Source organism: Cibotium barometz, chromosome 16, assembly GCF_041138505.1.
Source record: "Cibotium barometz isolate CiBa-2024 chromosome 16, ASM4113850v1, whole genome shotgun sequence".
Lineage (NCBI taxonomy): Eukaryota > Viridiplantae > Streptophyta > Polypodiopsida > Cyatheales > Cibotiaceae > Cibotium > Cibotium barometz.
Window position 1 is genome coordinate 11,655,563 of NC_141061.1, and position 72,089 is coordinate 11,727,651.

The window sequence follows — 72,089 nt, forward strand, 5'->3', positions numbered from 1 at the left end:
TTGTCTAGAAAGGGGGATCGTTTAGGAGTCGGATCACCCATGATCTAAGACTAACGATCAAAGATATGCGATCGGTAAAGTCGAATAGCAATTTGTGTGAGAAGTAGGATCGACGATTCAAGATGTGAGATCGGTTCATGCTTTGAGTCAGATCGCCCATGATCCAAGATCGAGAGACGATTAGAGATTTTGAATTGTCTGAAAAGTGGGATCATCTAGGAGTTAGATCGTCAACAATCCAAGATTGAATTACATGGATAGTGGGATCATCTAGGAGGTAGATTGCCATGATCCAAGATTGAGGATTGAATCATTTGGAAAGTGGGATCGTCCTAGGAGTCGCGGATCACGAACAAACCAAGAATTGACAATCAAAGGTGTGAGATCGGTGATGTCAGACTGTGATCAAAGAAGTGAGATCAAGGATCAAAGATGTTGAATCATCAGTGAAGTGTGATCGCATGATTAGGTTTCTTAAATCGCAAGCCTCATGCCGAGAGAGAGAAAACCCTAGCCTCATATCTCACACCTAGAGAGAGATTGGCCTACACGCCTCACACCTAGAGAGAGACTAGCTTGCATGTACACCTAGCCTCATGTCTCACACCTAGAGAGAGAAAACCCTAGCCTCATGTCTCACACCTAGAGAGAGATTGGCCTACACGCCTCACACCTAGAGAGAGACTTGCATGCATGTATACCTAGTCTCATGTCTCACACCTAGAGGGAGATTGGCCTACACGTCTCACACCTAGAGAGAGACTAGCCTACACTGACACCTAGAGAGAGACTGACTTGCATGTAGACATATGTGTAGAGGGAGAGTGGCTTGTGTGTAGAGAGAGAGTGGGCTATGTGTAGGGAGAAGGGAGACGGGTCGCCTATGTGTAGAGAGAAGAAGAGACCTTACCCTTGGCCACATCACTAGCACATAAGCATGTAGAGAGAAGAGAGAGGGGGTATTTCTTCTTTGTGGAAACCCTTGTAACAACAACAAAAAGAGCTTCACAATGAATCACTGCACCTCCTTCTAGCCCTCCACCATATGTACCCCCCCTAACTCTCCTGCCCACGATCTATGCCATGCGATTCACCTGCCGCTTGCCTACAATTCACACATTATATCTACACCAAATATCAAGCATTTGCTGTAAAGCTTCAACTAGATCCCTCCATAGCCATATCTTTCAAGTAGAAGAGGTTTTAACTACCTTCAAGGATGGGAGTCATGATCCACAAGGACAACAAAGAAATTAATAGAGCAAGCTATTGCTCCTACCCTACTAGGGAAGAGGGTTGAAAGCGCATTTGTGTATGAGTGAGTCATTGATAAGAGAAGAGTGCAAAAGAATAAAAGTGTGTGTGACAAATAAAACAATAGTTTTTTCTTCTCATGTGTTAAAGTGCTAGATGCCATCACATGTGGTTTCCATGCTTATTTTCTTTTATGTACAGAAAGGAACATGGTGTGTGTGTGTGTGAGAGAGAGAGAGAGAATAGAGAGTGTGATAGTTTCTTAACTTTCACAGTTATTGACTAATCATGCTCATAAGCTAATGCCTTTCCTCTATAGCCTATTGCATTGTTGGGTTGTGTATTTTATCTTACATGGAGACCTTGCACCTTTTGTTCACTATTGTTGCACTCTTTCTGGATGTCCACATGGTAAGCACATGCCTAGCTCCCTAATTTGTGTGTGAGAGGCATTGAGAGGACAAAGGGGATGCTTCTGAGAAAGCAAGAGAGGAGTGCCTATCTTACCAACTTCATAACCGGCTCCTTCACCCTCCACCAACAAATCCCTCGGGCCATTCTCTCCAACATGACTCGGCCTCACCAAAATCTCTGTCGACATGACCACACAAGATAACCTGGTTGTTCAATACCACCACTCGCCATCCGATGCTAGCATGTTCGACTCCCTCAGCAATTGGCTTCCTTACAAAGTCATCGATAATGCTACAAGCCCGATAAAGAGATCGAGATGTTGGCCCATCAACCTTGAAGTTGGTGCCATCGTAAGCCACCATCTAGCATACAAACTTTGATGCCGACAACAGGGCAACACGTCCCGCCCTGACACAAAGCAAACACTCTCATTCGTCGATCACTTTCAGGGTAATTCGACATGCAAGGGTCATTGCAACACCGATGTCTATGTCTTCTAGACAAACTGGTAAGTTGCAGGTAAGCACTTCACCCTCCTTTTCCTATATATTTTGGCTCCCTAATTGAGTCGGTAGAGTGCTCCCCATGGAGGGTAGAGTTGGTAAAATTGGGATTGTTTACAAGTACATCATCAAATAGCCCAATTGCAAAACCACTCAAAACCCGAAGAAAGAAAATTCTACTACCACCAAACCCAAATCAGTTTCCACTTACAGCCAAACCTTGGCAAGTTTTTGGTGTGCAATAGTCAACCATCTTCACTCACATCCGTTCACCACCAGCACTTAGGAACTTCAACCTCTGCGCAATCCTTCCTACCTTGTGGCCCATCTGAAACCCATCCACGCACCTGTGCCTTTCATCAATCACACCAAATGGTCTACATTGCACATTATCAAAACACTTCGATATGAGATCCCATTCTTGCACACATCATCCATGCCCCATGCCATGCTTGCCTTTGATCCAGTTGTCTTGCCTTCAATCCGGTTGTCTTGCCTTGTATTCATCCATTGAATCTCGTTCTTGCTCTGTCCATCCCACTTCCTGTCCATGACTCACCATTCCAGCAACTACACACTCACAAGCCTTCCAAATGTGCCTGACACGCTGGGACTTTATTAGGATACCACCGGTGACACCTCGATCTTGCCCAATCACATGGGCATCCCAATTGCAGTATATGGAGCTATTTGATCCATGCACCCAAATGCCAAACTTCACACTTAGTGGTGATTCCATCAAGCATGCTCTGCATGGCATAACATTTGCCTCCATCGCATGTCAAGGCGGCAGTGTCCAACACTCCAAAATTTCACCTCCAAGCTGTGGACTCTATGTAATGCTTCCCTTCTTTTCGCTGAAATTGCCATTCTCATGGTTACCCCAATCTCAATCAACGCACCCCAACCTCCGTCACACCCGCCTTATTTGGCAAGCCTAGTTACACATCAACTATCAATTTCAAACCTTAAACCAGGTGTTAGAGTTGAAGAAAGTAGACAAAATTTGTCGAACAAAGCAGTGTGTTTGAGTCTTTCATCAGAATAAGCTTCTATATGGATCCACCTTTTTCCCAATGCATATGCATGCCACCTACCATATATGCATGAGCTCTGCATTGTTATAGACACATATGCACTATTCATACACAAACCTGCAGAGCGAGCCTCACCCTCCACGTACATTTTTAGATGGGGGACCATGGCAGGTGTAAGCCTAGGCCATGGTATGACACATCACCGAGAACTTTATCAAAATAGCAACTTGCTCTGTCACTTCGTCTTCAACCACACTACTCAATTGATCCGCATCTCTATCCCAAGAGCTTCACAACACCAAATCCTTTGAGCCACAGAGACCACCCAACTCCTTGCACAAATCCGCTACCATGCCTCAAACACTCTAATGATCTTGACTCCCCAAGAAAAGGGATGTCAAGTAAATTTCAAAGAAGCCACAAAAAGAGTTGAAGAAAGAAATTGTGTTAGAGAAGTCCTTGTGTTGCCCATGTGCAAATCTACTGCCATGCCTCAAACACTCTAGTTGATCATGACTCCCCAAGAAAAGGGCTGTCTAGTTGATCATGACTCCCCAAGAAAATGGCTGTCAAAGAAATTATGTTGGAGAAGTGCACTTACACGGGCATACCTTCTACCCATTTTTCCCATACACGTCACACGTGTATATTTCACAATGGGCATCACAAATTTTTTCACTTCTCGCATCTTACTGCACATATAAAAACAATTAGCCTCATCAATGCCAACCCTCTAGGTACATCTTTGGCTGGGGGGGACCATAGAGCGAGTGCAAGCCTAGCCCATGGTGTGACCCATCGCTTTGGAGAACCCTCGACCTTGCAAATACCTCCAAGTGCTTCAATGCATATGATCTTGCTTCGGCTCCAATTTCACCACCACCACCTCGCCCTAGCCGATGTATTCGTCAATCAAATGCCCCATCTCTAGGCATCACGCTATGAGATCAGGGCATGATATTCTGTCATCCCACGCCAAGATGTCTTGGACCTCCATCTATCCATGCTCATCATTCCATCGGATTCTGGCACTCATTCTACCCAAACATAGGTTGTGGACTACTTCTACCAACTATGCCTTGTTGAAGTGTCCAAACCACTTTCACAACCAATGTAGATCCAACATGAAGAACCTTTACTTTGCCTGCATGAACAAGTTGCCTACCATATCAAGGCTACCCAAAGCTACCCATCACCTCGCCCTATCATCTGGTTGTGGATCGATCTCAAATTAAACCTCGACCATGTTAAGATTTATGGATCAAGCTCTCCTGATGAAAAGATATCTACCTAGATATAAACTAATTTTATACTAATGACAACACTAATCTAAGGTGGATACGTGTGAGTAGCATTCATCACATGAAGATAGTGGTAATTAGCTAGACTCAAGTTAATTAGGTTGTAAGATAGATTAACTTGCACTCATAAAGAAACTTGAGGAATGTGCTCCATATTACATTGCTTGAAAATGATTCTTTTATATGAGGGAGGTATAATTTGGCTTTGTAGCTCATGTGGGATAATTCTAGCTTTGCTTATGTGGCTTCTTGTTAGGTTTGATACATGTTTACTCATACTCACTCCCTACCTTTTCTGTGCTCAGTGGCACCACATTTCTCAACACCTCCACTTGGTGCAATATTTTTATATCAGGTTTTATAAATACTTCACCCCCCTTTATGTAGGTGGTAGGTGGATTGACATTTAAACTTAGACATGGAACATATCTTCCCCTGGGTACTTGATTAGCTACTCTCAGGTGGTTTAGGAGTGTTTACATTTGCATCACTTCCCCCAAGTTCTCTTTGGCTACTCTTAGGTGGTAAAGCATGCTTACAAATGGATAGACTTGCCTACTCATTTGGTGGCTTACAGCATGTTAAGGCTCACCCTAACCCTCCTTGAAACACATCCAAAAAGAGATTACCTGGTGAACCGCAACTGTCGTGAGGATCTTTCCAATGGCCAAGCTCGTAACCCTTGAGGTCTCCAAGCTCTACAACTCCTTGAGAAACAATTCCACCCTGCCTCCCACAAGCATTGTCACATCGCTGCGTTGCACTACTACGGGTACTCGTCTCTCCTCTCACATCACTTCACTCACACACTCACTAGCATGCATTAGGGAGAGAGATTAGCAAGAGGATTAGCAAGAGCAAGACTCAATTACACAATGGGAGAGTATGTTGTATTATGAGAGAAATTCACTTATATACATGGCCATAAGTATTCACACTCACTTCAACTATGGCTGACCGGGCACTTTAGGCTCGTAAGAGGCCTAATGCTATTACAATGACTACTCTCATAATATATCCATGAAGTACATTACTTAGGACTTCATCCTAACTTGCTACCACACGCTCTTGAAGTAGGAATCACCATAAATACTCCGTCACACCGTTACAGGTGCCCGTCCAAGTTGTAGCTTTGAGCACCATTGCTTTATATCTTGAATGTATGACCTTTTGGTGTATCTACTGTGACTCCTTGATGTAAGATAATGGCGGTAGCTCTTGTTAACCCTAGAATTGGATTAACATCGCCATAAATACTCCGTCACACCATTACGGGCGCCCGTCCAAGTTGTAGCTTTGGACACCATTGCTTTATATCTTGAATGTATGACCCTTTGGTGTATCTACCGTGAATCCTTGATTTAAGATAATGGCGGTAGCTCTTGTTAACCCTAGGATTGGGTTAACACAACATTAGGTTAGGGTAGTGGTTGGTAGCTCCTTTGTTGCTTAGTGTTGCTGCTTGCTTCTTGAGATCTCCTTGCTTTTGCTTGATGAAGATCCCTTGTTTCTTCCTTGGCTTTTAGTCTTTGCTCTTAGCTTTGACTCTGCCTTTTGACTGCTTGCCCTTGCTTATCTTTGTGTCCACCTTTTAGTGGTATCTTCTTCATTGTGCCTTTGGTGTGGACTTGATGCTCCTTTTGTGTCTTTAATGCATTATGGGTGGATGCCATGCTATGTGCTATGGTCATCTCATGCAATTGTGCTTTGAGCATACATAGGATAATGTTTTGTGCAATTATGATATCCCCGAGCTATGTCCCTTCTCTAATGAACTTCCCCTTAATGCTCAATGCCATGTGAGAGGGTCTTACCATGAGCTTGTGACATTTCTATATGCAATTTATTTTTAAAAACTTCTTAAATAACATTTGCCATATTTTAATGTTTAATAATAGAAGGAGCACGATGTGTGAACGAGAATGAGCATGATCAAGATCGTGAGCACAACAGCTCCACTTGTAGAAAGAACTGAAACCCAACTATTTGTGGGATAAGGGTGATCACATGTACACCTTGAGAGATCATCCTCAAGTGAGAGTGGAGACTTTTTGGCTTAGGCTCCATGATATTTTTTATGTACCCCTTTTTTTGTGTATATGTCTATGTTTTTAATGTATCTCTATATATATACACCATTTTTTATGTATCTCTATATATATACACTATTTTTTATGTATCTCTATATACACACACACCATTTTTGGGCTCTCAATCTTCATTATCTTGACGATTTTGTTTTTTTTTATAAATCAAAAAATCATTTTCATTAATTTGTAATAATGGATATCACTAACAACCATAAAGATCATGAATAGTATCATGCTCATGCATAATTTGAAAACATGTATCCTAGAAAAACCCATAAAAACTTGAGAAATCTTTCCCCCCAGAGTGTAAGTTCTCCTCCCCTCTAGATCAAAATCATCATAATATGGATTGATACCAAGCATCTCTATTTCCATGCATTCTTGGTCCTTTCCATTCACACTGGCCCTCTTCCACTTTCCTAAGCTCCTCTTCCTCTTTTGCTTGGGAGCACCTCCATTGGCATGGTTTCTCTCACCGTGTAAGAGTTTACTCTCCACTTGAAAAATATGCATGGCCTAAAGCACTCCATTGCATAAAGCACTACATCTGGATTCTTAATATGAGCTTATGCAAAATAAGAACGTTAGTTAGGTCTCGAGCTTGATTTTATCGGATGGAGGGATTCAATTTTTTGGACCTACATAGGAGAAACAGAGGATGATTGTATTAGAGTTGCCTGATACCACTCTGAGCCTAAGACAAATGCACTATATAGATCGTGTACGTGTGTTCTGTCCTAAGTTGCATATAGTCAGTAAATTACAAAATCTGGGAGACAACATTCAAAATCGTTTAGTAATCAACCATAAAATCGATTGATAATAAAGATGATCGACTTTGAATGAAGTATTCATACTTGCTTAACATGTGTGAATACAAATGAAGTATATTTTCCAACATATATACAGAGGCTACAACACAATAGCCACTGGTAAACTCAGTGTTCGAGATGATACAACCCCACACATGCTCGCAAAACACCATACCAATACGAGATCCGCACAGCGTTGACAGTCGGTGTCAATGGAGTACTACACTGTAGAAAGTGGGCAGCTCCAATCTCACTAAATGCAAAGGCAAAGCCAACTGAACCAGGCCAAAGGAAATTTCTTGCGGGCAATATTCCACCAACTAAACCTCACTATTGAAAGTGGCCAGCTCCAATCTCACCAAATGCAATGTGTGTGACAGCAAACTGAACTTGGCCAAAGGTAATGTGGGCAAAACTCTCTCTCTCTTTCTCTCTCATACACGCACACGCACACATGCGCACAGATGATATAAAGATTATATAATATTTATGTCACATATATACTACGCTTTTAATCACCATAAACATATCTTGTGGCAATGCTCCAACCTCTCTAGAGTACACTATTGAAAGTGGGCAGCTCCAATCTCACTGAATGCAACAAATAGGAGAGCAAACTGAACTTGGCTTAAGGACAATTCTTTCTTCTCTCTCTCTCTCTCTCTCTCTCTCTCTCACACACACACACACACACAATCTTCAACAAATCAGCAAAAAAAAAAAAATCTTGTAGGCAGTACTCCAACTCAGTCCTCTCTTGAGTACAGAAAGTGGGCAGCTCTCACTAAATGCAATGAATGAGAAAGCAAACTGAACTTGGCCAAAGGAAATTTCTTGTGGGCAGTACTCTCTCTCACCACACAAGTGCATGCACGTGCACACACAATATTCATAAACATTTTACAATATTCACGTCATATATACTACGCTACAAATCAACATAAAACATTTCTTCCGCTTAGTATTTGTGCTACAATTAGGTAGTTGAATTCTTACTGTCAAGCATGGCAGACGAGCAGTCTTCCCCATGACGTGTAGACGGAGTATTTGTGATTTACATCTTCAATGAAAGAACCTTTCTTATAAGATAAGGCCAATAGCGAAACCGCACAATTCCACTGGTCTCTAACCAACAGCAGCATAACCCTTCTACTGCAAATACTGACTGACACAGCTTCATGGCCCTCGGAGCCATTCACTGTATGATCCCCATTAAGTGACATCCGGTACTATTAAGCTATGCCTGTACATATACATGAAGTGCACTTCCTCTATGTTGTGTCCCCACTGAGCCCATTAATTGAGTCCAGTGTCATCCTCACTGAGCCCACCACATTTCTCCTGAGCCTTGATTGACCATTTCATGAACTGTATAATGGTTTCATCTACCCTAAGCTAGTTAAAATAGTATTTATCCAGATTTCGTAGAGGCTTTAACATGTAACTCTTGTATGAGCAACCTTTCAAAACTGTCTTAAAAATCCCTATGTACCTAAGCAATGCCACAGCAAAAAGGTAAAGTCCCCCTACTTGTAAGAGACTTGGAGAGGTATTTAATGAAATGAGAGTTAAACCTGAACACTACAATAGAAAATACCCCGACTGCTATTACTGTCGACTACTACACACTGAAATTCGTGACCCTCTGAACGACGCCTCAAAGATTTTACCCACCACCACGCAGGTAAGAATTAACAACCCTGCTATACGTGAGGTCCCTAATTTCCACCTAAAAGCACGCAAAATAATAGCAATTTAGTGAGTTCAGACAGCCATAGGTCCCGCAATTTTACTGGCACCACCTATATTGTGACTGGCAGGATAAGCTACCCATATGCCCATTGACGTTTTGGCAATCTGGATGACATCAGGAAACTGCTTCAAAATGCCTTGAAGCTTATTCAAGTCAAAGCCCTCCTTATCCAAATCATTACCGCTTGCTTGGAAAAAATCCTGGTGGATTTTGGTAATATCATACCCATCCTGCACTACAGTCATCAGATAACTCAACCACGACTTCAGATCCTGGACAACCTGTATCTGCCTGAGAGCCTTCGCCACATTTTCTTGTTTCGACACTCCTTTCTCAGCCCGATCATCACATACAGACTGTTTAGAAATACCCGAATTGTTATTGAACCCCATCACGTTCCCATCCTGCTTGATAAGACGAAGCACAAGCCCAGTTTTGGTTGGCTCTACATGAGCCACATCTGAAAGCTCTTTCATGAGCTCTTGAAGACTAGCAAACCCTAGCTTTTGGTGATCCAGGAGCATGCCTGTTGCAAGCTCAAAATCTCTAGAAAGCGAAGAAAGATTATAATAGCTCCCGTCTTTAAGGATCTGGGGAAGCCAACTCCTAAGCTTATTGAAAATGGCATCCTTTTCATTTGCAGGCAGCACTGGCTTCCAAATATTTACTGCTTCACCGTGATTTGATGACTTAAACTCTCCTCCTTGAATTTCGCCTTGAGAGTACTCTAGCATAGCTTTTTGATTCACAAACAAGGGCGCCCAGCCTGGCCCATTTTTCCTCAACCATTTTCTCTGCTGCATAGCTTGCTGTAAGAGATGAATTATCCTGCCCACAACAAGGTTTTTGATGTGCATGCTACTAGAATTCTTCAAAATTTGAGCAGCATCATACCTAAACAAAAAAGGCAAGTTCACAAGATACAAGAATATGTATCAGCTAATAGAACCACAAGATAAGAGACAACTCAAAAGCTATACAAAGCACAGTTACGAGAAAGGGAAACGGAGAAGGCAATTTCAAGGGGCCTGAAAAAGGTCGTCAGCAAGGGAGATGTAAAACCCGGGGGGGGAGGGGGCCGCTTAGGTAGGGTAGAAGAAGGGGAGGAGAATCACATGGAGACTTAAGAAGTATGTGATTGAAGATTGGGGGAAAGGAGATTGATGAGGAGAAGGAACAAACGAGAGGCTAAAATTAGGGTTTTGGGAGGGAAAACACCAATTTTTACTGGGACAATTTTTACTGGGAAACGTTTCCCCTTGCCTTCTCCCGCGATCGAAATGTTTCACAAAATAAAATGCGTTTCAGGCTGGCAAGGAAAGGGGAAAAGCTGTTTCCAACATGCAGAGGTGCCGTTTCGGCTGTTTACTGTGACTATGATACAAAGCCTACTTACCGGCTGCCAGAAGCCAAGAATACTTGCTTCCTTTCACCATTAAGCAAAAATTGTCGTAATTCAAGCCACACATCGCAAGGGTAATTATACTGCATGTTGCCTGGATCCACACAGTCCCATGGTACTTTGTGGTCAGGTGGAAAGTACATAACCAGACCTCGTCCCAGCTGAGTCTTTGTAACCTGGCCTAAACCTGCTGCCTTGATTAAGGTTTGTTTTACATCAACATTCTCATGTTGTGGGTCCCAATACCGAACACAATCATGTAAGTTGTTTTCAGTCGGTGCAAGCATGTCCCTTTGAAGTGTCTTCATGGCACTGTAAACCTTATCTAGACAGGTATCATGTGACACTTCTTCCAAGTTTGTCATTGCATAAGAAGGTGGAATAAGTGGTGAAGAGGTTAATGCAGGAGAATTCTGAGGCAGCACTTTGATAGCAGCTCTATTATCGGGAGTAAAATACTCATGACCTGGCACATTATTAGCAGATCGATTATCAGGAGCAATATGCTTGTAAGGTCCCCTGGGCATCAGTCCCGCTGATATACTCGGAAACTCTGGCACCAGAGGAGGCCTAGGTACATCTGTATTGCTGTACACCATAGGCTCCTGGATTTCTTCCCTTTCTGCCGCTCCTGGCAAGAAATAGGGATATTGCCCAAAGTCCACACTACGAGCAGCAAGATGAGGTTTCCCAACAGCATGTGTCCTACTTTGACTTGCTTTACTTGTGGGAGAGAACGTATTGTTTGCTGCTTGTGCAATCCTTCTATCCGAAGGTACATTAGATTTTTTTGCACCATGTGATCCATTCCTGCTTTCATTTGACACTAGGGTAGAAGACCTATGATAATTCTCGAGATTTAAATTCTTAAAATGCTCCGTTGTATGGTTTTCTGCTGACTGTGGGCCTCTTCTCTGTGGTGGCAAATATCTATTGGGAGCTGCAGAAGTACGCATATCTGAGTTTTTAGAATTACCAGATCCTGGTTTTTGCCAAAACTTTTCCATTGAGCCACTCAATACTGAAGGCTCTTGCGAGGCATCACCATTGGGTTGAGAAAAATCAGGCTCTGATAGCTGTCCCTTGGCTAAATCTTTCCAGGACCAAAGCCTTCTTGCAGCCCCAATAAGGGCCGGCTTGACAAATTGCGCTGGGCAGGCAAGAAGGATACTGTATGTTTTCAAGCTTAGTCGATGCAAAGCATTTGCAAAGTCACCATCACCTGATATTAGAAGAATGTTAGAGGGTGGAGGATTATCTAGAGCCCATAGCAGCATCGCCACCAGTATAGCCTTGTCAGCGGCATCCTTGTTACCTGCAGACAAAAAAGCATGTCAATACTCATGCCATAGAAATTGCAGAAAACAGATGAACATATAAATTCAGCAGCATATTGACAAGAAAGAGAGTAAAATCTTGGACTTCAAATGAATCTACTCGAAATGCAGCGACCCATCAAATCCTCCATTCACAGCCACCATCACATTCTTGTCCATGCGCTCAACACCTAACAGTTCACATAAATGAGCACCTAATTTTTGATTCCTTTTCCAAAGGATAAGGGTAAACATTGCTACAACAAAGACTATTTACCCTTATCCTTTTCCAAAGGATAAGGGTAAACACTGCTACAACAAAGACTGTTATAACACCATGGAAACAAAAAAAAAAGTGTTTCACTGGCAGATACACTTTAACCTCATATCATGTGAGATATCTTTGAGATGATCATTTTGAGTCCACTCTTTCATGAGTGTAGCTTATTCTTTATGGTAGGAAGTATAAAGAAAGTCTTAAGAAGTGTAAAAAAGCATGAAAAAGAAGAGCATAAGCGTCATTTTATCATGTGAGATATCACGTTAAAGTGAAGATAAAGTTTTGTGCCACCCATGTAACCTGCTTCGTGCTGTATAGACGGGAGCTTGTTGGTGCCATCCGTGTATGGCCAGAATGGCGTCTTACCTATGGGATTGTCACTCCATAGGAAGACCGGGACATACATTCATATTTCTGTCGCGCCAATTTTGTACCCAACAAGAACTTTTTGTACAAGTTTCGTGAAAGGGAGATTTTGTCCATTACATGTGCACATGCATTTATGACTGCATGCATAAACTTGTTTTCGCATGATTTGTTTGCATGTGTTTGCCTGTTTTGCCGTGTCAGTACACTGGATGGGGACGCCCCCAATGTACCGTGGGAGTGCTGCTTGCTGACACATTGGTGTGGCGTGTGAACAGGTGGTAAGTATTACCATTTTGGCCTTTTTCTAATGTAAAATCTAGAAAGTAATCCAAACCTTAATATTTATAAGGTTGGGTGTTCACACACATTTAAAATTTGGTCCGGACATTTTCTAGTGTGGGTGCTAACCTTTGATTAAAGTTTAATAATATTTAAAGCAACTATTGCATGGGAAGAATTCTCTTCACACGTGGATGGTGGAAGGGATTGGTTGAAGGAAAGAGTCGCCTACTGTATGGAGAGGTGCGAATGATTTTTCTCCCGCCGGCCTGCTGTACCCACCTCCAGCTCCAACCCATCTGCTGCTCGTGTTGTACTTGCCTACAGTTGTTGTACATGTGTTGTACCCGCCTGCTGTACAGCACAACTGCTGTACCTAACCTGTACACGCCTACAGCTGCTGTACCTGTGTTGTACCTCTTGCTGTACCTATGTTGTACCTGTTGCTGTACCTGCACGCGACTACTTTACCTACTACTGTACCAGACTGCACCAGGATGTACCTGCTATACCAGAATGTACTCGGTACTTGTTATACCAACCTACCCTATACTTGTTGTACCAAGCCTGTACCTGCTGTACTAGGACTTGTACTTGCTGTACCAGGACATATACTTGTTGTACCAAACTTGTACCTGTTGCTGCCCGTGTTGTACTTGCTGCACCCACAGTTGTACCAGGTGGACCTGACTGCATGGTAAAAGGAATGCATCTCCATTGACTCTTGCTACATGCTATACTAGGTGCCTTGTATTTCTTATTTGTGTAAAACTAAGATTTTCTAAATTAAGTTCAAAGATTTCTTTAAGTTTTGTGAAGAGCAAGAACAAAGCATGTTTATGCTAACCATACTGGTTTAATTTTCCTCGAGTAATAGTGCTAACCGCGCCCTCTGAATTCTGAGAGCCAGTGAAGGTTAGAAACACTAGGGAGTTCCGGAGCAAAGCTTATCTGGGAGAACCAGGCAATGTTCCCTCCGTGGTGTACTCCTTTGCTTGTGCTAGTACGGGCGTGCCTGTTGGTGCAGGGTCTCGGAAGACCAGTGAAAGGCAGGTGTGCACCCAGTGAAGGTGGGAGTGTGCCTGTGACTTGGGACTTCTTCGACTGTCCAGACTTCATCGACAAGTACCCAATTGTTTGAGTTGTATTCACTCCATGTGAGGAGAAATCTGGCCTATTGGCCCGTGACACTTGTACATATAAATACTCCAAAAAATACAAATGTATTGAGAGGGGGGGGGGGGGGGGGTTCCTTTCCGGCCCCAGTGTTGGTGTCAAGTGTTCTTGGTCATTTACAGTTTTAATGTTGTTAATAATGTCCATTGTTGGAATTAGTTAAGTGATCTAAAAATGTGTATTTTGTCTTCCGATTTGTAGGCCTCCTGTATAGGGAGTGGTTACAGAATCTCCTCTGCTCGTCTTTTCTACCTCAACTATTCCTTCCCCTTGTCTACAACTAGAGTCAGCATTAGGGTAGAATCAATAGCTAATCAATAAGGTAAAATCAATCGCTAATCGGCATGGTGTAGTAATGTACACAAGCCCCTTAGCTTCCCAGCTCAACTCTTCACATCTTTCCCAAATTACACATTCTCTTATCTTTGCAGGACATTTTAATATAGCTGCAAATCACCAAGACAAATTCCAAAGTATGGGACAGGTTATCAAGGGTGCCATAAAAAGGAGTTGGAAGCTCCTAACAGGCCATCCTCTTTACAGGACACTTCTTCACAAATGACAAGATCCAATAAACTAGCTACTTTCCACTTGTAGAAAGTATGGGACAGGTTATCAAGGGTGCCATAAAAAGGAGTTGGAAGCTCCTAATAGGCCATCCTCTTTACAGGACACTTCTTCACAAATGACAAGATCCAATAAACTAGCTACTTTCCACTTGTAGAAAGCTCGACTAGACAACATCCACTCCATCCAACTCAATCATGGTCTATCACCAAAGTCCACTCTTCATGGTTCCACAGACCTCTCTTTCTTTCAACTTCCTTTTGTCCAACAAGTCATTTCAAAGATTTGGGCCAAACACAAATATTTTCTCGGCTTAGTTGAAATGCTACAATAAAAGGAACTCATCAAGTTTTAAAAGAGATTGAAAACAAATAAGGACCAAAAGAAGAGATTCCAAATATCTCTTCTTGTCCTTTCCGCCTCGGTGACATGCATAAATGGAGACACCTCCGAAAGCAGTTTCCAAAACTTTTGTACATACGCATTTACCGATTCCCCCTCATTTTGCTTCACCCAATCCCTAAAAAAATGTTACATGGAAGTTATGTGACTTGCCTATAGGCAAGCGTGCTATCGACACAAAATGGGTGTATAAATTGAAATGTAAACCTGATGGCTCCATTGATCGCTATAAGGCTCCTTTAGTCGCCAAAGGGTATGCCCAGAGAGAGAACATTGACTATGATGAGACTTTTTCGCCTACTTCACGTATGACCACCATACGCACTATTGTTGCATTGGCTGCCAATAAAGCTTGGAATGTGCATCAATTGGATGCATAGTAACATGAAACGTTTCGTCGTTTCGTCGTTTCGAAGGTTTCGTTTCGTCTGTTTTAAACGAAATGCAAAGGTTTTGAAATGACACTTCTTATATACACATACCAAATTTATAACATAGCCAACAGAAAGATGAAGATGCATGTTTTGGAACTAGTGGGTATGAAATTCATGATTTTGGGGGTAGGTTTTTTGGTATTTTCAAAATTTGGACAAGAAAAGGAGAGAAAGAGAGGAGGAAATAAACAAGTTGGAAGGGAAGAGGGAGGTGAGAAGAAATGGGAAGGACGTGAGAAGAAAAGGAGAGAAAGTTGGAAGACAAGAAAAGGAGAGAGAGGAGGAGGCAAGAGGAGGGGTGGACCGTGGAGGAGAAGAGAGAGAGAGGAAAAGGGAAGAGGAAGAGGAGGCATGGAGGAGGAGGAGTGAAGGAGCGAAAAGGAGGAGTGGACAAGGAGAAGAGGCAGAGCAACAAGTTGCGGCCGAGAAGAAGTGTCGGATGCGTCAAGTGGCGAATGGACAACAAACAAGGACGGAAATGACGGCAAAAATCGCATTTGCAAAAAAAAACCTCCCGCCCGTTTTTTTGACCTCACTTTACATTTGGGCGAAACACCGTTTCGATGGGCAGGTTTCGTTTTGTTTCGAAACGTTTCGTGCTAGAAACGTTTCGTGCCATTTTGAGAGGGCAAAACGGGTTTTTATGTTACTATGATTGGATGTCAAAATTGCTTTTCCAAATGGTGATTTGCAGGAAGAGGTTTATGTATCACAGCCTCCTGGCATTGTTCAGAAAGGTGTAGAGGATAAAGTATGTAGATTGCGTAAAGCACTTTATGGCCCTAAACAGGCTCCTCGTGCTTGGTATCAAAAGATGCATGCGTACTTTCTCTCTCATGTTTTTGAAATAGTCCCGACTGAGAGTACCCTCTATGTTCGCAAACAAGGGGATGATTTCATACTCCTAAACCTTTCTGTGGATGCTTTGCTAATAACAAGCCCTGATGAGGGGCAAATTTCAGCTTTCATAGCTGAATTATAGCATGCATTTGATGTTATAGACATGGGACTTTTGCATTATTATTTGGGTATCCAGTTTATACCAGTCGAGGGGGGCATCATGCTATCTCAAAGAAGATACATTGAGCAGCTCTTAGAAAGGTTCCAAATGATAGATTGCAAACCTGTTTCTACTCTTATGGAACCAGGCTTACAATTATCACTTGAGGACTCTTCCGAGTCATTTGATGTTGCCACTTATCAACAGGCTGTGGGATGCCTTATTTCTCTATGCACTACCTGTCTTGATATTCAATATGCAGTGTCACACTTGAGCAGATTTATGCATTGCCCTGGCATTAGGCAATGGCAAGCAGTGAAGCCTGTCTTTTGTTACCTTAAAGGCACTCAAGACTTTACATTGCTTTATAGCAATGCGTCTTCAACCGCTTCAAGAAGTTGGGAAAAGAGCAAGAAAAGCATCATGCTACTCTCATATAAGATGATGAGGAGATGCCAGTTGAAGATGAAAAAATAAACGCTGCAACAACCCAAGTCTCCCTCAATGAGTAAGACGATGATTGGACATTCTAGCTACTTCTATGTCCGTGAGAGTCAATAAGAGTTCTCTACCCTCGGTAGTCTCCCTAAAATCTGATTGCAACAACCTCAATGTGTAAGATGATGACTAGACATTCTAGCTACTTCTATGTCCGTGACAGTCAATAAGAGTTCTCTACCCTCGATAGTCTCCCTAAAATCTGATTGTATGTGTGTCTTCTGTTAGAAGTCATCTCCTGTCTTTATCAGACACCAGGGCCTCTCTTGTAGGTGTGCCTGCCCTGTATAGGTGTTTTCTCATTTTTCCTCACTCCTCGTATTTTTTCCCCATTTTTCCATGGTGTGGGTGGTTGCCACAGGCTGGCAGGAGCTTCTCGTGCTAGCCGACTGCACTCTTGTACACGTGGAGCTGGCCAACCTGATCAGAAGGGGTCGTGGCTGTTTTTCTTACTGGCCGACTGGTAGTGCCCAGTCGTGAGGGCTGGCGGCGCACGCTAGCGCTGGCCGACTACTATATGGGGCCATATAAATAGGCCCCATAGCCCCCACATTGTATTCATTCAGTTTTTTCCTCGGGATCTTGTGTATAGAGAAGAGTTACACACCTATCTCTCTACTTCTCTTGTGCTGTCTATTTTCTGCACTCTACTTGCTCGTGGTCTCAGATTTGGTTATCATTTCCGCTGCGTATTTTGACATGGTATCAGAGTCCTAGGCTCTTGAAAGATATTGGGAGTTTTCTGAGCAAGAGGGGGATTGTTACGTTGCTGATTGGTGGACTGTTTGGACTGTTCGGGAAGAGAAGTAGCAAGAGGAAGGCGGGCTAAGTTGCTGGACAGCCACTTGCAGGTTTAGAGTTTTTTTTCCCACCCACCCACCCTTTCACTTACATCCCCGCGATGGCAGATTTGTTAGAGATGGCTGAGAAGCATGTGAAGATTTCGACTCTCCCCACGTTCCAGTGGACCGTCAATTAGACGGGAACAATTACGGCATCTAGAAGGTTATGATGGAGTCTATGCTGGAGTCATATGACCTTGCTGATTTCATCGTTATAGGGGTTCCACTGCCGGAAGCAGAGGAAGGGGAGTTACTGTGAATGAAGGACCGCGATGCACAGGAACAGATGTGGGATTGTGTCAACGCCATGGTCCGGTCATTTATTTTCCTCAATTGCACACCACAAGTAATCAATCACGTAAAGCATATGACGCTGGCCAGAGGCATATGGCAGCACTTGGCTTCTCTTTATAACAGGGCATCACCCATGAAGAGGATCTCCTTGGAAGTGCAGATGCGGGTTATGAATCCTACAAAGTCATCGACGATGCGGGAGCACATTAACAAGCTGCAGGCCCTTCAGCAGGAAGTCCTCCAGGAGGCAGGGAAGGAGATATCATTTGACGACCTGGTTGCTGAACACCAGATTGGACTTGAGCTTCTCCGTGGGGCTGTTGAGCTCTTTTATGCAGACGCCATTGAAGTCTCATTGGGACGCAGGATTATGGATCTTGCGGTATCTGCAGAGTACGAAGGATCTAGGACTCTTTTACACAGGAGGGGATGGAGTCTGACTCCAAGGTTGGAGTGACTCAGATTGGGGAGGAGATCCAGACACGAGGAGATCTACTTCAGGTTACAGTTTTACCCTCGGCTCAGAAGCAGTTTCTTGGAGCAGTAAGAGGCAGCCAACTATTGCCCTATCTTCGACAAAGGCAGAGTACCGGGCTGCTTGTGGTGCTGCTTGCGAGGTTGTGTGGTTGCAGAGGCTGCTAGGCAAGATTGGGTTTCCACAGAAGGAGCCCACAGTCATCCAGTGTGATAACCAGAGTTGTATAGCTATTGCTCGGAACCCGGTCTTCCATGCCCGGACCAAGCACACAGAGATACAGTATCACTTTGTGCGTGAGAAGATCTTGGCTGGTGACATCTTGCTACTTTATTGTTCGACGGAGGACAATGCGGCAGACCTCTTCACGAAGTCTCTACCTGAAGCTACGCTCAAGCGGCACTCCAGCCCCCTAGGGTTGATTTCACAACCAGGAGCTGAGAGGGGGTGTTAGAAGTCATCTCCTGTCTTTATTAGACACCAGGGCCTCTGTTGTGGGTGTGCCTGCCCTGTATAGGTGTTTTCTCATTTTTCCTCACTCCCCGTATTTTTTCCCCATTTTTTCCATGGTGTGTGGGTGACTGCCACAAGGAGCTTTTGGTGCTGGCCGACTGCACTCTTGTACACGTGGAGCTGGCCGACCTGATCAAAAGGGGTCGTGGCTGTTTTTTTTACTGGGCCGACTGGTAGTGCCCAGTCGTTGAGGGCTGGCGGCGCATGCTAGCACAGGCCGACTGCTATATGGGGCCATATAAATAGGCCCCATAGCCCCCACATTGTATTCATTCACTTTTTTCCTCGGGATCTTGTGTATAGAGAAGAGTTACACGCCTATCTCTCTACTTCTCTTGTGCTGTCTATTTTCTGCACTCTACTTGCTCTTGTGGTCTCAGATTTGGCTATCATTTCCACTGCGTATTTTGACACCTTCAATGTGCAGAAAGACCAAAAGTAATACAATGTACCATGGATATACTGAGCCATGGAAAATTGAAAGAAAAAGTAAAATGAAAATATCTGACAATACATGTGATCAACAGATGATCCTGTGTAGAGTGAGATATACTATGATCAGCTAATGTCGATACCTACCTCGGCCAGAACCGATCTGATGGTGGAGTGAATGTCCGGCCTCTGTGATGGGAGCGAGACATGTCGGCGGAGAACCTCACGAATCCGTCTCTGTGTGGTGGGGGGTCTTGATGCTCTGGGTCAGGGACGTCTGGCTTGCCGAATGGATCGAGCTCTCTCACTAAAAACTCCTCTGGGGTATGGAGCTAGAGCGTGGGTACGGGTGGTGGGCTCTGATGTCATAGTAGAGGAACTATTGTGGGCAGTAGATTCCGATGTGGATGTATGTACCACAAAGAAATTTGTGATGGCTCTATGTGAGGTGTCTTGTCGGAGCCGAGGCTGTCTCTCAGCATGCTGCCTCAACACTACATCCCTGTGTCGTCTGAGCTCCGTCAAGTACATGCCCAAGCACCTCTGATCCTCAAACTGTATCACCCGTGTGAGTGGTCAGAATCCCTCTCAGAAGAGGCAATAGAATCTCCCCTGTATCTCATAGTAAGCCGGGCAACTGAGCATATAATGGGCCTCATCCTCTACTGCTCATGTGATGCATACTATGCATGTCCTCTCCTCATGTGGGATATCCTCAGCTCTGCCAGTCTCTACTCTGAGGCGGTGGGAGGATACCCTGAGCTGGCCGATCGTGAATCGTGATACACATGGCATGTGACATGTGTATCTGTATGTATCCCGGGATCTCAAAGAATCCATCCTCGGAGAGTCTCAAGAAGTGATCTCTGTAGAACTCACACTTCTTACCAATCTCTGACAGACACCCATGTCTGGTGTATGTGTAGCCCAAGTAGATCTAACCGGATGATCCGGTTGATCTCTTGACGTGAGAGATCAAGGTATGGGGAATCCAGGCTATACTAAAACAGGGGGAGACGGTCCATTATGCCATGTGCATGAAACCACTCGACTACCTCAGAGTACCATGCATGTGTTGGTAATGGTGGTGGTCGTGCCAGTGAGGAGGAGGGCAGTCCAGCTCGTCTCAATCGCTCCCTCTCCCTCTTGCCATATAATTTCATAGAGGACTCTAGTGCTAGTCGTGGGAGGCGATCTCTGTCAAGCGTGTATACATGCTGAATATAAGTGACAGTCTGAAAAAGGGCATCTGTAACCAATGGGGCCACCCCAAACTCTCCATGTAGAATGTCATGTGGTACAAATGGCTTACTCCTGATCACGCGTGACAACATCATCACCCGTAGCCTCTCTATGCTCCTCCAGTGATCCTTCCCTAGGCCTGGCCCCCAAAGGGCTGCACCATACATAGCCGCTGGTCGTACTAGAGTATCAAAGAGCCAGCACTTAGTGTGGGGTTCTTGGAAATGTGCCTCGAAACACTGTCTCTCCAGACGGGCTAGGGAGGCGTGCCCCCTCGCAAGTCGGTAAGTGGCAGTTGTGGTCATGCAAAACAAAGGGCCTATAAAAGTGACTCCTAGATACACATACTTCTGCACAATCTCCATTGGGGCATCTCTATATATGAAAGAAAATCGTGAGGGGACTTGCATAAGATGTGTTGTGAAGACCCTAACCTTGGTTTTACCCAAATTGACCGTAAGGTCTCTCTCCCTACAAAATCTGTCCAATGCATTAAGTGTTTCTGTAAACCCTCGGCTGAATCTAAGATCAAGACAATGTCGTCAGCATATAGCAATATGGGCACTACTGTCTAAGCCAATGGTGAACCTCTACCTCCAAAACTATCCACAAATATTGCGATCTCATCAATGTATAGGCCAAAGAGTGTAGGTGAGAGTGGGCAGCCTTGCTTAACCACAATAGTGTTACATATATCTCCCGAGGTCCCACCGGGTGCACGTACTCAGCCAAGTACTGCCTCATATAGTGCCATTACACCCCATATCATCTCATGTGAGAACTGGAGCTCCTGCAAGCGTCCTATCAGACGAGATCGAGGGGCGGAGTCAAAGGCTTTGCGGAAATCCACAAAGCAGCAATACGCATGTCTCTTTGAGGACCTCGCCTCCTCTATGATAGCATGTAAAGTAAAGATATGGTCCAGCGTGGAGAAGTTTCTCCTAAAGCCTGCCTGACCTGATGCTCTGTTTCCCATCCTCTCTGCCATAGAGCTCATCATGTCCTCTAGTACTGCCCCATAGATTTTGGCCATTGTGCGACCAATCATGATAGTCCTGTAGTTACCTGGGTCCGTGGGATCTCCTGCTTTGTGGATGGGGGACAATGGTGTTGGTAGTCCAAGAGGGTGGGAAGCCTTCACAGAGTGCTCTGTTAAAAAGACCGGAAAGAATGGGAGCCAATACGTGGTGCCCGTGGGCGAAATGTTCCGCGCGTGGATCCTCATGATCTTTTGCTCTCCCATTATGCAGCTTTTTAAGAGCCCTAGTGACATTGGGGGAATCAAAGAGATAAGATGATGTAGGCCTAGGGATGTGTGACATTTGTGGTATAGGTTGGTTTGGCACATCATACAGTTGTCGTGCATAGGCTTCCCAAAGGCTAGGATCTGTGATAGGTGTAGGTGCTCTTTTCTCTTCCAGAATGCGCCAAGCTTCTGAGTTGTCCTCGCTCAAAAAGAGCTGGTATAACTCTTGTTCTCGTCTGGCGAGAAATGCCCGTTTCTTTCGGCGAGTGAATGTACGGAAGATGCATTGCATCTTATGTGCTGAAATCAGCCCATGTTCCCTCTCGCATAAGAGGCGAAGCCTGGTGGTTTTGCACTCTTCATCATACCATCCATTCTGGGGTTGGGATCCCACTGGCAAACTTGCTATGGAGCATGTGGTGTAGGGGAAGCTGGTGTGGGCGGAGGATGATGGAGGAAAGTTGGGATGTGATGGTGGAGATAGGGAGGGATAAGTCGAGAGCTGAAATGTGGCACGAGAGGTGGTCCTCATAGATGTGGTCAAGATCATGATGGAAATGAATCCGGGTGAAGGTGGTGACAGGGGGTGTGTGTGTGGGCGGTACGATGGGGCATGAGATCGTGAAAGAAAGTAATGCGTGGTCAACTAGTATGGGGGGAGGAGGGATGGTGAAGTCTGAGATGTGTGGTATAAGAGCGGGAGATCCCATGAGGTAATCCACTGTACTAGTGCCTCCCCCATGCGGAAAAGATGTAAGGTTGTCCGACTGCGGCCATCTGGACAACCCATTATATATAACCAGCTCATCCATAGCCCCCATATCCAAGAAGTGTCTACCATACGATGTTGCATTCCCCATATCCTGGTTGGCCCTCTGGAGGCCCATCTCAGCCAAGTCAATTTCTGACAACATAATGGCATCTCCTAGGCAGTCATATGTCTGCACTTCTTTCCCTTTTGTCCGTGCATTAAAGTCTCCTAATAGGAGGACCTCTCCCTTGCTAGGAGAACTCTGCAATGTCTGCAAATAATGGCGCATAAGGAGTCTCCCCTTTCTCTATCAACCTGCATGCATATTATGAGTTCTCTGGTGGGAAGTAGCATACTGCAATATGCATCACTCTCAAGCCCTAATCGCATCCACATAAAACGAGCCTCCTCATCGTGTCTAACCATTGTGAGCATGCCTCTCAAATGACGGCGAAACAAACATGCCACTCCTCCCGAGCCACGCCCCCCCCCCCCCCCCCCCCCCCCCCCCCCCAGTGGTGCGTGTTTGTCCTCTGAAAGCTGATTCCCATGTATAACCCTCCACTTTGGGTAGCCCTCTCTCAGGACTTTGATGCGTTATTGTGTAGCAGATAATATCCCTATCCGTGTAAGTCTCTATGAAGCCTCCTATGTCTGACCATAGAGTTCCATTGCAATTCCATACTTCCATCCTCAATGCATCTATGGTCTCATAGGCCCCGCACCGTCATGTGGGGCATTTATCCATGATGATGACTCGGTCATCTCGATAATGGCCCATTTTCCTACCTTGCGGGCTTCCATAACCTAAACCATACCGGCTTTCCTATGTTCCACTTGTAGGGGGGTGAGGTCATCTCCAAGGTATATCTGTTAGAAGTCATCTCTTGTCTTTACTGAGACACCAGGGCCTCTGTTGTGGGTGTGCCCGCCCTTGTAGGTGCTTTTCTCATTTTTCCTCACTCCTCGTATTTTTCCCATTTATCTATGGCTTGGGGGGCAGTCGTGAGCTGGCAGGCGCATTCTTCCTCTGGCCGACTATACCCGACTTCAGTACAGTGCTGGCCGACTTATGTTTGCTGGCCGACTGGTCTTGTAGCTAGTCGTGGAGTATCTGCACCTGTCGGCTGCCCCTGGAGCAGGCCGACTGCTGCCTGGGGTCCATATAAAATGGGCCCCCACATCCCTTGCCATTTTATCTTGTATTCGGGATCTTCTTTGTGTATATAGAGCAGAGTTACACGCCTCTATCTCTCTTCTTCTCTTGTGCTGTTTTTTTGCACTGTGTTTGCTCTCGTGTTCCCAGATTTGATCATCATCTCCATTGCGTATTCTGACATGGTATCAGAGCCCTAGGCTCTTGATAGATCTTGGGATTTGTGTGAGGAAGAAGGGGACTGTTGTGTTGCTGATTGGTGGACTGTTCGGGACTGTTCGGGAAGAGGAGAAGCAAGAGGACGGCGGGCTGATTTGCTGGACAGCCACTTGCAGTTGTAAGTTCTTCTTTGTTCCCGCCCACCCACCCTTTTTTAGATTACATCCCCGCAATGGCAGATTTGTTAGAGATGGCTGAGAGGCATGTGAAGATCCCTACACTCCCCACGTTCCCGGTGGACCGTCAATTGGACGGGAACAACTACGACATATGGAAGGTTATGATGGAATCTGTTCTGGAGTCATATGACCTTGCTGATTTCATCATTGTTGGGGTTCCACGGCCGGAAGTAGAGGAAGGGGAGTTACTGTCAACCCGAAAGGACCGGGAGGCGCAGTTGTGGGATCGTGTCAACGCCAGGGTCCGTTCATTTATCTTCCTCAACTGCACACCACAAGTAATCAATCATATCAAGCATATGACGCTGGCCAAAGGTATATGGCAACATTTGGCTTCTCTTTACAAAAGGGTATCGCCCATGAAGAGGATTTCCTTGGAAGTAAAGCGGGTTATGAACCTTGCAAAGCCGTTGACGATGTGAGAGCATATTAACAAGCTGCAGGCTCTTCAACAGGAAGTTCTTCAGGCTGGGAAGGAGATATCGTCAAAAGGCATGGCCATAACGTTGATGTCGCATCTGCCCTCTCAATACTCAACATTCTACTCATCTTTGATTACCAGTGGCAGGCTCAGCACCATTACTTGGGAGGAGCTTGTGCCCATGGTCTTGGACGAGGAGGAACGATTCACAAACCCTCCCCAGGGCAGAGGTTCGGAGGCCTTAACTAGCCAACGATTGAAAGGGCGTAACAAGGGCAAAGGGAAGGCTTCAACGGAGAAGTCTTCTAAGCAAAAGTCCAACGCTGACCGCGAGAAACTAAAGCCACAGAGGACCTGTAATGATTATGGCGAGAAAGGCCACTATCGGAGGCACTGTCCCAAGCGGAAGACCGAGAAGGGTGAAGACTCCTCAGCAGTCAGCAGCAACCATGAAGACTCCGGCTTTTGTGCACTTAGAGGTGATGGACACCGATGTTTCATTTTCTTCAGGCAGGGAGGAGGTTGGAGGACTCTCCGCAACGGATACTCAGGAGTGGATTCTAGACAGTGCTTCCAGGCACACGACTCCTTCCCGTTCGGCTTTACACGATCTCTGCAGGTATTCTGGTCACATTCTTAATGGGGATACATCCACTATCCTAGTTCACAGTGAGGGCAGGTTGGAGATAGTTCCCGATGGCAGAGGGAGGAAGCATTCCTCCCAGGTGTTGTATGTTCCGTCAATTGGTTTTCATATGTTGTCAATGCATCAGGTTTGCAAGACTGGCGTACGGGTGGAGTTTGATGAGCATTTTGTTGCTCTCCGGGATAAGGCAACACGCCAGGTAGTTTGGGAAGGCGGAGTGGAGAATGGAGTTTACAAGCTTTCAACACTCTCTCTCCCAAGTCCTCAGTATTGTGATGAGTGGTAGTCTGGTAATGGCCACTTAAGTGTGGATACGCTCCAGGTGCAGGCTTTCCCGGACCAGATGGTGGATAGCTTGCCAGTTGATGGCAGCAGTTGGCAGGAACTTTCCAGTACCGATGTTGGTAGTTCTTGTGTTCGTCAGTCAGAGGAAACTTTACAGGTGACCTATGCTCCGATGTCGAAACTCCTGTAGATGAGGATGTTCTTTCCACGGGGACCTCTTGGAAAGCCAGGCAGGTGGCCGTTGATTACTTGCAGAAGGAGGTGGTTGTTGCACATTCTCCAAGCTTTGTGGTTCCGAATTCAGAGAGGCTGGTCAACAGGTTTCAGAAGGCCTCGCGTGGTCTTCAGCTGGTTTCCAGGACTTGGCTTCCCACCGTAACAAGTGTTGATCCTTGTGAGCAGTGTGATGCCTCTTTGACTCGAGAGCAGAATGGTTCATTGATTTGGTTGATGGATACCAGATTGGACAGGAGCTTCCTAATGAGGCTGTTGAGCTCGTGTTTGCAGATGACTCTTTGGGAGGCATGATTGCGTATCTTGTGGTTTCTGCAGCATGCGAAGGATCATGGACTCTTTTGCATAGGAGGGGGATTGATGGATGGAGTCCGACTCCACGGTTGGGGTGACTCAGCTTGGGGAGGAGATCCAAACACAAGGAGATCTACTTCAGGCCCAGGAGCAGTTTTATGGAGCAGTAAGAGGCAGTCATCTTTTGCCTTGTCATCGACAGAGGCAAAGTACCGGGCTGCTTGTGGTGCTGCTTGTGAGGTTGCAGAGGTTGCATGGCAAGATTAGGCTTCCACTGGAGGAACCCACGGTCATCCAGAGCCACTTTGCTCAACTCCTTGTGGCTGGTTTTACAGCCAGGAGCTGAGAGGGGGTGTTAGAAGTCATCTCTTGTCTTTACTGAGACACCCAGGCCTTTGTTGTGGGTATGCCCGCCCTTGTAGGTGCTTTTCTCATTTTTCCTCACTCCCTGTATTTTTCCCCATATTTTTTCCATTTATCTGTGGCTTGGGGGGCAGTCGTGAGCTTGCAATCGCATTCTTCCTCTGGCCGACTTCAGTACAGTGCTCGCTGACTTATGTTTGCTGGCCGACTGGTCTTGTAGCTGGTCGTGGAGGATCTGCACCTGTCGGCTGCCCCTGGAGAGCAGGCCAACTGCTGCTTGGGGTCCATATAAAATGGACCCCCACATCCCTTGCCATTTTATCTTGTATTCGGGATCTTCTTTGTGTATATAGAGCAGAGTTACACGCCTCTATCTCTCTCATTCTCTTGTGCTGTTTTTTTGCACCGTGTTTGCTCTCGTGTTCCCAGATTTGGTCATCATCTCCGCTACGTATTTTGACAATATCTTGGTGGTTCGGATGGTGGCCCTCTTCAAGAAGAAAGCCAAACGGGACTCCGTATCTTTGAACTTGAGGAGGAGAGGCCTCTCCCTTGTCAAGTCCTTCCCGGCTTGCCAAGCATCTACAAAAGGTGTGCCAGTGAGGCCCATCTGTCTACACAAAGTCTCACCATCCTCTTTTTGTGAGTTGCCCACTTGCAAGCCTGTTACTCGCACATGTAGAGCCCTAGATTGGCGATGGTTCTCTTCTCAAGCGTGGCCGTCATGATGGATGTGGCATTCGGGGTGTGGACTGTTTTCTGCTTTTTCACAACCTCAACCCATTTGGAGGTTTCTCCAACCTCTTCTTTGGTTGCCTCCATGTCTTTTCGGAGGCCTGCATGCTCCTCCCGAAATCCTGATTTGGCCTCTTGAATCTCTGTTGTGATTGCCTTCTTAGCCTTCTCTAGTTCCGCCTCAAGTTTAGCATTGGCGTCTCGCAACTGGGCAATCTCTAGAGCAAGAGCTTCTTGTGTGGCTCGCTCTCCTTCCTCTTTGCCATACTTGTGCATCTCTTCCTTGCATAATTCCATACATTTCTCCATGCATGCAGCCAAGCATGCATCCTTCCAGGCTTCCATCTCTTGTCGCATCTTAGCTTACAGCTGTTTGTACATGTCCTCTTTGCCCTGAATCTCGGTCCTGAAGCATGAATCTCCTTTTGATGCTGGTTCAATGTCCTGTCTATCAGTTTCTTTTGGTCTGAAAGAGCCTTTTGGGCCTGATCTTTGATCTTGTTCACTCTGTCTTCAAGAGGGAGCACCATTGTCACAGTCACCCAACCCAAGCTTTGGTCAAGGACACGGGAGAAGACGGAAGCCGGCCCAATGCGCAATGGGGTAAGGGCGGGAGTGGCTTTTGGTTGAGGGTTCAACCATTAGTCCAGAGTAGGGACATTCTGCATTACTGACACCAGACAGAACAGAGCCAACCCAAGCAGGAGAGAGCGGGGGCGGCGGCGGCGGCGGCGCATAGAGGCAACGCGAACAGAGCGCACAGAGGCGGCAGCGAACAAGGGCGAAGAGAGAGAGACAGAGAGAGAAAATCAGACACAATATTGGGTCCCGAATACTCTCTGTAGGGCCCCCACCGTGAATGGTGTATTTGCTTTATTAGAATGATGCAAATTCTGTAAATAAAAATCTGTTTCTTGACCTGCACTCTTCACCTTGGCTAAGAGTCCCCCTTGTCTGTCCTGGCCCTTGGAATTCAGCAAGACCTTTGTGAATTATGAGATCCTTGGACTTATTTATAGCACTAGAATATGCTGGTCAGCCTGTTCTGAAATCTCTACAACCTGGGAAAATCCCCTTTTTCCATGCGCTTTCACACTAGACACTAACTAGCCGCCTTGCTGACTATCCAGGCTGATGTCCCAACCTGCACATGGCCGTTGGGCAGCCTCTATGCTTGGCCGCCCGGCTGGGCAAGGCCCCTAGCCTCTAGGGCCTGTCGACTACTTGGCCAAGCCCCTTGGGCTGGCCGAGAGCCATCTATGGCTGGTGGGCAAAGCCATGGGCCTTCCTAGCCCTTCTTGGGTGGCCTAAAGCCTGCCCAATGCCCAAGTCAAGATGGAATCTCTCTTCTAGGGTAGCCCTAAGGGCTGAACCCCTTCTGCATGCAACCGACATGCTTTCCTACAGATGCATGGTGTCCGGTTGCAAACCCAACACTCAGAACATCTAATATCATTCCAGAGGGAGACTCACAGTACGGATTGGCATTGCTTCATGTGCAAGACAATGCACACCTGACCTTGGATGCTTAGTGGAGCTCACCATTTGGTCCCTTCACCAGTCTTGATTAGTGTTTCACACACTGAACAAAGCCAAGGTGAGAACGGGGATTTTCCACAGAAGAAAGTTGAGGCATCTACTAGCAAAGTTTGGCTTGAAAGATGGCTACAGAGCATAAGCAGCATGGGATTTTATTCATCAAAGAGACTTATAATGCTTATAAGTGAGTGTTTTCACGCATCATTAATGAAGGGCTGGACATATTATTATTTTGGGCATGAACAAGTGGACAAAAGGAGGTGCCTAGTGAAAACTTGGGCTACAAGCTGGGAAGAGCATAAAAGTTGATATTTTGGGCCAACCCAGCTACTTTTGGCAGCTAGGAAAAGCACAAGCCAAAAAGGGCAGCTGGTCGACTTTATAAAAAGCTGGAAGCAGCTTCTCTTGGGATCACTATCTTTTGGCCAGCAGCAGCTCTCTTCCTCTCTCTCTTCCTCTGTGGCTGGGTGGTGAGCCAAAGGCCGTCCCCTCCTGTGGTAGCACCCGTAGTGGCGCTACGGTGATCTAACATTGGTATCAGAGCTTGGTGTCGGGATCGCGAGTGGCGTGCGAAGCGGGCCCAGCCGTTTAATGATTGGCTCTCAATCAAATTTGGGGGGATAATCTTATCCCAAAGGTCCTACAGCAAGAAGTCGTGGAGAAGAAGAGGTTGGCCAAAGCTGGAAGGAAGGTTTCCTCTATTTTCTCTCTCTCTCTCTCTCTCTCTCTCTCTCTCTCTCTCTCTCTCTCTCCCTTGCACACACTCAAGCTCTCCATTGCAGGTAAGCAATTTCGGTGTTTTTTTTTTGCTTTGGAGCTTGTCAATTTGAGTTGGAGCTGTGGGGAGCTGAGGGTCGACTCTGTGTGTCTGGAGCTATGGGGAGCTGAGGGTCGACTATGTGTGTCTGGAGCTGTGGGGAGCTGAGGTCGTCGGTGCGCTTACCATCTGTCGGTGGGTGATGTCGTCGTCCATCGCCTGCGTTGAGCGAACCTTGTAAGGGCGGCTGTTTGGTGCTGTCGACTGTGTGGAGGGAACCGGCGGCCTGCCTGGTGCTGCCGATGACCAGCCCACAGGCGGCCAGCCAGGCCAACGCTAGAGCCGGCGGCCAGCCCACAGGCGGCCAGCCACGACCAGTGCAGCCAGCGGCCAGCCACGCGCTGTCGACGGCCAGCCAGGCTAGCGTCGGCCGTCAATTTGAAACCTGATGAATAACAAAAACGAATTTTTATTTTTTTTTTAATCCAACGAACACCTCTCTCCCGGCAGTGGAGGAATAATCCCGACAGTGGAGGGATAATCCAAGGTGGTATAATTTTCTTTATGAGTTGCAGGCACCTTTCTCTCGGATCGGAGCATCCCGGAGTAGCAACGCCTGTAGAGGCTCGCAGCGCAACACAAATCGGCAGTCGACGAAAGTCGCAGGCGACCGTAAGGGGGGTGACTATTCTCTCTCCACTGCTCATTTTATTAGCGTTTTTTTTTTTGTAATTTCCGAGTTCTCGCATTTTTATTTGTGCAAGAATTAAAATATGTCTGCTAGGCGTAGTGTGTCCCCACCGCGTTCTACTTCTCTAGGGTTCTCGCATTTAATTTCCGAGTTCTCGCATTTTTATTTGTGCAAGAATTAAAATATGTCTGCTAGGCGTAGTGTGTCTCCACCGCGTTCTACTTCTCTAGGGTTTTCAGGTCTCTTGTCCTCGATCGCGGGTTTGACCCCGACCGAATTGTCAGGCCATATACGCCCGTTGTCCGGTCCGGAGGGCGCTCGTCGATCACGCGTGATCTGCCAGCGCCCTCCTCGTCTGTTGACCCCGCCTTAGGACCCAGCGAGCCGCAGCGGCCACAGTAGCAGATGACCCCTTTCTGGCCGATGAGCTAGATGACATGAACACTGACGTCGCCGAGGGGACTGAGGAGGACCTCTTGGAATATGACGACGACGATTATGACCTATTGGACCCTGCCGACGTCCTGACAGAGACGGAGCTCTCTAGTGGACTTTTTAAATATCTTAATGCAAAACTGAACAATATGGGTAAAGTCCAGGCTGACTTAGTCACGATGCTACAGAGCATCTCCACACGGTTAGACGCACTGACAGCCGCCTCGGCTAGTACTCCGACTCCTCGTGATGATAGACGAGCTCCTACGGCACGGGTGAGCGTAGCCTCGCTAGTGGTTGCAGAAGTACAGGCCGATGCGCCTGGGGGCCGTCCGTAGAGACAACTTCGTCGTTATTGAAAGACTTGAAGCCGCCTAGTTTTGGTGGCGAGAAGGAGAGAAACAAGGACTCGGTCAATATGTTTCTAACGAAGTGGTCAAACTTGCACGCGCTGCGACAGCAGCCTAGCCGGGTGCAGCCCGTAAAGGCTACCCTCTCATTAACCGGCAAAGCGTACAAGTGGTGGATGAGTTTGACAACTCATCCTGCCACTTGGACGGAGTTTGAAACGATGTTTCGAAAAGAGTTTTTGCCTGTTAATGAGGCGGAGAGAAGCTGGGAGTTATGGGACAAGTGCTCGATGGAGAACAAATCCCTGACTCAGTACATCTCAGACTATAGGGAGATAGTACTCAAGCTAAAGGGGATCGATGCATTCCAGACATTGCGAGGCTTTCAAAGAAGCCTCAAAGATGATTACCTTGAGTACGTAGAGCCCTTACAGCCTAAAGACTTAGCAGAGGCAATTAAGTATGCGCAGATATTTGATGACATCAAGCGCCGTAGTACGCGTGGTGGTTCGAGCAGGGCCGAGGGTAGTGAGAAGAGGAGGTCAGGCCTTAAAAGAAAAGGGTTCCGCAGTAATAAGCAGGGGGATAGGATGGACCAGGGAGAACAGGATGGTCATTGGTCTAAAAAACCGCGACCATCCAGGAAGAAAAGAGACAGCGAAGTCCAAACAAAAGAGGAGTATATTAAAGCGCGAAAGGAAAATCGCTGCTTTAATTGCAACGATGTAGGGCACACGAAGGCTGAGTGTCCAAAGCTTAAAGCCAGCACGAGCGGCAACGAGCCCAAAAGAGATGGTAAATCCTCTAGGCAATTGCATACAGTGCAGAGACTCCCTCTCAGTTCCGCAGAGTTCAGAGAGGTGACAGTGTCTCATTGTGATGAGCATCACGCTTGTTCGGTGACACCAGCGATGTGGCAACCTATTGTAGGTCTGCATGACATGGTGCGCATGTATGGCACCATAGGTGGCCGTAGAGTCACAGTTTTTATCGATGATGGAGCTAGCCACAACTTCTTGAACTACTCGTTAGTCAAGAAGTTGGGATTGACTGAGACCCAGAGCGATCATGAGTATACTGTTGGCCTAGCCAACGGGTATGACAAAACGGTATGGAATACTGTAGTATTTGGGGTCCCATTATATATGCAGGACTACGAGGCACCGCTTGACTTTCAAGTCATGCACTTAGCCAGAGCAGACGTATATCTAGGCAGGGAGTGGCTGTATGGCTTGGGCCCTAGTCTAGCTCGGAGTTACCTACATAATACGCTACGTTTTGAGCATGGAGGTAGAGTCATTACCCTGCAGGGCGACCGTACTGTCCCCGCCACACCACTTATTTTCTCCATGAAGCTGTGCACAGCGGTCTGCAGAGGCCAGATAGCAGAGGTATATGCTTGTTACCCTCTTTTAAATTTTGTTTCCGTAGATGAAACTGTAGATGATGTTTGCGTAGACAAACAAGGAAAACAAAATAGCCTTGGACGAGACCCACTGTTTGAAAATCCTGTTTGGCATGCATGCGATTAAAACAAAAAAAAAATCCAAGGCGAAAGAGACATTAAAGAAAAAGTATATAGATACTTTAATGAATTTATTAGAGGAATTTCAGGATGTTTTTCCTGATGATTTGCCAAAAGGCTTACCACGATCTAGAGAAGTAGACCATGGCATCGAAGTTATGCCAGGATCAAAACCTATAAGCAAACCTGCTTATAGATTAAGCCACTCCGAGGCACAGAAGGTGGAAAAACAATTGACGGAATATTTGAACAAAGGCTTCATTCGGCCTAGTTCAAGTCCGTGGCCATCGCCTATTCTTCTGGTAAAGAAAAAAGACGGATCCAGGCGGATGTGCATAGACTATAGGACTCTTAATCAGATAACGATTAAGAATAAGTATCCGATGCCACGCATGGATGAGTTGTTTGATCAACTCTATGGATCGAGATACTTTACAAAAGTAGACCTGAGATCAGGGTATCATCAGGTTAGAATTAAAGCAAAAGATGTTGCGAAGACAGCATTTAGGGCCCGTTTCGGGCATTTTGAGTTTTTGGTTATGCCATTTGGGCTAACCAATGCTCCAACGTGTAGGCATATGCTCACTTATGGTAGTGCTATGTGTGAACAGGGCTTAACCAAGGGCACTTTTTTCCATGTGGTTTTTCCCCTTGGACATCAAGTGTGAAAGGACACTCTTAACATATAATATTTTGTACTTCTATATTATATGGATGTGGCACACATACAAGGGTTGACTTGCATTTTGTGGATACCACACTTTTAGCTCTCTCTCTCTCTCTCTCTCTCTCTCTCTCTCTCTCTCTCTCTCTCTCTCTCTCTCTCTCTCTCTCTCTCATTTCTGTGTGTGAGCTATTCTACCCTGCACCTAACCCTAATGTGCAGGTTTGTGTGTGTGAGTGTGTGAGTCCAACACCCAACATTTGGTATCAGAGCTGGGAGCTGCCTGTGGATTTTTGCCCCAATAAAAACTGCCGCTAACTGTGGAATTCCGTTGCCAAAATTCCGTCAAAAACTGCCGTTCCGTCCGTCGCCTGCGTTTTTCCGTCGACGCTCCGCCGTCCTGCCACCAGAGACGGGCGACACTAGTGGGGAGCCCACCACTGCCGCTCAGCTCGCGGGCGGCTCTTCCCACTGCAGCCGGCGCCCAGGCGCACCTCTGCTCCGTCACAGCCGCCGTCGCCCAACGCCGCGTTCCGTTCCGGCCGACCACGTCCGGCGTCGCCTCTCCGCTCCGTTGCACCCGCCTTCGACGTTACGTTCCGGCCGTCCGTTAATAAAAGATCCAGAACCCACAACACTTCAAATGCCCAAATTCTAACCTGCCCTTCAGTTGGCACCACCAAGATACTTGATGTTAAAAAACCACTCGGCTGTCTAGACCAAAAACAACCACCTTTATACTGTGTATTTTCTAAATCTGCACCAATTCAACACCTCTAGGACTTCCACCAGAATGTGATTTCCAATGTAACATGTGGAAGAACTATGCAAAAACGCAAAGATGAACAGAGAGGAGAGAGAGATGTTGGTGAAAAATCGGAGTTTTCAGCCTCCAAAAACCTGCTTGCCTGCTTGAAGCTCAAACTCGTCCAAGAGGTAACTCTCTCATATTCAAATAAGCAAGAAAATGCTACAATGCCATGTGTAGAGCTGAATTGACAAGTGTGAGGGTACTTGTCTCACTTTTATTCTCTTATCTGCCACATGTCTCAAATCCAAAGGCCAAAAATTCCACCATCTTCAGCTCTAAAAATATACACTATGAACTGCTCTAGCCTATTTATAGACTGCCCCTGTGAGGGCAAAAGAATGAAAGGACCAGATGTACGAGAGGTCAGAGCAAAACAACAGAGTATGAAATGGGTGAGTGAGTCTATATATAATGGTGAGTGAAAATATGTACAAGAGGTCCTCTGATGTGAGGAGACTCAGTGAAGAAGACCAATGCAGAAGCAAAGACGATGTTGGACCCAAAGCGCGGTCAGTGAGACGAAGGCTAGAGTCGATGAGAGGCAAAGGCACTCCGTGAGGTGGTCTGTGTCAAAGGCTCGAGTCAGTGGATGCATAGGCACTCCGAGGTGGTAGTGGGCAACGGAAAGTGAAGTGATGCTGAAGTGATATAGGCTCTAATGACAAGGGTGCTGATGTACCTGAGTGGTGATGAAGAGCAGAGAGGGCTATCAGCCCGAGTGGTGGTGGTGCAAGCTCTGGTGACAAGGGTGCTGCAATACCTGAGTGGTGGTGAGGAGCAGAGAAAGCTGTCGTCCCGAGTGGTGGAAGTGGTGCAAGCTCTGGTGACAAGGGTGCTACAATACTTGAGGAATAGAGAGGAGCAGAGAGGGCTGTCGTCCCGAGTGGTGTGAGATGGTGAGTAGAGAGAGAGTGGGCTGCTGTCCCAGGGTAAACTGTAGAAGAAAAACGATGATGAACTGTAGCAAAGAGTGGGCTGTTGTCCCAAGGTAAACTGTAGATAAAACGTTGAGGTAATGTATGTAGCAGAGAGGAATGCTGTCCCATGAGCAAATGTAGAACGATGGTATGCTCTACTGTAGCAAAGAGGATTGTTGTCCCATGAACTGATATGAAACGCTGATGTGCTGGAGCTGACAGGTGAGGATGATGAAGCAAATGCAGTGCAGGCGCCGGTAGCAGCAGCAGCAAATCATGGTACCTGATGATGTGGTGATGAGGCAAAACTATATATAGTTTGTGGGACTGCTGGTCGGCCAGGCCAGAGGTTGTTGGCTAGCAAAAAGACCCAAAAAACATAAACTAAAACAAATAAAATCCAAAAAATTTCCCTTTTCAGAGTTGGATGAATACCATTTTCACACAGCCCCTACTTGTACTCGACTGATGTCGAGTAGATCCTTGGACGGCAAAACACCCAAAAATCCCATAAACAAACAAGTTAATGCCTTAAAAGGCTCCTTCAAGAGCCCTACTATGTAAAGACGCACAGTAGGTAGTTTAATTTACATAACTATCACCAGGCCAGATTTGAGCTATTCGATTGGATTAGTGAGTCAATTTATGCAAGCAACATTTAGATACGACTAGGAGGATACTCAAGTACATAAAGTCGATAGTGTTAAGAATCCAAAAATGGGATTGATCGTGGTGAAGGACATAGATTAGGCAACATAATTAAGGTGGATTATACCACACTAAGAACTCCATAAGAGAGAAAGAGAGAGAGATTGCACACTCAACACTCAATTCTATTGCACATCTCAAATGAACCATACAATGATATAGGCTCTCTAGCCTTATCCCACTTTACATGTCATCATCCATGTGGCACTCCCTTTTCCACTTCTTTTGGTCAACAGTCACACACCATTCAATATTACACGTGGCATTCTTATCTTGCCACAATATCTTGCACCTTCAGGGTGCTTTCCCACATACACACAACACCGCGATTACATCTCTCAACACCCCCTCTTAATCGAGGTGTTCTACAACTCACCCATCACCCATATCAATGTAGCATTGCACAAACACAATCGCTACCTCTCAACACTCCCCCTCAATGATACATTGGAGTGTCCATCAACCAATCATGTGTACGCGTGTCTACCATCTTAGACACCAAGTCCATTTTGAGCCGACTCGCTCACAGCGGAACCACTGAGTCCAATTTGAACGTAGATGTTCGGGTGGGAACTAACCCATGCGCATGCACCTCACACGTGCATCGCTCATGCACACATCACGCAACAACCATTTCGAGCTTCTAGGTGAGCTCGGGCAAGGCGACCCTCATACCATGGGTGATTATATTTATTTATTTTTTTTGAGCACATAGGCTCGTGGACGATTGCCCATCACATACATGGGTGGAAAGGTCACAAAGTAGCCGGGCAGCGAACCTCGTGTGAAGATTTCTTTATGTTACTTACAATTCACTTTACACCATGTAAACAAATATGCAAAACAGCATTTCCGCCACCAAATACAAAGTATGCCGTTAAAGGCATGTGAACAAGGCTTATATATGATAGTGTGTGAATGAAATCTGAACTATAAGGTTTTAAAAACCTTATCAAGAGCCGCGCCCGTTGAATGCGCTATTATGTGCCGAGTTGTTTCTGTAGCGCGGTCAGACTACAGTTCCAGCTCAATCCTCATATTCTCTGACATCATTGGGTCATCTTCCTCCTCGCAGTCTCTTTCTCTATATACGCCATAGTTTTTGTCATGCTCCTTTTGCATTTCGAGCTCACCATATCCACGACCTCAGTCGTTCTCGCAGGAAATCTTTTGTGCTCTGCAATCAAGCTCACCTACTCAATCTGCAAGCCACAAGCTATTGCTACCTCGACCATGAACTGCACCATCTGTGCTTTTGTGTGCTGCTACCGATTGGTCTCCGCTTTCTCTCTGTGTGCTTTGCGCACAAGTCTCCACATCGTCATTAGCTTGCAGTTCTCTTATTCACGGCCGTTTCATTGGCCCAGCAACTCTACCAGTGCCGGCTATCCATGACTTTGCTGCAACCACCTGCTCCGCGGACCACTTTGTCTGCGTATCTATTGATGATCTGCGGGGCCTCCATCATAGCGCCGCGTTGGCTCTCCTCTTGTGAGCCTTCACTCCACTCCAAGGCTCACAAAGATTTGGACTTCAGTTCACTGGAGCTTCTTTTGCTGAGCTTCCCTTAAGCTTTTCTCCACCGCGACCTCCATCATGGCGACGGTGACCGGTTTCCGGTTTGCTATCCTGGCCGCCCACAACCCCTTGTAGTTTTGGGGCCCACATTCTGCTCTGGCAGACCATAGCTTTACGAGCTTCTCCCTCTACTTGCCTCATCTATTCAACCTCCCTCTTGAGGTTTAACACACAGCCATCACAATGACCGCCAACTAGCTCCTCATTGAGCTCCAAAACTTGCTTACCTTAGTAAAACCTCCCTCATGAGGTTTTCATACCATTCAATGGCTGTTGTAGCTCACCAATGAGCTTATCAAAGTCTACATGCTCCCCTTCTTTGCATGCAGAACATTAAGGATGCTTTCTTCAGGTGGTTTCTCTTGAAACCATAGGTGCAAAAAACTTTGTGAAGACTCCACCATTGTCTCCACCACAAATGAGTGCATCCCACTCTTGGTGCACACACATGGACTCCATCATGAGTCTCAAACCTTGCTTGCTTCAGCCAAGTAAAACATGCACCTTAAAACATGCTCTTTGCCCAAATGCAAGAGCCATGGAATCCACATATCCCAACAACCAGCAACCCTTCAACATTGAGCATTTTTCCATGCTCAAAACCAAAACTTTGAGGCAAAACTTCACAAAACCAACCTTCTTGAGACACCTTTGTCTCCTGGGCAGCTTCCTTGTTGACACCGAACACTCCATAGCCTTCATACTTGCTGAAATCTCCATTTTCAGCTTCCATGATGATGAGCAGGTTTCCCATGTTGCAAAAATCCCATTTGCAACTCTTGGGCAGCTTCTATGGAACCTCCATATTGGAAATCTCCTCTCAAACTTGAGAATGGCAGCTCCAAATCTCTCTCAAATCCTCACAAATGCAAATCCAAATGATAATATGAGTGTGCATATTTTTTTTTCCATATAACTGAAAATAATGCTTAATCAAAGAACTCATAACCAAGAAAAACTATACATAAATAATCACCATGACCAAGAGCCAACCTGGCTCTGATACCATGTTAAGAATCCAAAAATGGGATTGATCATGGTGAAGGACATAGATTAAGCAACATAATTAAGGTGGATTATACCACTAAGAACTCCATAAGAGAGAGAGAGAGAGAGATTGCACACTCAACACTCAATTCTATTGCACATCTCAAATGAACCATACAATGATATAGGCTCTCTAGCCTTATCCCACTTTACATGTCATCATCCATGTGGCACTCCCTTTTCCACTTCTTTTGGTCAACAGTCACACACCATTCAATATTACATGTGGCATTCTTATCTTACCACAATATCTTGCACCTTTAGGGTGCTTTCCCACATACACACAACACCGTGATTACATCTCTCAACACCCCCTCTTAATCAAAGTGTTTCACAACTCACCCATCCTCCATCACCCATATCAATGTAGCATTGCATAAACGCAATCGCTACCTCTCAACACATAGTACATTATGGGTTCTCTGTGAGACTGAGATGAAGGTACAAGTACATGGATACACATGCAGATTGAACATGGCAGTGTCTCAGACGAGATCTACTAGCAGCTTTATATTCTCCTTTGGAAGTGTTGTCACCAAGAAGCAACCAACGGTTACTTTGTCCAGTACAGGGACGCTGCTATGGCGATATGTGAGTTAGCTTGTTTGTAGAAGCTACTTGCAGATATGGGTGAGTCCATGAGCAATTGTCACTTATTGTGACAACATGTGCAGCATATAGTTGGCCAATAACCCAATATATCATGCTAGGATGAAACACATTTAGGTACATTATCATTTTGTGAGGGAGAAGGTTCTTGAAGGTGATGTGAATTTGGTTTATATCAACACAAAAAATCAAGTGGTTGAGATCTTCACGAAGGCACTGGATACAAAGAAGCCTTGCACATTTAGAAGTGCAAGGAATAGAGTTGAACTCAAGGGAGAGTGGAGTGTTGAGATATCGAGCTCACCTAGTGCACATATGGATGGTACGCTAGGATGAAACCTCCGTACTTATGCCACTGACATGGTTGATGAGATTATGGCTTTAATACCGCCACTAGTTTGCAGACTATGAAATAGCCACTTTGGTTACAAGAGTTATGACATAGTTATAGCTCCACCTCATATGGTCAAGTTTGTTAGAATTTATGCATCTCAGTGTTTTGGAACTGTACCATTTATTTGGTATTTAATATATTTTTCTCCTATTTATTTGTCATGTGCCGATCTATATTTTTCTCCTATTTATTTGTCATGCGCCAATCGGTCAGCCCTAGAGGCAGTCGGCCAGCTCTCACATGGACTATATAACGAGTTCCCCCATTATTCACTATTCCATCCATTCCCTTGCACAAGTTCAACGTTCTCTTCCTGGCCTATTGCCATTGTAAAGCTTCAAGCTAATATAAAAGGTGATCTTGTCCACAAGCTCTCTCTACTCTCTCTCTCGTCTTGTTTATGCTTCCGCCTTTGCATTCTCAATCTTGGTATCATTCACTTAGGTTCAGGCTGCTCCATCTTCAGCAAATCTGCCCACCTTCTCATCTGTGCCTTGCGTTTTCTGCCCTAACTTCTCCTGGCTGCAGTTCAGTCCTAAACAATGGCTGCATTTTCATACACTGCTGCGTTTTTTGGTCCAGCCAGTCTTTCCCTTGCTGCCGGCCAGTTCTTGGCTGCATTTTCTCCTACAGAGGCAAGCCGGCCTGGTTTCTTGGCTGCGTTTTCTTCTACAAAGGCAAGTGTTGGAGTTTTGGCTGCAAATTCTACTCTAGCATCAGATTTGGTGAGTTCTCTTGCATGTGGAGTTGCCAGACAAGTGGTTGTACATTTCCTTCTTCCTCCACGAGTCCCTACCCTGCTGGTAGGAGGTTCCCGGTGGTTTCTTGGACTGTTTTGCTGCTGTCCAGCCTCTTTCTCTCTCAGGTTTGAGAGGGAGGTGATTGGTTCTGGAGCCTCACTTCATTGGAAAGCACTTGAGAGAAGCGTTTGAGAGCTGAGATTTGCTCTTTGTTGCTATGGATATGGCTCCCCACTCCCCCCCCCCCCTTACAAACAAGGATGACAAGTTGAAAGGACCCAACTATGCTCATTGGAGGCTTCAGATGCGGATTTGGTTCATCCACAAGGGTTTGTGGGATATTGTTCAAGGCATTGAAAGGAAGCCCGAGCGTCCTCAAAACTCTAGGAGGTGGACATAGGATCAGGAGGATGAATTTGTTGCGGAATTACAAGACTAGGAGAATCGGGACTCGAAGGCGCATTTTGTGCTTGTGTGGACCATCACAAAGGAGGTCTCACCGGCAGTGCAAACTCTCACCAGTGCTCATCAAGTATGGTCTAAATTGGAAGATCTCTGTGCTCGAGATTCGTCGATGAGGGCAGTTACTTTGCAAGGGTAACTCTACAGTTTGTTATTTCCTGAAGGCAATTCCATGCAGTCGTCCCTCATGAAGGCCAAGGTTATCCATGACCAATTATTGGCTATGGATGCTGCTTTGTCCTCTTCTCAGCTAGCTGCTCGTATCCTCACCAAGCTTCCACCGGACTATGATGTGATTTCTTGATCTTTGTGGTGCCAGGTCACATCTACTCACTTGGATTTTGATGATCTTAGCTCCCTACTTTTGGAGAAGGAGTCTGTTCTCGTCTCACAGGGTAAGTTGAAGGTGTCAATCAACAGTTCTGACCAGGCACTTTCCTCAATTCAGAAGAAAGGTCGGTTTCACTGCGTCTCTTGCGGGAAGAGAGGACACCTGTCCAAGGATTGTTTATCCAAGAAGAAGGACAAGACCAAGGGCAAGGCTTCATCTCAGAGAAAAGACAAAGCCACGACACAGGACAATGATACAGATTCTAGTAGCACTTCTATGACTCCCAAGGCGCTTCTGGCTCAGGAGAACCCAGATGGTGTACTTCTCTAGTACACATGCAGTTTTCCCCCATGTGCTCCCAGCAGAGGAAGCTCGTGGTGGGCGGGAGAGGGGGCTGATTACAAGTCCACTTACTAGTGCATGGGGACCGTGATTCGGAGTTCCAAGCATTAGGCATCTGGTAGGACATGGCTATCTTTTGTATAGTAGAGATTAAGAACTAGATCTATTCCGAGTTCATTGTTTGAGGCTTTTGGAACGTGATGTGTTCGCTGTCCACTGATGGGGATTATGGGCATGGTGTATCCAGCAGCTCATCATCTATTCTTGGAGTTCACTGCACACTTGTGTAGGAATTCGTGGCCAAGCAAAGTTCCTTGTTGTTCGTAGTGGCATTTTGGTTCGAGGAAACAAGTTGGTGGATGCTCTTCTCCGAGGCGATTCCAATATTCGCGGTGCTGGAGGGTCCATGGTTGCATCTTCATCGGCTTAGCTTCTTCCGACTCTTGCACACTATGAGCTACAAAGGGGGTGTTAAAATTTATGCATCTCAGTGTTTTGGAGCTGTACCATTTATTTGGTATATATTTTTCTCCTATTTATTTGTCATGTGCCAGTCGGCCAGCTCTCACATGGACTATATAAAGAGTTCTCCCATTATTCACTATTCCATCCATTCCCTTGCACAAGTTCAACATTCTCTTGCTAGCCTATTGCCATTGTAAAGCTTCGAGCTAATATAAAAGGTGATCTTGTCCACAAACTCTCTCTACTCTCTCTCTTGTCTTATTTATGCTTCCGCCAACGCATTCTCTATCAAAGTTCACACACTAGACCTTGTATATTTTAGTAGTAGAGTACTCTCTCTTATAGTATGTACTCTTATCTTCATGTTATGGTTGTAGAGAAGTGAGAAGAATGAAACGAACATCTCTCTCATGTGCTTGTCTACCCTTGTCTGTGTGAAGAAGTTTGCTTGCAAGGAGCTAAAGCTCACCCTTCCCCTTGCATTCTTCTCAAAATAAACTTATGAATGTCCTTGCTCGAACAGCAATCATTCATCCCTAGCATTCCTTCTCCCTAGAATAATAATTAGTCTTGCCAAGGATCTTACATTGGATGAGCTCACTCAAACGCCAAGCTATGTGGTTGCCTTGCACACTATTGGCTTTGACATGTTTAAGGTGGCAAAAAAGGCTTAGAAAAAGAATAATGAACTAAATCTTGGTCTCAATACTCTCAATTCATAACGTGGCCTATCATCCTCTTCACATAATCATGGCCAAAGTCATGGCAAATAAAGTTTTTTTTTTTCGTACACACCCGGGGCCCACTCAAGTGGGTGGAGCCGATTTCCCCTTCCAACAATTAGCCAATTATCATGGTCGGGCAAGGGCCACGCACCATCGGGCCACGCACCATCGGGCCACGAATTAGGCATCCCCCATGACCACCGCGATGAGTCGAGCGCTGGAACAACGGAGGGGTCTCGTATGGATCCTCCTATCTCGGGTGATCCACCACCCGAGGAGGAGGAGTCACTCAAGTGTTCAAGGGGCAAGAGCCCGAGCAACCAAACACATCAAGCGAGCATAGGAGTCCCTTTATAACATGAGAGAGCCTAGTGGGACTTGAACTCATAACCTAGAGGTTATAAGTCACAAGCTTTGACCAAATAAAGTTATGAATGTCCTTGCTCAAATGCAAGGACATTATACTCTACAACAAGAACATTATTCAAGAACATAGCAAATTTGGAGAAGAAATTACCAAAAGAAGATTTTGCTTTTCTTACTCTAAATCTAATGAAACTATCCAATGTCCCAGCTAAACAAAATTCTTGCAAGCTACTATGAGCATAAAAGGTCTCGCGTTTTTTTCAGCCTAACCCACAAAATAAGACAAAAGGGTGTCTTCTTTCCCCTTACTTCTCCCTTCTGGCCATGAAAGGCCTCGTTCATTTGATCCAAAAGGCCATCTCTGACCATGAACTTAAGGATCGATGCATTCATCTAAGTCAAGATCATCCACACCTTTTCACTAATGACACCACCACCTTCACCACCTCTAGTGAGTGATCGGCAAAGAGCACTTACAGCCTTAAACATCTTCATCACCTCTAAGGAGTGCACGGCAAACAGCACTTACAGCCTTAAACATCTTCATCACCTCTAGGGAGTGATCGGCAAAGAGCACTTACAGCCTTAAACATCTTCATCACCTCTAAGGAGTGCACGGCAAACAGCACTTACAGCCTTGAACATCTTTTGCAAGCAAATTAGCCTAGTAAATTCAGAGCCATGGCTCCTTTCGTAAAAACATTGGCCTGGGAAGAGGGGATTTTGGGCCTGGGGTGCAGAAGGGCACAATTGATTACACTTGCTATCAGTATGAAAGTGCACAATTGATTACACTTGCTATCAGTATGAAAGGGCACAATACTCTTCATTAGGGCAGCAGATGGACCAACCTCCCCCTTCGATATACTATATTATCAACTGCTTTGTGGAAACAAAACGAAACTTATCACTCAGCAAAACCTCGAATTTTATCAGAAAATCCAATAATAAACTCACGATAATTTTGCAAGGGTGTGGTGATGCCAAATCATGAAAGTTATGCTAACAGACATTCTACCAAAGCCCCAATCAAAAAACACTAAATAGAACCATTTACAGTTGTTCAGCACTAGCCTTTCTAGCTTTCATTCATTAATTGTGTATGGACATGCACATGCCAACTGAATGTTGCAAATCAGTCAATAATAGCAACCTCTCTCTCTCTCTCTCTCTCTCTCTCTCTCTCTCTCTCTCTCTCACACACACACACACACACACACACGAGGACACGAGCGCGCACATGCACGCACAAGACTACCAAAGCCTGAGAGAATCCTCCAACATGGGGATTCAAAGACGACTCAACCCAGTGGCATAAAAAATAAGCTCTGTTGAAACTTGTAAGCATCAGTGAAATCTTTACTGCAAATGATCGGTAGCAAATTTTCCTGGTGAAAAAGAGCAAGAGTTATGACAAAGATGCAAGAAAGAACCTCGAGGGACGTGATTCAATGTGATGCCTGTGTCAGAGAGTGCCTTTTGAGTGCTGAAAGGCAGAATCCTGGTATCCCCAAAGACTTGAATCTCGATGGGGCCTGTGAGCTTGGCGCGATGCAGGGCACAGCTCACATTTTGTGCAATGGAATGGGGATCCACATCCTCAGGAACATTGCAGTTCTCGATGTCCCACCAGATGGAGATTTTGGACTTGCTGACAGCCGCTTCCACCATGGTCGTTCTGAAATAGATTCTCTTTTATCCACTGGATCAAACGGCAGCTTTTCACAACAGCACAGAACCATTCAGAAACACCCCAGCATAACTAACCCTACTGGATCAAATAACTAGAGCTCTTCTACAGCGGAGTAATACTTCTGCATCAAACCTAAAGAGATAATGTGCAATACAACAGAACCTAATAAGAAGTATGGTGCTCCATAACAGATTTTCTACTGAAGAAATTCAGAGCATCTCTTAGCCTTCTGCATGGTACAACGTCTTAAAGCTACCCAACGAATTAAACTTCTTAAACTCCAGACATTCCTGTCTCCTGCAGAAAACATCAAACAGTGGCATGGACCATATATCTAATGAAAGCTCTGAGTGCCCGACTGTACACGGCCATGGCTGCCTTTTCGAGGAAACTCCCAGGGTCCGTCTTGAGGCGTTGCTGTGGATAGGCCATATTATAACAAAAATATATATATATTTTCCCAAGCGTGAAAAATTACTACTTCTGCATCAGCGCACTCTTGGGACACTGCCCCACCTGTGCAGAGTCTCCCTCTTTGTACACCTCTACGGGATGAGGAGAGCAAGAGCTCACTGCCCCACCCGTGCAAGAGTCTCCCTCTTTGTACACCCTGTGATGTGATCCAAAGGGATCCAAAGGAACATGGTGCCTGCCCCGCATTATAATGCCTCTATATGGGGAGGAGGTGCAAGGAGAGGCAAAGCACTGACCCTACAAAATGCACTCATGCACCGGGTAGGCACGTGCTTTGCCTCTCCTTGCACCTCCTCCCCATATAGAGGCATTATATGCGGGGCGGCGGGCTAGCACACCCTCAAGGCACCATGTCCCTTCGGATGGTTTCCTACCTCACACACCCCTACGGAAAGAGGAGAGGAGATGGTTTTAGAAGAGATCATAGGAGATCCTAAGAGTGGAGGGGGGAAACCTTGTGCGTAATAGAATAGATAGATAGATACCTTCATACCTTTGCTCCTTCTCTTTTGGCCACGTGGAGAAGGAGACAGGAGATGGTTTTAGAAGAGATTAGAGGAGATGTTAAGAATGGCGGGGGGAAAACTTGTGCGTAATAGAATAGATAGATAGATACCTCCACCTGGAGAAGGAGACAGGAGATGGTTTTAGAAGAGATTAGAGGAGATGCTAAGAGTGGCGGGGGGGAAACTTATGCGTAATAGAATAGATAGATAGATACCTTCATACCTTTTCTCTTTCTCTTTTGGCCACTTGGAGAAGGAGACAGGAGATGGTTTTAGAAGAGATCAGAGGAGATGGTTTTAGAAGAGATCAGAGGAGATGCTAGAGTGGCGGGGAAAACCTGTGCATAATAGAATAGATAGATAGATACCTTCATGCCTTTTCTTCTTCTCTTTTGGCCACATGGAGAGGGAGACAGGAGATGGTTTAGAAGAGATTAGAGGAGATGCTAGAGTGGCAAGGAAAACCTGTATGTAATAGAATAGACAGATAGATACCTTGATACCTTTTCTCCTTCTCTTTTGCCACGTGGAGAGGGAGTACGTCACGTTTAATATGTTTAATGTGAAGAGGGAGTAACTCATGTTTAATATGTTTAACGTTTAATAAAAAGAAGAAGTAGAAGTACTAGAAGTGTATTAGATTACAGACTGTGAGGCGCACATGCATTGTTTTGGTAGCATGGGCGCCCAATCAGCCAGGCCTTTCCACACTTGAGAACTTCGGCACCAACTTTTTGTGGGTCCGTACATACTATGTGATGCCATCTAGTGTGTAAATACTTTTTTACTTGACCTCCTTGCAAAAAGGTGCTCCCACAACATTTATCGTGGTTCGTTCCCCTTACAAGTTTACGGGGCACAAAATTCACCTTTTTGCCATGTAAACCCTGGCTCGTAAAACAAAATTCACCTTGTATTTTCTCAATTTGCCAAATGGGAAAGATTTTTAAAAGCAAAAGAACCTTTAGCAAATGGGGTGTCATGCCCTTCATCTTTGTGATGTTTGTAAAATATTTACCAAGTAAAGTATTGAGTTATCACTTCAATATGTAGAAATTGTTCCCATAAGAGTTATTGTAGTTTGTCCACACGTAATCTATTTGTGTATTGGGTTATTGTTGTGTTTTGTTATAAGTGAAGATATATTCCTTTTTTATTTTTGTAAATATTATGTTTGATTTATTGTTGTATCTTGTTATAAGTGAAGATATATTCCTTTTTTACTTGTGTTGTTTGTAAATATTATGTTTGATTTATTATTGTGTTTCATTGTAATAAGTGAAGATATAAACCTTTTTTTAATTGCTATTGTGTTTTGTTGTAATTAAATATATAGTCCATTTTTTATATTTTTGTTATTTTTTTTTGTAAGTGAAGATATAGTTCTTTTTTTTACTGTTGTTTGTAAATATTTGAAGGGCTTTAGGTTGGTGTTATACATAATGCTGAAATCTCTTAGAAGAACTATGTTGTTTTGATGTTGTTTGTAAATATTTGAAGGGCCTTAGGTTGGTGTTATACATAATGTTGAAATCACCTAGAAGAACTATGTTGTTTTGGTGTGGGGCTTTAACTGTTCAATTCGATATAAGAAAGTGTAGATACTTGATGCGGTGATATGTATGCAGTAATTATGGTTAAATTGTGTTTGCAATGTTGAAATTTGTTGAGATTTATTCTATTCCTTGATTTTTATAATTATGTAAGATTGTGTTTTTATATAGTAGTGAGGCTTCATGGGGCTACTGTATACATTTCTGGATTTAAACTCATTTTGAGTTGGATTTGATGCAATATTTGTATTTGTTTCATGCAGTACTAGTAATGTTGGATTGCATGAGGAATTTTGTGTTTACTATTTCTTGGTGATGTATTTAAATAGTGGATTACTATTTTTGGATCTAATTATGTGGTATCTAAAGAACGATGATATTCTATTTTGTGTTTACTATTTCTTGGTGATGTATTTAAATAGTGGATTACTATTTTTGGATCTAATTATGTGGTATCTAAAGAACGATGATATTCTATTTTGAAGATGTTGTCAATCTTATTATCCTTATTATTACAATGTCGTCAATCTTAGCATCCTTGTTATTACAATGTTGTCTACTTTGAAATTTCCATTATTAGTGAGTTTAAGAGGAATAGTTTTTCCATTTCTCTTACTCTAGACAAGGCAATGTAGGTGAGTCCGTGTCCTTTAACTCCTTTTGGATAAAATGACATAGTTTCTAAAGTTGGACCTTCTGCTCCCATGGATCGTTCTTGATGATCTAGGTTGAATTGGAAATTATTCTCCTAGGTGAATTGGAAATTATTCTCCTAGGTGACTTGTAGCTTGCATTATTACCTATTTGTATAGCTTTAGTGATTGGTGTGATAGGTGTCCAATTCAATGGTATTTTATTTTGATACAAGTGTCAAATTTTCTATCATGCTTTTATTTCGATACAAGTGCCAAATTTTCTATCATGCTTTTATTTTGATACAAGTGCCAAATTTTCTATCATGTTGTTGTGACAAATTTTCAATTTGTATCCATATAATTGCTTGGTTTTTTATCAAGTGGTATCCTTTGAATATTATGTCTATCACGAAGTTTAAAGTTTGATGGAATCTTTAGCACGTAAGACAATTGGTGTTGTGTGTTGGATATTAATGGCCCACCCTCATATCATATTATCCAAGCAGTGACCAGCTCATGTTTATATAGCCCCCATTATGAGGAGTAGCCATGGTTAAGCACTACATCCATGTATTCACACGGGAAGGTGTCATTAGAGATGGTTTAGAGATGGCTTGGATTCGATTTGGCACACTATCAAATAGGCTACATGCTACACTAGACCGTTATAAGATAATAGTCCACACATGGAGTTAGTAGACTGTGGACACCCCCTATTTTGGACGCTATGGGGCCCACCCTATTTTAGACCGTTATGAGATAACGGTCCACACATGGAGTAGGTAGACTTTACTCTTGGACACCCTATTTTGGACACTATGGGACCCACCCTATTTTAGACCGTTATGAGATAACAGTCGACACATGAAGTAGGTAGACTTTACTCTTAGACACCCTATTTTGACACTATGGGGCTAGAATGGGGCCCAAGATGAGCCCGAATGGCTGTGGCATGTGGGATATCTATGTAACACTTTCTAGTTTGGCTTTATGGGTCGAGTCTACAGCGCGAATGATGGCACCAACTATGATCATGGACCTACACCGCATCATGTCATGGCCACCCGGCGTATACATGCCTATATAGATACATAGCAAGCCCCTTTGTCACACGGTTTATTAGTCATCATTGAGAGTTTACTCTCTAGCTTCTACTAGCATACAACCTCTATCTTAGCAGTTCTAGTTCTGCCATTGAATCTCCCTTCACACAATAGCACTTTGCCATCTACTGTTTCACTTGAGTAATACAATATTCTTCTCTATCTCTATTATAGTACAATTTGAGTTTTTAAGTTTTATGTTGTGAAAGATTCTACTTCTTGTGAGTGTTCTCTTGTATACACCGCACATTGTGTTCATTTTTTTAAATATAATTTTATTATGCTCATTGCTTTCATAATTTACAAAATATTAGTTGTTCAATTAGTCCATGATTGTAATGTTTGTTTTTATGTTTTATTTCATCAATAGTTTATTTTCCAACAAGCATGTTATTTAGTATTGTGCAAATAAATATTGGTTTATCTCATTAGTTGTTGTAGCATTTGGACTTTGTGTGCCAAAAATTGTTACTTAGATAGTCTAAACTATCATCATTCATAGCAATCGTTGATATAAGTCTCCACAAAGGATTATATCTGTTCCTCTTAAAAAAATCTTGCGGTTGTTACATTCTTTGGTTTGTGAAGTTTAGTGTGTGTTTTCTTATTAGGAATGTTTCATCAAAAGCTAATAGCTTAACTTGATGGTATTTTTGTGTTAAAGTTCAAAGGTTCTCCTAATAAATCTTTTGAATTTATTGGAATATGTAATGTGAAATGTATTGTGCTTCCTTGTATATTAAAAATAGCTTTCCTAGTGTATGCCATAAGTGATGTTGAAGGTGCATTTACATCAAACTCCTTTATTTAGTTATGTGGATATAATTGCAACAGCCCTTGTACCAAAACCATAAGTAGAAATGTTTTTCCAGTTGTACTTGTCAATAAAAGCATAAAACTATCCTACAACATTTTCTTTTCATTATGTTATCATACAATATTTATTCTAGTTAAGTATTTTAACGAGTTCAAATTATTTTTCGCATAGTGAGCAGCATGTTGTAATTAATGTCTTTTGATTATTATTATTTTGGGTGTGGTATATCCATTTCCATGTCATATTATTGATCTTATTATATGTTGTCGTTGAGATGTAGTAGTTCATTCATCTTTTCCAAGGATTATGTTTCTTCATTATCTTCCAAGGATTTGCCTAAAATGATATCTTTTATTGTTCATTCTCACTTTTAATCAATGGCACAAACATTAATATAGTTTGTACGTAATAATTTCGAGATCTTATTGTATAATTGGTTCTTTTTTGTTTTTCATTGAGTAATTGAGGACTTTAAAGCAAACTCTAAAAGACAAATGTTTGCTACATTTAAGTTAAGTATCTTTATCCATAATTGATTTACAAGATGATGTTGTGTGTGTTAAATATTCCTCTAGTTTCTTTAAATAGTTTTTATGTTTTAAAAGAAAAAGAAAAACTCTAAACTCAACTAGAGATGTATTTATAATTTCAAATTCATGAGTTCTATGAAGAGGTAAGGACAACGCGAAAAACAAAACAAGTTCCGCCCTCATCTCTTGTGCATGTATTGCTTATGTTACACAATCTATTATAAGTGTTGGTTTTCTCTTCAACACATCTTTGCATAGTTTGTTTAAGAATTTTAGTGAATGAAATGTCATTTTTAATTATATAAGAAGTACAACAGTAAGCTTCATCATATTGATCCATAATGTATCATATATTAATATTGGCTTACCATAATAAAATCATTTTGTGTGTGTGTGTGTGTGTGTGTGTGCACGCGCGCGCACATGTGTATCTATAATATCTCTTTAAAAAATATATTGGTTTGTCTAATCAACTACGTATAGGTAACACGTATTCATGTTTTGACATAGACAAGTCGTTGAGCCAATGTTGATAAAAGTAGTGGATATTGTATATGTATTTTTCTTTTTGTCCTCTTAATTTTTTATTTTTAGTAGTACATCAATGGTAATGGCTCCAATATTGATTTTACCTCTAGAGGGATTCTTGGAAAGTCAAAGTAACATTTCTATTTTGTAACAAGTGTGGCTATGTCTAGATCTTGAATGTTATCGGGTAGTAATTTAGAATCTATAGATGTCTATGAATTACAAGGTTTCAAGTTATTAATAGTATATTTTGATGCATTTTCAATCCAAAGAAAACCATGGTCATATTGGCTTCTTCTTGCTTTGAATTTGTAACAAAGTGAAACGATCTTATATGAATAATGGGCCCAAGGCCAATGGACCAGGCCGGTGAACAATATTAATTCGTAATGTGAAAGGGATGGTCATGTATATATACCAACATAGGTCATTATTGGTGATAACCTTGATATGAATCTTGATAATCACTTTCTTAATACCTTTCCTTTTCCCTAGTCATAGGCTAATATATTTCATCTTTTCTTAATCCATATTTCTTAGGCTAATCCTAGTTGTTACTTCCTTTCATTGGTATTAGAGCCTAGTTTTCTTTTGATCCATTCTCTTGAATTTTGTTCAAATCCTTTTGAATTTTATGCATTTTCTTGATGTTCTTGATTTTCTTGATCAAGAAGATGGTTATGGTGACCTTGATTGGTTAAAGTTCCTTTTCTTGGTTTATTTCATAAGCTTTTGGGGCTATGGGTTACTGTGGATCAAATTTTTGGGGGAGTCGCATCAAAATTTGAAACTCTGGGAAAACTTTTGCTAATCTTGATTAGTGCGACTAATCAAAATGCTTTTCTTTTTCCCTCTTCGTTGTGCTTAATCCTAAGAACTATGGAGCTTCAATATAGGGTTTTAAACTTTCAAAAGCCACATCACAATAATATTTTCCCAAGCGTGAAAAATTACTACTTCTGCATTAGCGCACTCTTGCGACATTGGCCCACCCGTGCAGATTGTACACCCCTACGAGAGGAGGAGAGCAAGAGCACACTGCCCCACCCATGTGCATCGTCTCCCTCTTTGTACACCCCTCTTTGTACACCCTATGGAAGGAGGAGAGGAGATGGTTTTGGAAGAGATTAGAGGAGATGCTAGAGTGGTGGGGGGAAAACCTGTGTGTAGTAGAATAGATAGATAGATACCTTGATTCCTTTTCTCCTTCTCTTTTGGCCACGTGGAGAGGGAGTACATCATGTTATATCAGATTGTGTTTTTATATGGTAGTGAGGTTTCACGGCTAATATATACATTTCTAGATTTAAATTCATTTTGAATTGGATTTGTTATGCAATATTTGTATTTGTTTCATGCAATACTAGTAATGTTGGATTGCATGAGGAATTTTATCTTTACTATTTTTTGGTGATGTATTTAAATAGTGGATTACTATTTTTGGATCTAATTTTGTGGTATCTCGAGAATGATGATATTCTATTTTGAAGATGTTGTCAATTTTATTATCCTTATTATTACAATGTCGTCAATCTTAGCATCCTTGTTATTACAATGTTGTCTACTTTGAAATTTCCATTATTAGTGAGTTTAAGAGGAATAGTTTTTCCATTTCTCTAACTCTAGACAAGGCACTGTAGGTGAGTCCGTGTCCTTTAACTCCTTTTGGATCAAATGACATAGTTTCTAAAGTTGGACCTTGTGCTCCCATGGATCGTTCTTGATGATCTAGGTTGAATTGGAAATTATTCTCCTAGTGACTTGTAGCTTGCATTATTACCTATTTATATAGCTTTAGTGATTTGTGTGATAGGTGTCCAATTCAATGGTATTTTATTAATACGAGTGCCAAATTTTCTATCATACTTTTGTACCAAATTTTTTATCATGCTTTTATTTTGATACAAGTGCCAAATTTTATATCATGCTTTTGTACAGAAATTTCAATTATAATTGCTTTGTTTTTTATTAAGTGGTATCCTTTGAATATTATGTTTGTCACAAAGTTTAAAATTTTTTGTAATCTTTAGCATGTAAGATAATTGGTGTTATGTGCTGGATATCAATGCCCCACCCTCATATTATATTATCCAAGGAATAGCTAGCTCATGTTTATATATCCCCCATTATGAGGAGTAACCATGGTCGAGCAACCTGGGTGCTAGACATCCCTCTATTCACATGGGAAGGTGTCATTAGAGATGGTTTAGAGATGGCTTGTATTAGATTTTGCACACTATCAAATAGGCTACATGTTACACTCAACCGTTTATGAGATAATGGTCCACACATAGAGTAGGTAGACTTTACTCTTGGACACCCTATTTTTGACACTGTGGGCCCCACCCTTTTTAGACCCTTATGAGATAACGGTCCACACATGGAGTAGGTAAACTTTACTCTTAGACACCCTATTTTGACCCTATGGGGCCCAAGATGAGCCCGGATAGTCGTGAGATGTGGGATATTTGCATAACACTTTCTAGTTTAGCTTTATGAGTCAAGTCTACACCGGGAATGATGGCACCAACTATGAACATGGATCTACACTATGTCGTATCATGGCCACCTGACATATACATGCCTATATAGATACACAACCAACCCCTTCATCACAATGTCTATTAGAAATCATTGTGAGTTTACTCCCTAGCTTGTACTATATATAAAAAGGACTAAAGTCTCTTTTGACACGTGTCATCAAAGAATGCAATGTGCCGAGGGGGGGAGGGTGTGTGGACAGAGAGAGGGGGAGAGAGAGAGATAGGGGGGAGGGCGAGAGAGAGAGAGAGAGAGAGAGAGAGAGAGAGAGAGAGAGAGAGAGAGAGAGAGAGAGAGAGAGAGAGAGAGAGAGAGAGATGTCAACCCCATTAGAGACGGATAAGAACCGACTTGTGTAGGTGAAAGGTGCGTGTTGCGGATAGGCCATATAACAAAAAAAATATTTACCCAAGCATGAAAAATTACTAGTTCTACATCACCACGTTCTTGCAACATTTCCCACTCGTGCATAGTCTCCCTCTTTGTACACCCCTATGTGATGAGGAGAGGAGATGGTTTTAGAAGAGATTAGAGGAGATGCTAGAGTGGCAGGGGGAAAACCTATGCGTAATAGAATAGATAGATAGACACCTTCATTTTAAATTTCAAAATTCTAAAAATCTTCCTTCTTCGTGGCCCATTTTCTCCTTCTCTTGGCCACGTGGAGAGGGAGTAAGTTATGTTTAATTTTTAATAAAGAAAGAAGTAGAAGTAGAAGTAGAAGTAGAAGTAGAAGAAGTAGATTAGATTACAGATTGTGAGATGAACATGCTTTGTTTTGGTATCATGGGCGCCTAATCAACTAGGCCTTTCCATACTTGAGATCTTCGACACCAACTTTTTGTAGGTCCATACATACCTTGTGATGCCATTTAGAGTGTAAACACTTTTTGACTTGACCTCCTTGCAAAAAGGTGCTCCCACAACATTTATTGTGGTTCGTTCTCCTTGCGAGTTTATGGGGCACAAAATTCACCTTATATTTTCCGTTTTGCGATGTAATCCCTAGCTCGTAAAACAAAATTCACCTTGGATTTCTCATTTTGCCAAATGAGAAATATTTTTAAAAGCAAAAGAAGTTACCATTTCGTTTAGCAAATGGGGTGTCATGCCCTTTATATTGGTGATGTTTGTAAAATATTTACCAAGTAAAGTATTGAGTCATCACTTTACTATGTAGCATAAGAGTTATTGTAGTTTGTCCACAACTGTTCTGTTTGTTTATTGGGTTATTGTTGTGTTTTGTTAAAAGTGAAGATATATTCCTTTTTTATTTATATTGTTTGTAAATATTATGTTTGAATTATTGTTGTGTTTCATTGTAAGTGAAGATAAAATCCTTTTTTTAATTGCTATTGTGTTTTGTTGTAATAAAAGATATAGTCCGTTTTTAATTTCTGTTTGTGTTTTGGTTATAAGTGAAGATATGTAAATATCGAAATCTCCTAGAAGAACCATGTTGAAATCTCCTAGAAGATATAGTCTATTTTTAAAATTTGTGTTGTGTTTTGTTGTAAGTGAATATATAGTAAATATTGAAGGGCTTTCGGTTGGTGTTATACATAATGTTGAAATCTCTTAGAAAAACTATGTTGTTTTGGTGTGGAACTTTAATTGTTCAATTAGATATAAGAAAGTGAAGATGCTTGATGTGGTGATATGTATGCAGTAATTATGGTTAAGTTGTGTTTGCAATGTTGAAATTTGTTGAGATTTATTATATTCCTTGATTTTCATAATTATATAAGATTGTATTTTTATATGGTAGTAAGATTTCATGGCTAATATATACATTCCTAGATTTAAACTCATTTTGAATTGGATTTGTTGTGCAATATTCATATTTGTTTCATGCAGTACTAGTATGTTGGATTGCATGAGGAATTTTGTGTATAATATTTCTTCCTGATGTATTTAAACAGTGGATTACTATTTCTTAGTGATGTATTTAAACAATGGATAACTATTTTTGGATCTAATTTGGTGGTATCTAGAGAATGATGATATTCCATTTTGAAAATGTTGTCAATCTTATTATCCTTATTATTACAATGTCATTAATCTTAGCATCCTTGTTATTACAATGTTGTCTACTTTGAAATTTCCATCGTTATTAAGTTTAAGAGGAATACTTTTTCCATTTCTCTTAATCTAGACAAGGTAGTGTAGGTGAGTCCGTGTCCTTTAACTCCTTTTGGATCAAATGACATAGTTTCTAAAGTTGGACCTTGTGCTCCCATGGATCGTTCTTGATCATCTAGGTTAAATTGGAAATTATTCTCCTATAGTGACTTGTAGCTTGCATTATTACCTATTTGTATAGCTTTAATGATTGGTGTGATAGGTGTCCAATTCAATGGTATTTTATTTCGATACAAGTGCCAAATTTTCTATCATGCTTTTGTACTGATTTTTCTATCATGCTTTTATTTCGATACAAGTGCCAAATTTTCTTCCATATAATTGCTTGGTTTTTTATCCAGTGGTATCCTTTGAATATTATGTTTGTTATGAATTTTAAAGTTTGATGGAATCTTTGGCACATAAGATAATTGGTGTTGTGTGTTGGATATTAATGCCCCACCCTCATATTATATTATCCAAGCAGTAGCTAGCTATGTTTATATAGCCCCCATTATGAGGAGTAGCCATGGTTTAGAAACTTGGGTGCCCGACATCCATGTATTCACACAAGAAGGTGTCATTAGAGATGGTTTAGAGACGGCTTGGATTAGATTTGGCACAGTATCGAATAGGCTACATGCTACATTAGACCGTCGTGAGATAACAATCCACACATGGAGTACGTAGACTTTACTCTTGAACATCCTAGTTTGGACAGAGTGGGGCTGGCTCTATTTTAGACCGTTATGAGATAATAGTCCACACATGGAGTAGGTAGGCTTTACTCTTGGACACCTTATTTTGACACTATGGGCCCGAATGGAATTGAAGACGAGCCCAATTGGCTGTGGGATATCTACGTAACATTTTCTAGCTCAGCTTTATGGGTCGAGTCTACATCGCAAAATAATGGCACTGACTATGATTGGAGATGTGCACGGCATCATGTCATGGCCGCTCGGCATATACATGCCTTTATAGATACATGGCCAACCCCTTCGTCTCACGGATTATCAATCATCATTGAGAGGTTATTCCCTAGCTTCTACTAGCATACAACCTCTGTCTTAGCAGTTCTAGTTCAGCCACGTTGAAGCTCCCTTCAGACAATAACACAACATGAGTGTGGGGCTTTGCCATCTACTATATCACTTCAAAAATGCAATATTCTTCTCTATCTCTGTTAAAGTGCAATCTGAGTTTTTAAGTTTTGTGTTGTGAAAGATTCTACTTCTTGTGAGTGTTCTCTTGTATACACCACACATTGTATCCTTTTGCATTGTGTTCATTTTTTCAAATATAATTTTATTATGCTCATTGCTTTCATAATTTGAAAAATATTACTTGTTCAATTAGTCCATGATTGTAATGTTTGTTTATATTATTTATTTCATCGATAGTTTGTTTTGCAACAAGCACATTATTTAGTATTGTGGAAAAAAAAATTGGGTTTATCTCATGGGTTGTTGTAGCATTTGGCTTTTGTGTGCCAAAAATTGTTACTTAGATAGTCTAAACTATCATCATTCATAGCAATCTTTATTTGGGCTAAGTTGATATAAGTCTCCACAAAGGATTATATATGTTCCTCTTTAAAAAATCTTACAGTTGTTGCATTATTTGGTTTGTGAAGTTTAGTGTGTGTTTTCCTATTAGGAATGTTTCATCAAAAACTAATAGCTTAACTTGTTGGTATTTCTGTGTTAAAGTTGAAAGGATCTCTTAATAAATCTTTTAAATTTATTAGAATATGTAATGTGAAATGTAGTGTGCTTCCTTGTATAGTAAAATCGGCTTTCCTATTGTAGGCCATAAGTGATATTGAAGGTGTATTTACATCAAACTCCTTTATTTAGTTATGTGGGTATAATTGTAATAGCCCATGTATCGAAACCCTAAGTAGAAATGTTTTCCAACTCTACTTGTCAACCTATAACATTTTCTTTTCATTATAATATCATACAATATTTGTTCAAGTTAAGCATTTTAACGAGTTCATAATATTTTTCACATGGTGAGTAGCATATGGTGAGTAGCATGTTGTAATTAATGTCTTTTGATTATTATTATTTTGGGTGTGGTATATCCATTTCTATGTCATATTATTGATCATATTATATGTTATGGTTGAGATGTAGTAGTTCATTCATCTCTTCATCTATAGATATTATGATTCTTCTATATCTTCCAAGGATTTGCCTAAAATGAAATCTTTTGTTTTTCATTCTCACTTTTGATCAATGGCACAATCATTAATATAGTTTGTACATAAAATTTTTTGAGATGTTTTATTTATTATTGTATAATTGTTTCTTTTTGGGTTTTCCTTGAGTAATCAAGTAATTTAAAGCAAACTCTAAAAGACAAATGTTTGCTACTTTTAAGTTAAGTATATTTATCCATAAATGATTTACATGATGATGTTGTGTGTGTTGAATATTCCTCTAGTTTCTTTGAATAGTTTTTATGTTAAAAAAAACAGAATCTTTAAACTCAATTGGAGATGTATTTATAATTTCAAATTCATGAGTTCTATGAAGAGGTAAGGACAACACAAAAAATGAAACAAGTTGCGCACTCATCTCTTGTGCATGTTTTGCTTATGTTACATAATCTATCATAAGTGTTGGTTTTCTCTTCTACACATCTTTGCATAGTTTGTTTAAGAAGTTAGGGTACATTAGTAGAGCACACAGTCTGACCACCTTCCACGTCATCATGGGCACCACCTCGGTATTGCACGTGTGAAGATGGCGGGCTATAACCACCAGGGTAGTCGTTGCCAAAATCAAGAAGCCCGAGCTTAAAAAGGATGCTGCAAGGTGAGAAGCAAGAGAGTGAGAACTAAAGGTTGTAGGAATGCATTCCGTTTGATAGTCACACCTAGTGAACCAATGATGTGAACCATGCTATGGTTTTAGTTCTTAGGAGATTTTTAGTCGTCTTGAGCAGTTTCTCTGTATTGAATTGTACCGGTTCTGGATGTAATACATTTATCAAAGATCAATGTTGCATCTCACCTTATTTTTGTGTGTTTTCCACAATGTGTTGGATACTGTGTCTTTTTTTAAAGAAATGAAAACTCTTTTTTTAATTATATAAGAAGTAAAACAATAAAGCTTCATCATATTGATCCATAATGTATCATACAATAATATTGGCTTACCACCATAATAAAATCATTTAGGCTTGAAATTAAAGCAGCATTGATTTCTTCTCTAGAGGGATTCTTGGAAAGTCAAAGCAACATATATTTTTTGTCTAGATCTTGAATGTTATCGGGTAGTAATTTAGAATCACAAATTATATAGATGTCTATAAATTATGAGGTTTCATATTTTGATGCATTTTCAATCCAAAAGAAAACCATGGTCATATTGGCTTCTTCTTGATTTGAATTTTGTTTCAAAAAAATAGTGTTTTATTTCATTGATTATGGTTTTATCTTGTTTTAAAACTGCTATAATTTATTAGAGTTCGTGGTTATAACATTGTGCACAAGCCTTGCATATCACCTGTTTTATTGTTTCATTTTTGTTAGCAACCAATGTTCGTTGGAGTATACTTGTGCTTAGTGTTTTAAAATATTTTTAGCAAGTGTGATGCACAACTTTTTTTTTAAAGGAAATGTTATTAGAGTTCGTGGTTATAATATTGTGCACAAGCCTTGCATATCACCTGTTTTATTGTTTCATTTTTGTTAGCAACCAATGTTCGTTGGAGTATACTTGTGCTTAGTGTTTTAAAATATTTTTAGCAAGTGTGATGCACAAAAATATTTGTTTTTTATATTTTTACAACTAAAAAACAAAGTTTTTATGTGCACAAAAAAAGTAATTAAAAGACACATTTTTTATTCAAGTGTAGTTTATAGGCTCGGGATGTTCTCAAATTTTAAAATCTTTTGTATCCCACTTAAGACTTTAATATGTTATATTCTCGATTACATCTTTTAGACTCTTGCTACATTCTTTTGCATGGCACCTTTATATAATTTAACCCAATTTGCCTTCTTTAATTACAACCTTTAGGTATATTTATTGAAACATGTCTACTATTACATAATATTCCCAATGAGCAATTTGCATCTTTTCATAATGTGATTCACTAAAGTTAAGTGTGGGATATTACATTTCTTTACTATGTAAGTCTTTAAAATTACTTAAAATATTATTTCGCTCATTTTCCATAATCAACCACTTGTTTGAATGATCTCAAACTATGCACCATTGTGTCAGTATATTCGTCTTGGCTTTTTTCGTTACTTTCTTGATCATAATCTATTTCTATATCAATTTGGTAATTCTATAAGTATTCTTCTCACTCTAAGTTAATTTGCACATTTGCGTTGTCTTTATGAGTTTAGTATAAGCAAGTCTCAAAGAGTAGTCATATAACGAGCATGTCTAATCATATAAAAGTATGGCCTCCAATTTTCTCTTAATTCCTAATAATAATAAATTTGAAACAAAATCATAAAATATTGATAGAATGCGTTGAATTTATATAAATCTAATTCATAGAGACATCAAACGAATCTCCATGTTATAGACTATCCACACTCTTATTCAGTATAATGTTAACCAGAGATAAATAGGGTGGTTTTTTGCTGCTTTAAATATATTTTGCCAATATTTAACGTATCACTTTATTAATATTTACTTTTAGATTGTTTATTTTAAGATAGTAGACCTAGACAATGTAAGATATTATGTTCTTGTTAAACAATAACATATCACATGAAGTGCTTGCACTTCTTGGAGTGTCATTTATATGTTTAAAGTGCTTTTTTATTGTAAGGGAGAATTATTGGTATAAAATTAACGATCTTATTTTCAAGTGGGAATTATTTGTTTGTCTTTTTACTTTTAATTTATATTTCAAAAGCTTATGTGATCTCTTTTCTATGTTTCTTAACTTCGTTAAAACTAATATCCCATTAAGGTAGGAATTACCTTAATGATAGCTTGTATATTGCAACATGAAATTGAGTTATAGCATTTATCATTCTGAGTATAATTTCTTTTAGCTCATTAATTAAAGACCCATTGATCTTGTTTAATTTTTAAACATTTTGGGATTTCAATATGGGTTTTGTGTATATCCTTATACTATATCGTGGTTGAACTTTTTGCTTTATTTATTTTCAAACATTAGGATAAGAGTGTGTATTCTTTACTTTTGCTTTCACTTCTATGCATTGTTTACTCTTGCTTTCACTTTTATGTATTGTTTACTTTTGCTTTCACTTCTATGCATTGTTTACTCTTGCTTTCACTTTTATGTATTTCAATAAGAGTGATGTTGAAGGTCATACTAAAGTAGTGCAAGATAAAGATTGAAAATGAAAGCATGTTTTTATTTTGTTAAGTCACTAATATAAATTGTCATTAGAATAAGATCAAAGTTTTGATATTCTCTACATTACTATTTAAACATTCTGCAAAAGACATAGTAACAGAATCAAAGAAGTAGTAATATAATAAAAGTTTTGATATTCTACTTTACCATTTAAACCTTTTGCAAAGATAGTAATAGGATCTCGATATTCTACTTTACCATTTAAACCTTTTGCAAAAGAAATAGTAATAGGATCTTGGTCCTCTAGATGCTTCCAAAACATGTTAACTATAGATTAATGAATATACATTGGTGGAATACAATAACTTAATGCTTCAGATAGCACCCCAAATATGCATTTTTTCTTTTACTTAATACGCTAAACTCCACAGTGTAAGGCACTCTTTTTAATTATTTATCTTGTAAGAGTTTTCTACTTAAGTGCATTCAAACTAAACATCTACTAGTCATCTTTAAAACATGTCTTTTGAATATATATCTTATATATACACTCACTATTTAATTATCATAAATCACAAATTGATAGAAGAGCTCATGGTTGAAAAATTAGTGTTGAACAATCAACTTATAAAACACTTTTGCTTTGTCATGGCATGAGCTAAATGCTTTTAATTCTATTCTTTCAAAAGATAACAAGCTTAATGCTTGTTGCATGAGCTAAATACATTCGATTCTATTCTTTGAAAAGACAGCAAACTGAATAAAAAAATTCATTCTTCATTAGAATGAATATAAACATTTCAAGAATATTCATTTCTTTACAAGAATGAATCTTACAAAACACTCAAATGCATGTGGAAGCATTAAGAACATTGTTGTGAATAGTGAATGTTCCCAGATAAGTGAAAAAGTGGGTGTTAAGAACATTGTTTCTAGATAGGCGAAAAAGTATAGAGACTTCTTCAATTGCATATGTTTGCTTGAATCTCTTCAAGAACTTGAACTCTTAAAAGGCTGTCTAATATTTTACCTTGTGTTACAGGACCTTTAGTGCATGGACATTTGGTTATTCTACAAATTGAATAATAAAGAAATAAACCATAGACACCATAGCATAACTTCAAGAGCATGAAGATCAAAGAACACAAGATTGGGTGCAATCCTCCCCCCCCCCAACGTGTGTGGCTCCACTCCCACAGCGATATTTAAATCATATTTCATAAATTTAGCCCTTAGAGCCATAAATAGCATAGCTTTTCCAAAAGTAGGCTTTTACAAAATTGAACCATAGTCCAATGCTTTTTAAAGTATCTCATCAAAAATAAACCTTGCCCAACATATGTACAATGGGCCAACTATATAAAATTAATTATTTACACAGCTAGATAATTACGTCCAGTGTCCACCTTTGTTGTCCTGAACTTATGATCTATACTCAAAAATAGTCCACAATGTTAGATCGAAATCTTTGGAATCACTCACAAAAATAATACTAACAAGTGGAAATCATTATCTAAATGCATTAATATGCTTCACACATAAACCATGCATCACACATAATTAATCGGATTCACTCCCACATTGGATTCACTCACAATGCCTTTGCATAATTAATTGGATTCACTCCCACTTCAGATTCAATCAAAATGCCTTTGTACACGTCACACGTCTTCACAGAGTTGATCAGATTCACTCACAAATCAAACTCACACCACACGTCTCACACGTGTCATAGCTGGTTGGATTCACTCATAACCAACTTGGGTTACCCTCTAAAGAATTAATTAGATTTGCTCTTAATTCTTATGCCACATTTGGGTCACCCTCTTAAGAATTAATTAGATTCATTCTTACAATTAATTCTTTGATCACACTTGGGTCACCCAAGATAAATAGTCACACTTGGGTCACCCAAAATAAATATTCAATTTTATTGTTCGTAACACCTTGAAATGTAAACTCCACAATATTCTTGTCAAGAGTATAAATTGAAGTTGTAACCCTTGGCAATTTCAACAACAAAACAACATAACCGTAATCAACATAGAATACAACAGAAGCACTTCACCTATATAGTTATCATTAGTGCATAAAGATAAAAGGGTTTCTGTGTTTGGTGAATAGATGAAGTCCTTTGGTTGTGAAGCCTAGCCTTTGCAAAGGATAGCTGAAATGAATGAGAAAATTATTAAGTTATATTGCAAATTATCGCAAATTAGACCAAATCTATGAAGTGACTTGACTTAATTAGTCAAGTGATGATTGTAATGTTGTTTCCCTTTTACCAGTGTGAGGAGATTTGGGATAAAATAAGCTAGTTAAACATAGACATGAGCAAATGAACAATAGAACCCTTGGAAATAGTAGACGCCGCCATCCTTTGAGCCCTAGATTCACCAATTAGCTTAGTAAATAACATCATTAACTTATGAAGAGGGCATTAAACCACCCTATCTTTGGGCAAAAGCAATAGAGAAGGAGCGGAAGCAAGACTAGGAACCTCAAGGTTTGCTTCGTCACATTGAAGGTGGTCAAACCATGTCGAATGCCATAATGTTTTAAACCTATAGTGCGAATTTGAGTTAGGTTTTCCCCAAAGTAGCCAAGTAGCTCAACAACCATAATTTTATGGAAATTAGGATGAGAATTCCAAAAAACACTCAATAATGAAGGCAAGAGTCCCACCTTCTCAAGAAGCCCATTATGGAAGATTCTTCATCGCATAACCAAGTTCTAGTTCCTCTTTGTTCGGATGAGGAACAAGGAACATAGGAAAGGTTAAAGAACAATGATAGGGACTACCTCAAACTCAAGGGTTCCACAAGAATAGTTGCAGGCCGCAAGCCTATAGCCTCAAAGCTAGCCTCAAAGCTAAGTTGATGTAGGACAATGCTGTTTGTAAAGACTACATACCTAACCCCATTGGGCAAGAAACTCAACTCTGAGATAGAGGGTTTTGTGTAACCATTCCATGTTCTACTACATATGAATATGTAGAAGACATGCCTTGGATGGCATTTGAAATGGAAGGGAGGTTGCCACAAACATAGCACCTAGAGGCTCAAATTTGGGCAAAAAATAAAACAATCCACATCTCAAGGATGATGACCAAATTTGATGAAATTGGAGATCCCATTAAGTACCTAGAAAAGTTTAATCAAGTTTGTGAAACCATTAGAAGTTAATGATCCCACCAAGATCCGTTTATTCAAAATTTACCTTGAAGGCAAAGCATGCTACTTGAAAAGGCCAACTATGAGGTCTTGAGACAAACCTTCATGTGGGATTCTCACCCAATGGATCTAGATGGAGCCCCATTACACAAATCTATAACCTCAAGCAAGAGAAAGGAGAGATAATGTGGAACTACATTATTGGGACCAAGTATCTCCATATGAGATGCACTCCCTATCGAAAGGCTGGATGATCTATTGATCTTTGATTGATTTATGATCAGTATATCAAGAGCAAGAGGATTCATGACCATCTCTACAGGTCTAGACACTAGATCTTTGATTGATTTATGATTGGTCTTAAGAGTAAGAGGCTTTATGACCATCTCTATATGTCTAGACACTACACTTTGATGAGTGTTCATACGAGGCAATAGACCTAGTAGATAATATTTAAGATAGGGATATAGAAGTCGTCTACCCAAACCAAGAGATGGAGATGCATCATCCAAATCCTTTGTGGCCAAGGTTCTAGTCAAGGATATAAACATGGACAGTAAAAAATCTGATTAATAGAATAGACCATCACTAGTATGACCAGCCCCAAGGGCAACCTTAAGGCCAGTTCATCCAGCTAGACATCCATACTTATTTCCATAAAGATATATGGTTCGATGTCATCAAAACCATACAAGTATAGAGTGTCCATTAGATTAAGGCCTAGATAGCAACAAATTTGTGTTCATTATTTCTAGCACAATGAGAACCATGATATAACTCATTGTTGATGCCAAAGAAACCCAATAGGGTGGACTCCAGCACCCTAACAGATGCTCCTCATGCCAAGTAGCCATTAGCCCTACCAGCCCCACTAGTAAGTTACTTTGCAAACTGGTACAAGCTCTAGTGTTGTGTACTTACCAAAACCCCTTACCGAGAGGCGTGTATAGACTGTGTTACAATTGTCATATCTACCTCTAGTATTACCACCTAAATCAGTTTCTCTAAGAACTACACTAGTAAAATAGTACTCGTCGATGACTCCACTTATTGAGATAGAAACCCAAGAACATGAGAGCTATGGGTCTTATGAACATTAGACCCATACAAGTAATAATATGATCCATATGGGTATCCTGAAAGAAGCTCTTACCATGGTACAACAAAGAGTGAGAGACCTCAACAATATGGTACATAGCCCATCGATGTAATTCTTTCGATGCAAAGGCTATTCGTTGATTGAGAACACTTGAGCCTTGCAAGATAGAGAGAAGGAGAGGAGAATGCAAGGGTATTACTGGTTTGTACCTTAAGCCACTCTTAGTAGAGTAACTCTCTCTTGTGGAGAGCTAGGGCCCTTAACCTTGCCTCCTTCATTGTCATCACAAAGGAGCTTTGCAAATGGGTGGGGAGTAGAGAGAGAGAGCTATGGAAAGCTCAACCCCTACTCTGATGCCATAGTGAGTGAGAGCATGAGAGAGACAAGAGAAGGAGAAGAGAATATACATTAACACCATCACTCACCCACACAATCCCTGAGCATGCATGCAACAAGGAAGAAGAGAAAGCATACAAGAAACTCCAATTACAAGAGAAAGAAGACTCAAACTCAATTGTAAGAATGGAATTATGGGTCATTAGTCAAAATGTCTTATATATGAGACTCATTTGTACACAATGCCCTATTACCCAAATAATGTTCGAAGGCCCAATAAGTTAGTCTATGGTAATTTCCTAGTCTAAATGTGCACTATCGGCATTACACAAGTTGTAAGCTTGGTGTTTGACTATCTTCTAGCATCACACATCATAAACTCTCAAGAACTTGCTCAAAGAGATCCCAAGCCCATATGTGTTTGTTTCGGAAATAAAGAGGGCTGATTTTGAGATACCTTGGGAAATAAAGAGTCTAGGATTCATAGGGCTCTGTCAATATTAATCTCGTTGAGAGGATCATGCCAATTGAATGGGCAACGTGCATATGTTTGCTGCTCTTCGAGACAGGGGTTCTGGGATTTTGGCTTCTACCAAGACTTGTCATGAGAGAGGGCTGATCGGCTTGTGAGGTTAAGGCCTTGGTGGGTCCATTGAGGACGTCCCCTAGAGAGGTAAATGGTGGGCATGGCTTGGGAGATGAGACAAGCAAAGGCAGCACTATAGATGCAGGTGAGGTAATCCAAGGAGGAGTGGCAGGTGGTAACGTGAAAGCAAGAAGAGGGGGACCTGATGTAGAGCGTTGGTCCAAGGGAAGAGAGTTCAAGACCTATTCTTTTTCCTTGACTTTGGGAAGAAGTTCTTAAAGCATGTGCAATTGAAAAGGGCCTGGTGTTGAAGTGCCTTGGAAGCTTAACCTAGGCCACCTACCCATTGATCCTATTGGGGGGCCTTCTTTGGACATGTCTTTGTGCGAGACGTATCATCGTCATCCTTGTTCTTGGCTTGGTACTCTCCATGGTGTCCTCTTCCTTGTTCTTTATCTCTAGTGCCAACTTCATGGATCAATAAAATTGGAGTGTCTCCCTGTATTCCTCATATGGGGGTAAGCCACATGCACAATGTCGAAGAGGTGGCGCTTGTTGGTGAGCATAAGTTACAGTCGCTTCAAATTCTATGATATAATGGGTGTATCCAATGTGCTTACTTCTATGATGAGATGGTGATAGGCCTCATCCACATTATGCCAGCCATGTGTGTGCATCCATATTTGGCCATGCTGGTGATATTTGTGGATGCGAGGTATGGGCATAATTTAGCAGGAACAAAAAGGTTAATGAAGTCACCCTTGTCCAGGTGGTCAAAAAAGGTAAGGACTTGGCACTAGGACTAGAGGTTTAGGTAGAGGACGTGGTGAGGGAAGCAAAAGATGGCAGAGGGCTCAGTGTGAAGGAGATGGTGTTTTAGAAGAAGAGCATGGCGAGGGTAGCATGGGAGGCATGACCGAGTTTGGAGAGGATGGTGGAGAAGCTAGAGTTGGGAAGCTCATCTCATCGAGGAAGCTAGAGTTGGTGGGAAGCTAGTCTCATCGAGGAAGATGTTGTGTTGGAGAAGGCTGAGCTGGAGGGTCCTATGCTACAGTTCAAGGAGGCTAGAGGGTGGTTGGGGAGGGATGGTGAGGTTTGGAAGGTTGGTAGGCGACATCCATAAGAGTCTCGACCTTCCTCTCTATCACTAAGGTGACCTACTTTGGTTGGGTCCTAGCTTTCATCTCTATAATGGTCTGCTTGAGCAAAGTGATGGTTTGGTCCTTAGCTTCAATCACCCTCTGGAAATCTCAATGATGCTCATACATCTAGTTTGTGGACCTCATCCATGAGTTGTTTCTTGTTACGTGCCATGGTGGCTTCTCTCGAGAGCATAGTGATTTGCTAGGGTGAGTTCCTCCTGTGTTTGTGCTTTGGCTACCCGGGCTCCCTAGTTCTGTGTGTAGGACCTCTAGTTCTCTTCGCAAATTATTGATACTAGAGAGTCTTCAAGGGCCTAGACCTATAGCCTATCATTAAGGGCGATGTGGTAGCATTCTTCTGAGTCTTTCACTTGGCAATGTTTGCTTGCGTCATGAGGAGTGCTTGCTAGGCTGCGTCCCCATCCGCTCCTTTTTTTTTATTGCGTCATAAATTTAGTCATGTGCTCGACGAGGTTATGGATCATAGAGGAGGTGGTGGGAAATTATGGGAGGTGGCCCTGAGAGTTGAAGATGGCCGAGGCAAGATGCCCTTCCTGTCTTTGTAAGATTCTTCTCCTCTTGAGAACTAGATAATTAGCTCCCCTCAAAATGGACTATGCGCATGGCACTTCCTTGAAGTGCCTCAATCCTAGGGAATGATCGGTGGGGGGTAGCACAAGATTGTGCTAGCTCTTCTAGGTCTTGGGTTGCCACTTGTGCCTCTGCCTACTGCCAACCATGTGGGGGCATCCATCAGGTTTGTTTCTAAAAATTCAGTGATAGCCTTAATGTCTTGATCTAGCCTTTGCTTCTTAGGTTAAGAGAGTCAGCAGGGGAGGGAGCTATTAGGGTTTGCTACTAAGGAGGCCTCCTTAGTAGCAAACCCTAATAGCTCCTTCCCGTGGTGACTCTCGTTTCCAAAAAATCGGCAATAACCTTAGTGTGGTACTGGCCTCTTGATCTAGCCTTTTCTTCTTAGGTTAAGGAGAGTTAGCAGCAGGGGAGGAGCTATTAGGGTTTGCTACTAAGGAGGCTTGCTCGAGGTGGTGGCACTTTGGTAGCTATAGGGTTTGGGGAGATCTTCCCATCTTGTGGCATAATAAAGAACCCTCGTGAGGACCATGGCTTCTCAGTACTTGGCAGTCGGGTTCACGCAGATGATGTGGAGTTCATGATGGAAATGGTCAGCCCAATTCATTGGTAGACCTTGCTTGAGGTGGGAGAGGTTACTCCTAATGTACCTCTCCATCCATCAAAGCTTTATTAACATGGTGAGGACTGAGGATGGAGTAAACAGGTTAGGTCAAGTAATGTCCTCCCATTTGACTCCATCTTTGTTAATTGGGTTCCTAATGATATCCTTGACCATTCCTTGTGCTCTGCTCAGATTCCACGATAGGGCTATGTAGCTTAGGCACATGTAAGGCTTCACGCACCACATCGATTGTGAGGGCTAAGGTCAAGTTAGCACACTGATAACATCACAAGAGACTATGCCAGTACTGAGGTGGTGCCATAGAAGTATATGAATCTAACATAGGTGCTGAGGCGGCCTGAGCTCCAAGCTTGAAGAGCTACCAACCCATTGAGTATGAGTCTATGTAGATGTTCCATAACTTCTGGTCTCTTGGAAATCTAGTAGCACTTCTGGTCTCTTGGCAATCTAGTAGCACTCCTGGGTGTGGTAGGTAAGCTTGTGCTCCACCTTCTTGCTAGACTCGATGTGGCTATGAATCACGTGGCCATTGACTTCTTGAAGCAGCTCCACTTCCAATAGTGGGGGAGAAGTCGGTGGTTGGTACTTAGTATTCCACGAGCTTGGTACCTTGGTGGCCTTCCTCTTCTTGGTGGGTGTGAGGAAGCAAAGACTGAAGAGGTTTCAGATGCCGCTACTACTACAATCACCATAATGATAGTGAGGATTCAGAGGGCTAGAAGGTAAGGAGGATTCTGGATAAAATTGACAAGAGTTTGGTTAGCTGGCGAGTGAATTTTTAAAAATGAAAGGGACCCCTCTATTTTTATAGTAATTACCTAGGAACGTACATACGTAGATGTGTATGTATGTTTGCAGACCTTCCTTGGGAATGTGCGTATGCAAAAAGTTGTATGAACATTTGTCGTAGCTCTCCAAATGTACAAACTGAGATGTGAACTAGAAATGTGCATGCACATCTCCTCTTCTTTTTTGTTGATAATGATGGAGTGCCTTAGTGAGTGGTGTTCTAGTCACTAGTAATCAGGGCAATGAGCCATACAATGGACCAAGTTTTCACCCACCATGGTTCCCCCATCTTGAGATATACATAGAAGGTAAGTCCCAATTTACATTGATAGTATTGTTTTTCTTGTGGACTCTCCTTCATAAGTCTTCTTCCCTCTGCTTTCTTTTGTTTCTTCTTTCTTCTTTGCTCCTTCCCACTTAGTGAGGCTTGAGAGAGATGCCAATTGCAATAGGGAAGTGGGTGGTTTTTAGGGCCTTTAAATATAACATAGGCTTATGAGTTAGAGGTGGAAGGAATATCCTATTCATGGTGGTATGTTTAGAGATGGTCATGGGGCTCCATGAATTAGTCAATTTTCACCTTACCCTTTACTAAGGTTACACATGGGGTTTCTGTGGTGTTAGTAGCTTTGGGTTACTATTGCCATCCTTCCTTGGCTCTTTTGTTGACTGAAGAGGTTGGGGGTAATGATGGTGTGACTTTAGGGACCCAAATGCTTTTGTTACCTTTTGTTACCTTTATAATACCCTTGGGCCACTAGAAGAGTGGCAAGTACCCACCATCTTTGGGTAGTGTATTTTTGTTAGGGTTGTCTTGTTTGAGGGATTGGTTTTGAGTCCACTGTTTTGGGTAGTTCGAGTTGTTTTTTGTCTGGCGTAGTACACTTAGGCATCCAATAACTCCCTTTTGATAAACCATGTTTTGGGTCTGGGGTTGGGGTTTGGTGTTTTAATACAGGTACTAGTTGGTGGCATGGCTATGAATGGTGTGTGTTGGACCTTCTTCTTGGGTACCTAGATTTTCCATTGTCCCTTATAGTAATCTTATGCTTGGAGCATTACTTTTGGTACCCACCATTTTGTAGCCTTTATCATTGAAACATTGGTGTTGATAGGGACTAATGGGTGCTCTGTAAGGTTAGAATTAGCAATATTGGTGTTAGTTGGGTTAGCTTTTAGAGAGTAGTTTTTATTATTTTTGGAGAGGCCACTTGTGTCAGTGAAGGTTGACCTTGCTTATGCGAGGCTTTTAATGGATCTTGGTAACTTACCCCTATGGTCAAGTATATAATAGGCCTCAAGCGGCTTGGCTAGAGTGTGGGGTACCTTTGGATGTGTGATGGGTTGGAGAACTTCTTTGATGGGAGAATGGTTTTTTAGTGTTGAAGTTTGACAAGAAATGGGTTCCTCATCTATCATTAGGACTAGTTGCAAACTAGTTACAAAAGGGTAGCAGTATGTGAGTCCCAGTTTATCTAGCATAGATTGTGCTCCATCCACCCTCATCCAAGAAGCACTTCTTTACTCATGGTACCTGCATGCATAACATGGAAATTCCCTTCCAAAGGGTTATTTTCTATGTGAAACATAGCAATGAAAGCCGATCTTATGCATGAGGTTTTGAATACATCTACTCCTTCAACTCTCACTTTTGTGGATGTCAACAATGGTTGTTGCACAGCACACACCAAGTTGCATGGGACATTATGTTATGGTTAGCACCCATGTCGACGCGCTAGCTTGTGTTCTAGGCCATTCTTTGTGGTCATGCCCTGGCAGCCTTCACCTCTTAGTCGTCCTCTTCTAAGTCAACGACTTGGGCCATGTTAATAAAAATATGGCAGTTACACAACTTTTCTTGTCTAGCCTTAGCTTCTCATTGGGCCTCACGCTTTAGTGCCACTTCTTTTATTTCTCCTCTTTCTTTTGATGAATGGTCTTCAAAGCATTTGCAGTTAATGGTCTTCAAAGCATTTTCAGTTAATGGTCTTCAAAGCATTTGCAGTTAATGGTCTTCAAAGCATTTATAGTTAATGGTCTTCAAAGCATTTGCAGTTAATGGACCATAGTAGCATCTAAGAATCCTTTCATTTCCACACCATCAAGTGTTTCCTTGTGGGGTGAGTTCGCACACTAGGAACGGTCCCATCCCTTTATACTTTAGCTTGCACTTTTGGGTTTTTGTGTTGTACATGAGAACCATGTCCTCGACTTCAACATCTTTGTCTTTGAGCTTTTCATTGAACCACTCCTTACGCCATAGCTTTTCAACTATCATTTTGTAGACGGCACATAGTATGGCTTCTTCCAAGAGTTCAAGTTTAAATAATCAGTCAACTAATGTATTTCCTGTCAACCTTTCCTTGACTTCAATTCTTAAGCTTGGTACTAAGAATTCCATGGGCATGACAACGTTTATTCCATATTTCAAGTTAAAAGGCATATTTCAAGTTAAAAGGTATCATGTGCTACCTAATAGGCCATTATGAAAGCCTTCCACTATCTTGGTTAGGATAGCACACATAATCTTACTGGTGCTCTTACCTTGGCCATTGGCTTAGGGGTAGTAGGGTGAGGATTACAGTGCATTACCATGAATTCACTTAGCAAGAACTTGATTACATCATTGATGAATTGGACATCTAAATCTGGTTAGATTTTTATAAAGAAATTTGGTTATTGCTCAGCCTTTGTGGTAGCACGAGCCTCAACCATTTAGTATACTAGTCCTAGCAGTATAGCAAACGATGATAAATTGTGCTTGAGTTTCTCAAGGTGTTGGACTAATTGGTCCAGTAAAGTCAATGCCTCATTTCTCAAAAGGTGATAGAGACCCTATAGGGTGCAAGGGCATTTTGGACCCTAACCTATCTAATGATGTGCACAATGCAATCTAATGGTTTTTCTACAAAGATTAATGGTTAGATTATTTCCTAAAATGAACAAAAACTCAAAAAATTACAAATGCAAGAAGGAACTAGCAAAAATCAAAGGAAATTAAATTGAACACTTGCATGTAATCATGTAACTCGAGCCGACGAAGGGTTGCTCCATGCTCCATTGCACTAAGGTGGGTAAAATAAACCATAAAATAATAACAAACAAAAGTTAAATTGGTGGATTTGCACTCCAATTGAGCTATGTCGATAGTCCAAATGTAAAGTATAGCAAAGGAGTCCTAAGAAAAGATGCTTCCTTGATAGCGGCGCCAAAGATTTTCATCGATTGAGAACACTTGAGCCTTGCAAGATAGAGAGAAGGAGAGGAGAATGC

At 42.2% G+C, this 72,089-nt stretch overlaps 1 protein-coding gene across 2 annotated transcripts; it reads right to left on the reverse strand.

Annotated features, from left to right (window-relative positions):
* Positions 1-8,264: 8,264 nt before the first annotated feature.
* On the reverse strand, positions 8,265-45,107 carry LOC147630365 (uncharacterized). 2 transcript variants are annotated; one of them, XM_086810226.1, is made up of 4 exons: positions 44,526-45,107; positions 44,104-44,388; positions 10,561-11,881; positions 8,265-10,058 (listed from the first exon to the last, which is right to left on the reverse strand). In XM_086810226.1, exons 2-4 carry the CDS (start codon positions 44,339-44,341, stop codon positions 9,176-9,178), a joined length of 2,442 nt encoding a protein of 813 aa, XP_086666352.1. In that variant the 5' UTR covers positions 44,342-44,388; positions 44,526-45,107; the 3' UTR covers positions 8,265-9,175. The 2 variants fall into 2 exon arrangements, with proteins under 2 accessions (XP_086666352.1, XP_086666353.1); XM_086810227.1 differs by having other exon boundaries at positions 44,880-45,067.
* Positions 45,108-72,089: the final 26,982 nt, after the last annotated feature.

Bases quoted from the DNA above. Each gene is read 5' to 3' on its own strand.
- LOC147630365 (XM_086810226.1), bottom strand. From the start codon at position 44,341: ATGGTGGAAGCGGCTGTCAGCAAGTCCAAAATCTCCATCTGGTGGGAC. The intron at 11,882-44,103 runs GTTCTTTCTTGC...TTTTGTCTGCAG, and splicing joins ATTGAATCACGTCCCTCGAG to GTAACAAGGATGCCGCTGAC. The intron at 10,059-10,560 runs GTAAGTAGGCTT...TTTTTTGTTTAG, and splicing joins TTCTTGGCTTCTGGCAGCCG to GTATGATGCTGCTCAAATTT.